This window comes from Juglans microcarpa x Juglans regia, chromosome 8S (assembly GCF_004785595.1).
Source record: "Juglans microcarpa x Juglans regia isolate MS1-56 chromosome 8S, Jm3101_v1.0, whole genome shotgun sequence".
Classification (NCBI taxonomy): Eukaryota; Viridiplantae; Streptophyta; class Magnoliopsida; order Fagales; family Juglandaceae; genus Juglans; species Juglans microcarpa x Juglans regia.
The window spans coordinates 10342768-10414856 of NC_054609.1; the positions used below are offsets into that span (position 1 = coordinate 10342768).

At 36.7% G+C, this 72089-nt stretch overlaps 1 protein-coding gene and 1 long non-coding RNA gene across 4 annotated transcripts; one reads left to right on the forward strand and one right to left on the reverse strand.

Annotated features, from left to right (window-relative positions):
- Positions 1 to 26457: 26457 nt before the first annotated feature.
- LOC121244842 (PHD finger protein ALFIN-LIKE 4) lies at positions 26458 to 31400 on the forward strand. 3 transcript variants are annotated; one of them, XM_041143061.1, is made up of 5 exons: positions 26459 to 26792; positions 26942 to 26974; positions 28009 to 28237; positions 30360 to 30492; positions 30840 to 31400. In XM_041143061.1, the coding sequence occupies exons 1-5, from the start codon at positions 26696 to 26698 to the stop codon at positions 31107 to 31109; spliced, it is 762 nt and encodes a 253-aa protein (XP_040998995.1). In that variant the 5' UTR covers positions 26459 to 26695; the 3' UTR covers positions 31110 to 31400. The 3 variants fall into 3 exon arrangements, with proteins under 3 accessions (XP_040998996.1, XP_040998995.1, XP_040998997.1); XM_041143063.1 differs by having other exon boundaries at positions 26459 to 26723; XM_041143062.1 differs by lacking the exon at positions 26942 to 26974 and having other exon boundaries at positions 26458 to 26792.
- Positions 26868 to 42207, reverse strand: LOC121244843. Its single transcript, XR_005936497.1, has 3 exons — positions 42195 to 42207; positions 40700 to 40705; positions 26868 to 27112 (listed from the first exon to the last, which is right to left on the reverse strand). It is a non-coding gene; the product is annotated as an uncharacterized LOC121244843 (long non-coding RNA).
- Between the last annotated feature and the right edge of the window lie 29882 nt (positions 42208 to 72089).

Sequence of the window (72089 nt, forward strand, 5' to 3'; positions counted from 1 at the left end):
AGATTGTGCAAACCTTTCTTTTGAAGAAAGTGGGTAACTCTAAGATTGATATGAAAAATTATTTTTAACAGTAGACTCTACTTTTTTCAAAGGGAATGTGCTTAACAAATTATATTTAACGTTGCTATTATAAATATTTTGAGAAGATGTCACCTCCACCCTCACTCCTAGCAGGGTTAACCAGTGAACTCTAGAGAATCTCTATAACTCTAATTTAACATGTGGAGAAATACTCATGAAAGTGATCTTAACACTCCTCTCTTTTTTCTCTCTAGCTCACTTGGGAGAAAATTGAGATGGTGATCTGAGTCGAAATAGCTTGTTGGTTTCGAGTAAACTGAGGGAATTTGTGAGTTCTACAAGGTTCTTTAGAGAGTTGAGTGGGAAGGAAGGAGTGAGATGGAAGATTTAGAGGAACTATGGGAATAGATGAAGTTGACGGAAGAGGAGATGGAGGCGATAGAACTGAATGAGGAGGAGACTGAAGCTGTGATTAAAAAGTGGGAATTATGTCTGGTGGGGAAAGTTTGTGTTGACAGAGTGATTAGCAAGTGTTATCACGTCAATCATGTCCAAGATTTGGCGCTTAAGTAAACCAACAGTGTTTCAGGAGGTGGGGATGAATTGTTTTGTGGTTGTGTTTAATGACCATGCTGATAAGCAAAAGATAGAAGAGGGTAGGCCATGGTTATTCGACAATAATCTATTCATTTTAAAGCCTTTTGAGAGAGATTTGCAATCGGGGAAGATGCAGTTTGATTGTGAGTCAATGTGGGTGCAGCTTCATAATCTTCCACTTGCAAGAATGAACAGAGATACAGGGGAAAGGATTGGAAGATCAATTGGTAGGGTACTAGAGGTTGATGTGGATGATGAATTAGTTCCTTAGAATGAAAGTGGAGATTGATCTCAAGAAGCCATTAGCAAGAGGTATAACAATATTTGTTAATGGTTCAAGGCTATGGACCCCCATTAGGTAGGAAAAATCACCCCGAGTTTCTTTTTCCTGTGGTACAATTATGCATGATTCCCTGTCTTGTAAGTCTAATAAAGGAAATGTGGATGGAAAGGCTTTTCATTATAGGGTGTGGCTGAGAGCATAAATACCAAGAAAGCAAAGATGGAATGACAGTAATGGTAGAGAAGAGGCTCCAGATGGCAGAGAAGAGAAGGGAAGATGGAATTCTGTGGTGGTCCTACGGTGGTGAGTGATGGTGATGAGGTGGCAGGGCTGGAAGGGAGGCAGCAGATGGAACTTTAATAGGATGAGGCAGTTACTGAGAAGATAGGAGAGGCTCAACAAAAAGCAAAAGCTGTAGTTCAAATTTCTTCAATTTAAATAAGGGGGATAAAGAGATGGGGCAGTTAGCAAGAATGTAGTTGAGGTGGGGTTAGATATTCTCGGAGGGATAAAGGAGAAAAAAAGGGATGAAGAAACAAGGGGAGCTGGTATAGTTATCTGTAATATCTGCTGACCTGGTCAATAAAACTAAAATTGAAGGAAAATTGAAAAAAGAGTTGTTAGTCGAAGATAAAAGGACAAATAATAAGTTGGTACAAGGGCAGGAAGGGCAAGATTATAATCTGATTAATAGCTTGGAAGCACCTGAGAAAATTAAGACAACAGAAGGGTCTTGGAAAAGAAGAGCTAGAGCTCCTGGACTAGTTTCTATGAGTATGGCTGAGGTAGGAAAGAAGAGAAGTGCGAAAAAAGTAATGGAAGAAGAGAGGTTGAACTTGCTAAATAAGAAAAGTAAGAAGAATTGTGTTGAGGTTAGTTTGGAAAAAGAACTTGTATTGGCCAACCCAGCCAATAGCAATGAAAACCTTAAGTTGGAAATGTCGGGAGCTTGAGAACCTCCGAACAATTCAAGATCTTGTCAGTTAAGATCTTGTTATTTAAGATCTTGGGAACCCCCGATAAGAATAAAGAAGCCCAGTTTAGTTTTTCTAATGGAAACTAAACTTAATAAAGTAAGATTTGAAGTTTAGAGGAAAAAGTTAAGGTATGAAGGCTGCTTTACTGTTTATGCAATAGGGAGAAGTGGAGGTTTATTGATGTTATGGAAAGAAAGAGATTAACTTTGAGCTCATTAATTATTCAAGTCATCATATAAGTGGATGGGTGAATGATCTTGATAATAATGTAAAATGGGTAGTGACAGGTTTCTATGGACAACCAGAAGTTAGTAGAAGAAAAGAAAGCTAGGATTTATTGGAACTCTTAATACCTATTAATGAGATGTGGTGTGTTTTAGGAGATTTTAATGAAATTCTGACACAAAATGAGAAGGTGGGAGGAAGACCTAGAAGTGAGTCAAATGGAAAATTTTTGAGAGGTGCTTGATAAATGCAACCTATTTAACTTAGGTTGGACAAACAATTTCTTCACTTGGTGCAATAACCATAGTGATGAAACTTTTATGAAGGAAAGACTCGATAGAGTGGTAGCGAATGCAATGTGGTCTGGTATTTTTTACAAGGTGAAAGTGGAGGTTATGGCTGCATGCACATCTGATCATAAGCCTATTTTACTTCACTCATGTAAAGGGAGGGGGGATGTGCATGAAAGAAGAAGGAATTTCAAGTATGAAGTTGGATGGTCTCTTGAGGAAAGCTGTGGATCTGTAGTTGAATCTGAATGGGATAAAACTATTGATTACGCCCAAAGAATAACGCGGTAATTGTAGGAAAGCTTTGAGATGTCGATTCCACAAAGAGACAAATTAAAAGAATAGTAGAAGGAACAAAGAAATAAAAGAAAAATATTAAATGATTAATGGAGAACAAATATTAATTTTAAATGTAAATTAAAGTGAAGCAAAGTGACTAACAGAAAAAGTACTCAAATTTGACAAATAGTAAAGCGTCGAGAATCCCTTGCACAAATCTAGTATTTTAATTATTCTTAATTCATTGAATAACTCAATTGAGAACTCAATTCCCAAAATTTCCAATTGGAAGGTATAGATTTATAAACCAAAATTAAACCAGATGTAACCCTTTGAAAAATATTCACCACTTTTAAAATACATAAATTATTATCACTATTGAGAAAATCTAACGACGACAGTATACTCAGGGCATGATATTGCAGCAAAGAATTAAATCAATATAGATAAATAATTGATCCAAACATAATCAAAGAACTAATCCATTCAATAGAAAAAGCATGACTGAATCCATAAACAGAATAAATTCTATGATTATTTGGAGAAGAAAACATCAACAATGAATTGAGAATGATAAAACAAAAGAGTTTAGTAATTGAAAATAAAATATATAAATTAAAAATATCATCTAATGTGTAAGTTCATCCCTAACCCTACTTGAGAATTTAGTTACCCATAAATATAATGAACAACAAAAATCTCAAGAGAAAAAAAAAAGCAAATGGCGGCCATGACACTTAATTTCCTCTCTTCCTCCTTCAGCCCCCAATTTTGTACTAATGATATGCTTATATATGGTAGGAAAGAAACCCTAATATCTTTTATATTCCCGCACACAAAATCACCTAAGTTTTAGGACTCATTTTGGCAGCCACGTACGTGCTTCAGGAGTTCGAATTTAGAATCCTTATTAGAGATAACTTTGTATCCCTTTAAGATAGTGAATTTCGGACTGACTATTTCTCTTGATCTGAATTACTCTAAAATCCCATCATTATCCTTATTTGAAGAGTCCTACACTCCTTAAAAGTTCTTAAGTTATTACAACGTCTTACCCACTTGAAAGTCCTTTGAATTTGACTGGGTTTGGACTTGCCCTTTTATAGACTCTGAAATTAAACATAAAAATATGTTCAGGAGTATCCCAAAGTAAATAAAAACTCAATTCAAGAATACACATTAATTCCTATTATTTATATTCACATTTTAGCATTTTAATCTAATAATAGGGTATTTAGAGTGCACTTTCGTACACTCATCACACCCCCAACTTGCTTATTGCTGGTCCCTAGCGATTTTCATGCCAAAACAACAAAGGAGACCAAAGAAAATCACACACAAAGGCCACCAAGTCACACTTTCCAAATTTACGTATCAAAGCAATCTTAAGAGTTCAATTACCCTATCACAAGCAATCCACCTATAATAATCCACAGAGTGTGTGTATACCAAACTATATCCATCTAATCAGAAACCCTGACACATGTAATATCAAGAACATCTTAAGCGAAAGGCTCAACTCCATAACTCACGGGTATACAAGTGTTTCGTGTGAGGATTCTATCTATGGAGTTGGGTGTACACACACGCTCATGGGGAATTAGGCAATTATGTACAAGCAACGAGCAAACATTGAACTTATGATAGGAACACTAACAAATGAGACTTCTACCATTCTTTCCAAAAACTTACTTAGGATTAGAACGATCAACACAAAAGGTTGTAACATGGCTTAGGTTCGGGGCTATATGAAAAAAAAACAGATGCAAAGGATTCAAAAACTTCCAAGTACATACAATGGGAATTTTATTAAATATTTCAATAGACCACACTTCTCACTTGATGTACTCTCCAACTTTTCAGATTATCGAATAATAATGCTTTTCCTTTTTCTTCCTCTCTCTCTCTCTCTTTTTTTCTTTTTTCTTTTTTATAATTTGGTGAAGAATTATATGTCACCCTGGTATTTTGCTATTTCTACCCAGTCTTAGTATTTTTGCCTTTAAAGCTCACTTACTTGAACCCTTTGTAACTCATGTTCTTCTATTTTCTCTCCTTTTTTTTCTTTTTTTTTTATTCTTGGCAAAAAAATAAGAATTCCACATCTAATACACACTTGGAAGTAATAAGGATAGGAAAAATCAGTGTATAGATTATACTCCAATGTGGAAAGGTATAGATAATGTAGGTATATGAAGAAAAAAAGGTTATATGTGTTTATTGGCTCAAAGTTGGCTACTAGGGGTCTATGATGGAAATGGTTAGCTTGAAAAACTCAAACGTTAATCCTAAGTTGACCTTTATCATATCCCAAGTATATCCACCATCTTACCACAAACAATGCAATGATATTCTCAAAAGAAGTGCCCAATTCAACAGATCAATGAACGCTTATCACAATTTAATGCATTTGTAGGCTCTCAATCCTCTCCAAAACTCACATGAATACTTAAGCAAAAGAGTTCTCTTGCTACATGTGTCAAACCACCATTTTACCACAAAACTTGGATGAGTGCATTAGGAGTTCTGTGAATGCTTCAGCAAAAAATTATTATGGTGGGTTTGGTGAATTCACGAAGATGACTATGAATGAGAATGGGTACATATGTGAAAATGATGCACGTGTGATGCAAAATTAAAAAAATTTGACACATGAAAATATGTCACAGAGTTCCAACAAGTATTTTAAATATTGAATTTGCACCACCACCCCCAACTTAAATGAAACATTGTCCTCAATATTTAAGAATCAAATTTGAATGAGGAGTAATTAAAAATGGTAGAATACACCTAATGAGTGACGTGGGTAGCTTGCTAAGCACCAAAGATGGTACCCAAATGAAACTAATCTACAAACAAAAACAAAGAAAACAACAGCAAAAAAAAAAAAAAAAAAAAAGGGAAAAGAAAGAAAATAAGAGAAAACAAAAATAAAACAAAACAAATAAAAAAAAAAGCATACATGCGTGATGTGGTTAAGTTTGATAGACCGGATCCACAAGTGGAATGTCTTCTACTTCCGAAACTTGCTTATCAAATAATATTTTAAGGCGTTGATCATTTACTTTAAAGATCCAACCATTCTTAGGATCCTCTATTTCTACCGTCCCATTTGTAAAAATATTCTTCACTACAAAAAGGCTGGTCTAGCTAGACCGAAGTTTTCATAGGTGCTTATGAAGTTTAGAATCATATAAGAATATTCGATCATTAGGCTTAAACATTTTTCTGAAAATATTTTTATTATGAAACACTTTCGTTTTAGCCTTATAGATTTTAGAGTTCTCATAAATATCATTTCTCAATTTCTCCAACTCGGTTAACTGAAATTTCCTAAACTTATCAGCATTCAATTTCGAAGAAATACTAATAGGAAAAGTGTTACCTCGGCCGAGAAATGCATGCTTAAGACTTGAAGGCAGTAGCTTCAATTCCGATTTGGGACTATCCCTACTTGAAGGAATCTGTTTTTCACTTTTCTAGGACAGCTCCTCAAATTTTGGTTGCCAAACATGTGGGTCATAATCCTAAGGTTCATCAAGAATAGCACAAACATCAACAACATCAAATGAACCATTCATAGTATCAAACTCCGAATTAACAAGAAAATATTCAAGAAAATCAGAATCATGAGTTGTGCAAACTCTCTTATCTATGAGTGTGTCAATCATGTACATTTGGTGACACTCATCATCCTCCCTTGGTTGATTACTGATGTGGAATATGTTGACTTCCATTGTCATGTTTCCAAAAGATAGTTTCATCAGCCCATTCCTGCAGTTTATAAGTGCATTAGCCGTAGTTAGAAAATGTCTACCTAATATGAGAGGAATCTTAGAGTCAAAGTCAACAACCGACTGAGTATCCAAAACTAAAAAATCAACAGGGTAATAAAACTTGTCAATTTGGATCAAAACATCCTCAACTATCCCTCTTGCTTTCTTAACTGAACGGTCGGCTAATTGAAATACAACAGAAGTAGGCTTAATTTCACCCAAATCAAACTGCAAATAAATAGAATAAGGCATCAAATTTACACTAGCTCCTAAATCTAGCAACGCTTGCCCAAACTCATGATTCTCAATATTACATGCAATGGTTGGACAACCAGGATCCTTGTACTTAGGAGGAATTTGCTGCTCAATTAGAGCACTAATTGCTCTATCAGGAATGTTGTATTTTTAACATGATGCTTCCTCTTAACTGTATACAGATCTTTGAGAACTTTTGCATAAGTAAGAATTTGTTTAATAATATGCAAAAGATAAAGATTGATCTTACCTGCCTAAGGTTCTCCAAGATTTCATTACTAGAATCCAAAGTTCGCATACCAGATTTTAAAGCTTGAGGAAATGGTACCTTAACTGGGCTCTTGATTACCTTAGCTTCCTTGGGCAACTCAGCACTATCATTGCTTTGTTCCTTTTCAACATCCTATGGCTTATCAGTTGTTGGGATGTGTAAGGACTTACCACTTTATGTCACAATGGCATTAACCTCTTTCAAATTTCATTGAGTCATATGTTAACCTTGGGGTGTGGATTGAGTTTGAGAAGGGAACTTGCCACACTCATTCACACTCAAAGATCTCATCAACTTGGATACATGACTTTTTATCTCCTTATTTTCTTCAATAACCTGCATAATCAAATATTTAAACTTTTGATTAGTTTTACTTTGTGCCTTAATAAAAGCATGCAAAGTGTTTTCTAAAGGACTCCTAGAAGATGAAGGTGCATGATATGGTGCAGGATATGATCTAGGGGGTTGTTCAGGCTGCTTGTTTTCAGACTTCCAGCTAAAATTGGGGTGATTGTGCCACCCTAAATTATAGGTATTAGAGAAAGGTGTAAAAAACTTATTGTACATACTTAAGACATTACATTATTCCTCATACATCCCTCTCATCTTAGCAAATGTGGGACACTCTTGGGCGAGGCGATCTATCCCGCCACACACAAAACATGGTCCAAAAGACTTTACATGATTAGTCACGTGTGTTGGCTTTAAGTCCTTAGCCTTTAACACATCTAGCTCCCTAGTGAGCATTTCAACCTTAGCCTTTAGGTTATCCTCTTGCAAGACTGATATTGAATCTCTTCCAATTCCTTAAATCTCTTCCAAGACTGATACAAAGTCTCATTGTCCTTTTGTGCAAATGTGGATATTTGCCTTTTTAAAGTGTTGGTCTTATGTTGGGAAAAATATTTATTAAAGAAGATCTGAGTCATCTGATTCCATGACATAATAGATCGTGATCTCAGTGAGTATAGCTAACTCTTAGCTCCATCCTTCAAAGAGAAATGAAAGAACTTAAGTCTCACAACGTCATCAGTTGCATTTTGACTATGAAAAGTCGCAACTACTTCCTCAAACTTCCTAATGTGGCACATATAGATTTTCATTTTCCAAACCGTGAAAAGTAAGGAGTAACTGTGTCATCCCTGTTTTAAAATTCAATTAGCGAGTATTAGCTGGAAACATGATGCATGATGGTGTGGCTGTGCGTATATGGTGGAGGTAATCATGAAGAGTTCTAATGGGTTGATTTTCGTGTTCACTCATTTCTTCGGGACTAGATGGATTGTCAAATAAAGGATTTAAAAAATTTGATTTTGACTCTACCACAGGCCTACAAGCAAATCTATCCAACGTGTCTCTATATCTGTGCATGCAAGGTAACAAAATACTAAAAAACTAAAAATACTATAAAAAAATGCAGCAAGCTAAAAGAAGGAATGGAGTTATCGTCTTTACAAACTGCTAAAAAGAAAAACTATCTACCAATTCTTCTACCGTCTTCCCGGCAACGGTGTTAAAATTTGATTACGCTCAAAGAATAATGTGATAATTGTAGCACAACTTTGAGGTATCGATTCCATAGAGAGATAAATTAAAAAAATAGCAGAAGGAACAAAGAAACTAAAGAAAAATATTAAATGATTAATATAGAACAAATATTAATTTTAAATGTAAATTAAAGTGAAGCAAAGTGACTAATAGAAAAAACACTCAAATTTGATAAATAGTAAAGCGTCGGGAATCCCTTGCACAAATCCGGTATTTTAATTATTCTTAATTCATTGAATAACTCAATTGGGAACTCAATTCTCAAAATTCCCAATCGGAATGTATAGATTTATAAACCAAAATTAAACTAAATGTAACCCTTTGAAAAATCATTCACCACTTTTAAAATATATAAATTATTATCACTATTGAGAAAATCCAACGACTGCAGTATACTCAGGGAGTGATATTGTAGAAAGAATTAAATCGATATAGATAAATAATTGATCCAAACATAATAAAAGAACTAATCCATTCAATAGAAAAAACATGACTGAATCCATAAACAGAATAAATTTTATGATTATTTGGAGAAGAAAACATCAACAATGAATTGAGAATAATAAAACAAAAGAGTTTTAGTAATTAAAGACTAAATACATAAATTAAAAATATCATCTAATGTGCAAGTTTACCCTAACCCTACTTGAGAATTTAGTTACCCATAAATATAATGGACAACAAAAAACTCAAGAGAAAAATAAAGCAAAAGGTGGCCATGGAAATTAATTTCCTCTCTTCCTCCTTCAGCTCCCAATTTCGTGCTAATGATATGCTTATATAGGGTAGGAAAGAAACCCTAATATCTTTCATATTCTCGCACAAAATCGCCTAAATTTTAGGACTCATCTTGGCAGCCATGTATGCACTTCATGAGTTCAAATTTATCCTTATTAGAGACAACTTTGTATTTCTTTAAGATAGCTTTCCAATGCATTAAGAATCGCATCAATCCAATATTTGAGCGAAAAGTTATGATCAAAATACTAAAGTATGTACAGACTGTCTTCTAGCGAATTTCGGACTGACTATTTCTCTTGATCCAAATTACTCTAAAACCCCATCATTATCCTTATTTGAAGACTCCTACACTCCTTGAAAGTTCTTAGTTTGTTCCAATGTGTTGTCCACTTTAAAGTCCTTTGAATTTGATTGGGTTTGGACTTGCTCTTTTATAGACTCTGAAATTAAACATAAAAATCTGCTCAGGAGTATCTCAAAGTAAATAGAAACTCAATTCAAGAATACACATTAATTCCTATGATTTCTATTCATATTTTAGCATTTTTGTCCAATAATAGGGTATTTAGAGCTCACTTTCGTACACTCATCAGCTGTGCTGGGATTAGATTCTGTGGAAGGATTACAAGCAAAATTAAAGGGAGGTAGTAAGGCTTTAAGCCACTGGAGTAGGTATACCTTTAGAGAGATGGATCATTTTATTAGAGTGAAAATTGAGAGGTTGAGAAAGATGTAGTCAACTTAAAAGCGGGGAAATATAAAGGAGATAAAGGGTTTGAGAGAAGAGGTGGGAACTATGTTGGAGCAGGAGAATCTCAAGTGGAGACAGAGATTAAAAAAAAACAAAAAAAACCCATTGTTATCAAATGGGTGACAGGAACACTAATTATTTCCATTCATGTGCAACTGAAAGAAGGAAGAAAAGCAAGATTTATGAGATAAGGGATATGGAGAACAGGTTACAAACAAACAGGGAAAGTGTTCAGAACAAAGTTTTTAATACCGTTTCGGTGGCCGTTTTGATTAAGGCACCGGAATGAAATATTTCAGTACCGGTACCGAAATAATTATATATGTAAATTAATTATATATGTATAAATTATATTTCAAAATAATATCAATACAAGTCCTAAAAAATTAAAACACATATTTATAAAACTCAATAATACTTCTAAGTTCTCTATCCAGCTATTTTAAAAAATAATTACTCATGATCTTCATCACAAAAATGGAAGTAGGGATTTGATTTTCAGTCCTTGAGAAAAGAGGATTAAAAAAAGCTAAGAAAATATTCTTCAGATGTGAAAATTAGGGTGAAAATTATGAAAAAAAATCATAATTTTTACATTAATTACAAAAAAAAAAAAAATCGGCCAGTATACTAAAAACCAGTCGGTATTGACCGAAATGCACACGTATGGCCAGTATTTGACCCGGTACGAAACGCATACATCTATTGTACTTGTCACTACCTCGGTACAGTAAATATTGATTGTACCGGCTGATACGGTACGAAATTCAAAACATTGGTTCAGAAGGCTTTCAAAGGTTATTTTGAAGATATCTACTCGACTACTATACCATTTATTGAAGACAATGATGTTGTCCTGAGGAATGTGGACTGTAGAGTAATAGATCAAATGAATGCAGACCTAGAAAAACTGTTTTCAGCATATGAAGTTGAGCAAGCTTTGATGCAAATGTTACCGTTAAATTCACCAGGATCTGATGGCTTTGGAGCTGGCTTTTACCAAAAGCATTGGAACACTGTTAAGGAGGAGGTATGCAAGACAGCTTTGGATTTCTTAAATAATGGCATTGGCCCCAAGTCTATTAATTTTACTTATTTAGCATTAATTCCTAAGGTCAAAAATCCTGAATATGTACAGGGTTTTAGGCCAATTAGTTTATGTAATGTCTTTTATAATTTTATAAGTTATTATCATAAATTGTAGCCAATATACTTAAGAAAGTGTTACCAGACATTGTAGCACCTTCTCAAAGTACATTCATACCTAGAAGAGTAATTATAGATAATGTTATGATTGCTTATGAGGTGCTCCACACAATGAAGACAAAACAAAAAGAAAAAAAAAGGGAGTATGGCTTTTAAGCTTGACATGTCAAAGGTCCATGATCGAGTGGAGTGGTTATATTTGGAAGCTTTAATGTGAAAGATGGATTTTAATCAAAACTGGATAGAGCTTACTATGAAATGTGTCAAATCTGTGACCTATTCAGTTTTGGTTAATGGAGCAGAAGATGAAAAGATTGTGCCAACTCGAGGGTTGAGACAAGGGGATCCTCTATCCCCTCATCTCTTTATTCTTTGTGCTGAGGGCCTAAGTTGCTTGATTAATAAAGTAGAAGAAGACAAGTTGCAAGGAAGGGACCAAGGATCAATCATTTACTTTTTGCTGATGATTGTATAATCTTTTGTAGAGCCTCTAAGTTAGATTGGGACAATTTACAAGCAGTGTTACACAAGTATGAAATGGCATCTGGACAGAAGCTCAATAGAGATAAAACTTCTCTATATTTCAGTTCCAACACAAAACCATAAATCAGAAATAGTATTAGAAGGGAAGTGGGGGTTGTCGTATGTCGCAGTTATGAAAAATATCTAGGTTTGCTTTCACTAGTAGGTAGATCAAGGTATAATGCTTTCAGAGGTATTAAAGAAAAAATATGGAAGAAAATTAGTAGCTGAAAAAAACTATTATTTTTTTTAATTTATTTATTTATTTATTTTATCTAAGGCAGGTAAGGAGATTTTAATAAAAGCAATATTGCAAGTTGTCCCAACTTATACCATGAATGTCTTTCAGCTACCAAAAAGATTATGTAATGAAATATCTGCAATGATGGCCAAGTTTTGGTGGGGGGAAGGGGGGAGAGACAAAAGAAAATTATTGGAAAAGTTGGAACTCAGTTGGGAAGTCAAAATGTGAGGGAGGATTGGGGTTTACGAATATTGAAGATTTTAATATGGCTTTGTTAGCAAAGCACAATTGGAAGTTTTTAAAAGAGTCAAATTCACTGGTTTTCAGAGTTTATAGCAGTAAGTATTTTAATGGTGGTAGTATTTTGGATGCAAACTTAGGTGGCACTCCCTCATTGATATGGAGGAGTGTGTGGTCAGCAAAAGAACTCATGAAGGAAAGGTTAATATGGTGTGTGGGAAATGCGAGACATTAAAATTTAGGGTCAGAAATAGCTACCAACACCTTCTTCTCACTGTGTGCAATCACCTGTTTTAGAGTTGGGACATGAGGCAAAAGTTTGTGATCTTATTTTACCTAGTTTGCAGTTATGGAATGAGAGTTTGATAAACAATCATTTTTGTCAAGAGGAAACTGATATCATCTGCAGGATCCCAATTAGTAAGAGAAATTGTGAAGACAAGTTAATCTGAAAATACAGTAAAGATGATAAGTATAATGTCAGAAGTGGTTATTATGTAGAAAAACAGTTAAGCCTAAGGAGGGAAGGGGAATCATCAAAAGGGGGGCATGTAGAGGGGTTGTGGAAATTACATATACCTGTTGCAACTAAACACTTTTTTATGGAGGGTAGGCTCGAATGCTCTTCCAACTAAGGTTGCACTTATGCAGAAAAAGGTAGTTGAAGATGAATTATGTCCAATTTGCAAACATGAAAGGGAGATTGTTTACATGCTCTATGGCAATGTCCTATTGTGTGTGATGTATGGGTAGAAAATGGAAGTGCTCTTCTAATCAATTTTAGTATGACCATTTGGTATAGTTGTTTTTTCTTCGTAAGTTAAGTTTCTTTACAACTGAAATTATGAAAAATGTGTGAGCATTTTAAATTCTTTTAACCTAACTAGCTTTTCTAGGAACCAAATGGACAAAGAGGATGGTAATTAGGTTTAATTCTTGGCATTTATTCTGCCTATGTACTTTCTAGATTAAAGCCATGACGTAGTTTTTGAATAAGTGGCTGTGGAGGTACCAAAATGAGAGGGAGGCCTTATGGAAGTCTGTTATTGATTCACAGTTCGAGGAAGCTTGGGGAGGTTGGTGCTTGAATAAGATACAAGGCACTCATGGAGTGGGGTTGTGGAAATACATTAGGAGCCTTAGGAAGACCTTCCAAGGGCATGAACATTTTGTTGTGGGTGATGGTTCGCATGTCCCTTTTTGGTTTGATGAATGGTGTGGTAACCATTGTCTACGAGATACTTTCCTCGCTATCTTTGCGCTCGCTAGAGAAAAGGAGGCATCGATCGCCGAAATTCTAGTTTTTTCAAATGGCACCCCTCAATGGAATATTGACTTTATTAGAGCAGCTCAAGATTAGGAGTTGGAGTCTATCATGAAGTTCTTTGCGGCTTTATATTCCGTAAGTATTTCAGGAGGCACCGGTGATAAGATGCATTGGAATCATTCTAAGAAATGTATTTTCTCTATCAGTTCTTTTTACCAAAAGCTTACGAACTCCAGAATGCCTATGTTCTAGTGGAAGAGCATTTGGGAGACAAAAGCTCCTTCAAAAGTAACTTTTTTTGTTTGGACAGTATCTTTAGACAAGATCCTCACTACAGATAACTTGAGGAAACGACGAGTTATTGTCCTAGATTGGTGTTGTATGTGTAAAAAGCATGGAGAGTCAGTTGATTATCTTCTTTTACATTGTGAGGTGGACAAGGTTATGTGGGATGATTTTTTCTCAAAAGTTGGCTCGTCTTGGGCTATGCCTTGTAGATTTGTGGATTTCCTTGCAAGCTGGAAAGGACTACACATCGATTCTTAGATAACGATAATTTGGAGATTGGTACCAATATGCATGTGTTGGTGTATTTGGAGGGAGAGAAATGTGTGAAGTTTTGAAGATCAAGAGAGAACAATGGATGAGCTAAAACTTTTCTTTTTTAAGTTATTGTTCTTATGGGCGGGGGGCCATAGTTAATAACGAACTTAGTGCCCAAGATCTTTTTCTTTCTATTGTAATCTCTAGCTAGGCATCCTTCATATATACTTCTTATGTACTTGGGTTTTGCCTATTTCTATGAATATATTATCTTTGTTTACCTATAAAAAAAAAAAAAAAAAGTTTTTGTACATTTACTGGAGGAGCTTCTGAGTTTGCTATTTTCTAGTTATTTTTACTCATTTTGATATTATACCACAAAGACATTGTGATAACAAATTCCCTATTTTTGACTTTGTTCTTGTAAAAGAAACCTAGAAAATAATATGTTTATGAACTGTGCTTATCTATATTCCAACTCTAGTTCATTTCATGGTTTCCATATGTTTGGATTGGATTGTTTCATTATCTTGTTTGCATTTTGAGAAGCAGTACTAAGGAATCTGTTTTGCATTTTGGGAAGGAAGTAGTACTAAGGAATCTAGAGTCTAGACTGGAGATTGGACTAAAATAAATGGCGGATGAGAGTAGTGAGGGGGGAACATTGAAGGGGTACACAAAATATAATCCGGAGGAGTGTAGGAGATACATAACTTGTATGGTTATAGTAGACAAGCTACCATTTCGGTTTGTGGAGGGTGAAGGGTTCAAAATATATTCCAAGTACTTGGAACGTAGGTTTAGCCTTTTTTCTCTCCACATGGTGGTGAAAGATATTATTAAACTATACGATGTACATAGAGAATTGTTGAAAAATCAATTGAGAGGTCAAAGAGTTTGTCTCACCACTAATACCATGGACATCGGTTCAAAATTTGAATTATATGTCTTTGACAACACATTTTATAGATTGTGATTGGCAATTAAACAAAAAAATTCTCAAGTTTTGTTTAAATCTCAATCACAACAGTAACACCATTGGGAAGGCCTTAGAGATTGCAATAAAGGAATGAGGGTTGGAGCGGGTTGTGACTGTAACGGTTAGCAATGTCTCTTCTAACAATGCTGCTTTGGAGTATCTTAAGAATAAGCTTAGAGAGGATAATAAGTCAATTATGGGTGGTGAGTGTTTATATATGAGATGTGTTGTTGTGACACCCCAATGGAAGACCCAACTACATGGCCTATACTCTAAAATGACTAGTCAATAATACAATTGGAGGGCGATTGAAACCTTATAAAGAGCAAAAACTTCTCATTTCTAAACAATATGAGATCACACACACCACTTACCCCTTATCCTTATCATGTGGGATATCACAGTTGCACATGTTTGAAAGATGTGAACGATTCCGTTATAAGAGTTAGAAGTGTGGTGAGGTTTGTGATATCTTCACCAGCTACACTTGATAAATTCAAGGTTGCAGTGAGGGCTACGGGTATTGATTGCAATAAAGAGTTGTGTCTTGATGTTCCTACAAGATGGAACTCAACCTTCTTGATGTTTGAGACGGCCTAACAGTATAGAAAGGCCATTGACTTACTGGGTGACGAGAACGTATAATATTTTAATCATTTTAAGGAGGAGGTGGGATTAGGTAAGCCTAATGATGATGATTGGATTGTAGTTAGGATTTTTGTAGAATTTTTTAGTCCTTTTTACGAGGTCACAACCACCATTTCCAATTCTTTGTACGTTGCATCCCATAAGTTTTGTTAGCAAGTATGTTGGGTGAAAGAACAAATGGATGAAATGTGTGAGAGTGATCAAATTAGGCTACAGGAAATGGAAATGAGCATAAGGACTAAGTATGATAAGTATTGGGGAGATTTGAGTAGGATAAGTATTTTTCTATATGTGGCTATTGTTCTTGACCCCTAATACAAAGTTGATGGTATGGTTTATGGTTTGAGATTGGTGAGCGAGAAGGTATGGGTGGATCATATTTTGTGGTAAAAGTTAGGGAAACCCTTAATAGATTGTTTGATGAGTTTGTCATATTTAGGGGTGGTAATATTCTGGCACCTATACCTATCGCAACGCCTCCTCTCAAAGTCGGGGTGGTGAAAAAGCGTAGGTTGATGTGGGATGAGAGGTTGAGTAGGTTGTCAAGCCAATCGGATTTGGATAGATACTTGGCAACAAAGATGCACTCATTTACGCGGGGGTTTGATATCTTATCTTGGTAGAAGGTTAATGCCGTTAGATATCCCATCTTTGGAGACATAGCTTGTAGTATTTTGGTCATCCATATTACTACCGTAACCTCAAAGTTGGCCTTAAGCACCAGGAGGCTTAAATTGGATCTATTCTGGTGTTCATTGTCTCCTACTACTGTGGAAGCATTGATTTGCACTCAAAATTAGATCAAAAGAAAGCTAATTCATATTCCAGATGTGGTAGACTTTGTGGAGACGGATGAAGAGGGTGGTGATTAGTCTAGATCCAGTAATTGCCCTTAATTCATTGATTTGCTGTTACTTATAATATATTGTGTTATTACTTACATTTATTTGACCGGTTTTAATTTCAAATATAATTGTTATAGGACAACTTCAACAAATGAGGCTACGTCTACATCGGCCGCAATATGACTTCATAGTTCGATCCACCATTGTCATTAGTTTGTATAACTTGTCTCTTAATTATTTGTAGTATGTATATAATGTTTGTAATTCTAATTGTTTTTCTTGTATTTTTTCGGCTTTTATGATCTCACTCTCACATGTCCAATCCTAATCTTAATGATCTCATCTTTTAATTTTGTAACTTTTACATATCTATATAATGTTTTCTATTTGTGATTTTTTTTTTCTTATTTTGTTTTTTAGGTTTTATAGTCTCACATGCCCAAGCCTAATCCCAAATCCCCAATGATCTAATCTTGAATCTTTGATAGAAAGGCCTACAACCAGAAGCTTATGATCTCATCTTGGTTTGTACTTGTAGTTTTAAGTTTGTAACTTTTTTACATATGTATATATCATTTGTAATTCTAATTTATTTTCCTATTAATATTTCAAGTTTTATAATCTCACTTGCCCACCATTTCTGAATTTCAATCTCAAAGTCAATGTCAAATGATCTCATAAGTCATCTTGCTACAATTTGTTTTTTTATTGAAACATTATTATTCATTTAAATTATTTAAAAATTAGTAATAGTTTTAGATTAATTTGTATTATTGTAATAGCTTAGAATTATTAGTTACAAATTAGAAGTTACTAACTTAATAGCTAAAACTTAGAATTTTATGTTTTATGCTTTAACAAGTTTTGTTTTATTTTATGTAATATGTATAATATTGTTTTTAATTTTTTTTTTTCAAATTTAGGCAATTTAAAATGATGCTATGCCCAAAATGGTTCAGAAATAGGTTTTGGGCTCAGTTGGCCATGTGGGGGGTCGATGGATTAGGAGTCCTAGTCCGTTTCTGGAACCCGTATTCGGGGTCCTATCCATGGGGGTGCACGGCCAGATTTTGGGGAGCAAACCTTACCTCACCCCCCGCCCATGTCTTGGTCGGGGTGCAGGAAGGGCCCCTGTCCCAAGGGGGTACAGGTAGCACCCCTATTGGCTAGTTGTGTATCTACATTGTGCAAAATTATTAGTTGTGCAAAATTATTAGTTGTAAGAGTTATTTACATGCACTTGTTGATGCTAATACATTGTGCAAAATTATTTTATTTATTTGGTCAATGAATTTAGATTGCTATTCTTCTATCGGTTTCAAAATGCGTACATGCAACCTTCTGTATTTTTCTTATAACAATATCATTTTTATTTACTTATATGTTGCTTGCTTAAGATGCAGAACTTTAAGTTGATCAAACTCATTATATTATCGACAAGTATTTTTATACGTCTTTTCTCAACCCCAATCCAAAGTCTCGTGCAAATGGTTGAAATTCCGCTGACAAGATACAAAAACTGTTCCAGTTGTAATTAAAAGTATTTTTTGTGTACAATTTTAACGAAACTCATGGTTTTTAAACTTCATATATACATATAACAAATAAAAAATGGAGGTATTTTAGAATACCTAGTGGTTTTAAACCCTCTCACCAGCTCTCGAACCCATGCCATGAACGTTGAAGTAAGTATTCAAGTTCGCGAAGTCCGGATAGAGCCAACGATAATAGTTTGCCAAGTTTTCAATATATCACTATACACTGTCGGTGCTTGACTTTTTATGTAACACTATATCCCTTTCAATTTTGTACTTTCTGAAAAAACCAAAAATCTTATGAAAGAGTTCATACAACTTCATTTGAAAAAATCTTATCAAAAAATCAATTTTGTACTTTTTGAAAAAAATAATTCATACAGCTTCATTTGATTTTATGCGCATCGAAACCCTAAAAAATAAACTACAAATTCTCGAACAGTAAACTTCAAATGGTCCCTAACTCTTTATGCATACTGAAATCTTAAAAAATTTCAATCAAAGTTAAAAAAAATTCATATGCACATTCATCCTCCATAGCACACAATTAACAATCTCATTATCATTTAACTCCATGCTCCATCATCCATATTGCATAAATTAAAAATAAAAAAAAAAAGAAGAAAAAAAAAAGAAAAAAACTAGATGAGATAAAGAGAAATCGGCCTTACTTTCATTGTGACAGACAGCGACTTTGGCAAGATTGACAGATGGCGACGACTCACGACGGTATCACAGATGGTGAAGGGGGATTGCTGGCAGCGGCTGTGGAGACTCGGGAGGGTTAACTATTAAGGGCTTCGGGATCATGAGGGGGGAGAGGATTGAAGGCTTATAAATACAAGGCTCAAAATGGCGTCGTTTTGTACAAATTTACTTTTTTTAACCATTAAATTAACCATTAAATTAGTCAAAATAATAATATAATATTATTTTTTTAATAATAATATTTTTAATTTACTTTTTCCACATTTTACAATTACTTAATTAATAATTTAATTTGATACTTAAATTATTGTTTTTCAACTTAAATATATTGTGGCTCAAAATTGAGAAATAATAATTTTAATAAATAAAATAATAGTTATAGAGTGTGAACAGTTAGTCTTCAAATTTAAAGATGAATTTACATGTATTGTAGCTTAAAGTTGAAAATTTTAGTGCATGCTAAATCTAATATAGTGATTTTAAATACAAATTTATCAAATTTTAAAAATAATACTCATTTAATGAGTCTAATACCAATGCTCGAATTCAAAGAAAACCGTTACACTGATTGTAAAGTTTTGCCTCTTGGTATCTTGTTTTTTTTAAAAACATTAAAAAAAATAAAAATTAAAGGCTGACGAGGCAGTAGCATCTATCACTGCCACTTAAGCACGTAAGACGTGCGTTTCCTTGCATAGGTTTAGCATTTTCCTTCAAGTGAAAGTCAATATCTTACTCATAATTTTTTGTTTGTTCTCTCGTTCTGGTTGGACTTTCTTTTTCAATGCCTGAATTGATGGGTGTTTATGATATTTTGACTTTTAAGGTTGGGAACTTGGTCATAAATGGGCAGTTCGATGTCTTTGCTGGTATTGAAGTGTTTTCATTTTTTCCTGGTAATTAGAGCTTGATCCTTACCAATGACTGGTGCTCAAGAATCTTAAACAGTTATCACGATTCTTGTATCACTCTTTATTTTTTAGTTCCTCAAAATTTTTAAAAAAATTGATGTTAGACCAAAAGATGGTTCGATAAACATAACCGTTACATAAAAATCATTGTTAGATAAAAACTATCGTTTTTTAAAAATTACATATAAAATAAATGACTGTATATTTCAAAATATTTTAAAAAAATAAATATGACCGTTGGATTTTAAAAGTATGACCATTTGACGTGTTAATAAAAAATTAACAAAATATTATTAAAAAGAATATTATTTTAAGATTTAGCCAAATTTATGCATAATCCAATGTGTATATATTGGAAGTATATTATATAAATTAGCCAAGATGGTATCTCTTGTCACATTTTAACTACAAATTTTCAAGAGCCCAATACCAATGCTTCGGTAATAAGTAAAACCAGTGCATTGTTGGCTAACTAAGATGATAATGCAAGGAATCTTTAGGGTTGACTTAAGTGGTAAAAGTTTTGGTCTTCATGGTATATAGAGTTGTAAGACTACTAGTACGGATCAGAAAAACCAACCAGATCGATAGTCTTATTAGTCGGTTTCGGGATATGCTTTTTATGACCAAATCGGACCGAAACTGATCGAATGTGTGTGTGTGTGGATATATATATATTTAAGTATTTTATATATACAATATATTATTTTATATAGTTGTTGTATAAATTAATTATGTAATTTTCATTCAAAGGATCACCATTAACCATATACACAATAAAATTATTTAATATTCATTAACCATATATAAAATGTTAAAGAGATCGTTTAATTTTATTTTTACTAATTTAATTATTTTTTCGTATTAATTTTTTTGTCAAAAAAAGCAAAAAATAGAAAAAAAAAAAATTTATGGACAAAATCGGATTGATAGCTAACGGTCAGATCCAGTAAAAATGATGGACTGAAATTTTCAGATCGTGACCCCCCAGACTGGACTAGACTGATTACACCCCTAGTGGTATGCTTCCTCCAGGTCCAAAGTTAGAATCTCACAGGGTGCAAACAATCTCTAGGGATTATCAAATTGAAGAATTTTTTCTTTGAATTATTTGATATGCACTTGCGAAAACTCTTTACTGAGGGCTTATATACTTCTGGATTAGCTGAGACGGCATTATCAAATACTCAATGCCAATAAAGAAAAAGATATAAAGCAGGGGATAAACACTCTCTTTCTAATTAGACATGCTAAATTTATGACATCAGGTAAGGAATATTACACAAAAAGAAACAAAATGATAATCCCTTGTTAGAGAGCCATAATGTGTAATAAGAACACTTAGGTCATGTTTGGATACAAGAAGTATTTCATCTCATTATTACAAATTTATCAAATTTCTATACAAAATATAATAAACAATTTAACATTTTCAAATATCAAAATAATAATAATATTTAAAAATAATATTCTAACAATATTTTATTTATTTTTCCAACTTTCATCTCAACTCACTATCTAAACAACATTTTACCCAAATGAAAACATCTTATAAATAAATAACAAGGGCGATAAATCTAAGCACGTAACAATTCACACTATTAATTCTAGTTGATTTCATCATCGAAGTTTCTCTCCAAGTAACTCATTGAAATTTCCTTTTTCTTTTTTCTTAATTCATAGAATAATGATAGATAGATATAGTTTAAAGTGTTCAAGTTCCACGCACTACTTTTAAAAAGTAGTAAGCTCTATTATTAAAAAATTGATATTTTCATGTAAGTTTCAGGTTTGTCAACTTTTTTTATAAGAAGTATTCGATATTTGTATATTCTAAAATTATATTTGGCTATCATAAGGCTTCTCGAGAAGATGATGTTCTATGACTAAAGAAAGAATAATTCTATTAATCATCCATACATCACACTTTTTTTTTCTCTTACCAAGTGGTGTATGGATTAGGGCTGCAACCCGATCAACTCCAATGGGGTTTGGACCCGGTCCGACCCAACCTACTACTATTTGCGCGCCAACCCGGGCCGACCCAACCCCTACTGTACGGGTCGGGTCGGGTCGGGTTTTCATTATTATTATTATTATTTCCTGTGTATAAACGTATAAACTATATGAACGGTAGTATCCCAAAATAGGTCAGTAAGATCTCAAAAATATAAAGATGAACTTATAAAACTATCTATTCCAAAAATATCTAAATTAGTCCTTCCTTAGAACTAATAAAAAAAATGTACAAAAGCCATCTATTACAAAAACTATCTAAATTACAAAAATATGAATATCAACTGATAAAGGACTGAGGAGCATCCAACGATCAAATTACAGCGGCTTCCCATCTTTTCTTCTATATCTGCCATTATAAAAAAGTCTAACACCAAATCAATAATAGCACATCAAATAATTCAAGGCAACACAAAGTGGTTTAGTTTCGCTAACCCGCCCAACCGTATTAAATATTTTCCTTAACTTCTCCTTCTCCATTTTAAATAGTTTAATACAGTCTCTCGCTGCAGTAGTTCGAGATGGCATTTGGAACCTTGGTTCAAGTGATCTACATAATTTCCTAAATCCCTGGGCTTCTACTATCCTAAATAGAAGCTCATCACAAATTATCATTTCAGCAATTGTCATTCGTACATTTTCTGAATCAAACTTATGAGCATTTGCTGAGTTATTGACATCACTATCTCTAATTCCCTCAAGAGCCCCCTCACGACTCATAGTCTGTTGATCCATAAGTCTGATTCTATGAGGATGTTGCTTACAAGTACCAAGATGCTGTAGCATACTTGATGTATCATGTCTTTTGGGATGACAAGAGTAAATCTTATGACAATAATTACACTTCGCTTGTCATTTAAAGGGTATCTATCTATTTTAGTGAAATGGTCTCACACTGCTGAGGGGTCCTTATTTACCCTCATTTTACGAGGAGGGACTGGGAGACTCGTGTCACTAGACAAGTTAATATTTGAAGCCATTTGTGATCGGTGTTCCAAAGGAGTAGCAGTTTCATTATCTCTTAAATTTGTATGAGTGTCACTTTCGAAGCAATCCATGTATAAGCTGACATATAATATAACATATAAAAATCAAGATATTAGGATATGAACTGAAAATTATTCTATTTTTATGATTTAAAGAAACTCAAAAGACAAGATGAAAATTACTATCACTCACGTATATTTTTCATTACATTAATATGATTAAATAACAATTATAGTTTGGGCTGAAAAAGACAAGATGCAATTATAGTTTGGGCTGAAATAAAATAAAAGAAAACTCATCCATCATGATAAGATAACTAGCTAATAACAAAGTACAGAGTTCTACCGGCATAATGGGTTAAAAAAGATGGATGGCAGTGAGTAAATCCATGAGAAACGGGAGGAATATTGAGCAGCAGATAAGAAAAGTGAATTGGTGCAAATCAACATGCACAAGAGTATCGAGCGTGCAGTAGGAGAATCTACTGTTTAGGCCTTGCTAAAGAAACCTCCAATAATGTTGTAAAATGGGTCATTTAACATGGAATCACTGTCATTCTCGCATTGAGTTACCCATGCCTACGGGTGAAGAGCATGATGCAAAAAAATAATAATTAAAAAAAGGGTAATTTCCAACAGCACCTCAAATACTAACAATGGAGCTTATATAAGCTGCATGGAAATAACTACACTCAAAATTTCAATTCAAACTAGAAGTAGAAAAAAAATAACCAGCAAGAATAGATAATGGTTCATAGAAAAACCTGTTTCGTGTTCCAAGCGAACAGATGAAAGATCAGAGTTGATCGTAAAGATAACAAATACACACACCCACCATGGTTCTCACAGGACACACACTTGCGTAAAATTCCAATGTAATAACAGAAGTAATAGATACAGCATTACAAGAAGCAATATGTACTCATCCGGAATGGTTATTGACTATGTGCAGCTTCGAAACAGTGAAATTAAATTTTTTTAATGAGTAAAGAACAGTAAAATTACTTCAAATAAATCGTAAAATCATTTCACTATTCAACTAGTCTATCCAGAAATAGCGATAAAAATTAAGTTATGCATGACACACAATAAAATTCTGTAGAACCCTACAAAATATCCCTTCAAACGATTATCAAAGGTTTTCCATACCTCAATACTCAAAGCATTCATTATTTTTTTTGTGATTTTCATTATACCCAAATCAAGATAATAAGCCAAAGCACAATTCTACAGTTCAGTTTAACATCCCAATACCGTTTATTACTAGTTCGATAAAACTCCTCAAACAACACTATTTCGGGATAACAATTTTCTGATTGGGATCAAACATGTAGATTCCCAACCCAAGGGAGTGTTTGATTGGCAGAGCCAGAGTGTAACTCCATTTCCCTTTCTTATCCATCAAACACACGCACGCACACACAGAGCACCAAACAAAGCTCGAAGTTAGAACAAGAGAAAGAGAGAGAGAACACACCCATCTGCGATGACCTCTGTGATCGGCGACGGCGATTGCGAACGGCGACTGAGAATGACGACAGTGACTAGGGTTTCCGCAATGGAGACTGAAGAGAAGAGAGTGTTTTCGTCTCAGGTGTTTTCATGAACTTCGGTTTCGACGGATTGACGGGTTGTTTTTACTAAAACCCGATCTCATACTAATGACCCGATGAACCCGTCTTTCAATGGTTGGGGAAGTCGGTTCTTTCGGACGGGTCGAGCTTACGGCCCATTATGCACAACCTTAGTATAGATGATAAGTAAAAAAGTTTAATTAATTTAAAAAGAATGAAACAAAAATAATTTAAAAAATAAAATATAAAAAATAAAAATATGGTGTGTGCTGTGTAAAAATGATGAGTAATAAAACTCCTAAAGAAAAATCTGATCTAATAGTACGGCCAATTCATGTGTAGATGTTACTTAATAAAAACAATGCTATAAAACTTTTAGAAGAGTATTTTCTCAATTATATACATTATACTTATTGTACTCTGCCAAAAAAAAAAGTTATACCCGTACTTTTTTGGGGAAAAGTCTTATTGCAAGTAAGTTCACATATTAAATTGCACACCAATGCTGACATATAAGGCATCTATTTAATAAAACGGTGTGAATTGAAGACGGAAATGATTTTCATGAGATAGAGGTAATTTTCTTCTCTCAAAATTTTTACTTTTTTATTTTTTTGATAATAGTGAGTTGAGATAGTGGAGTGAGTTTTGTGAGGCTTACCCAAGATGAGTTTAGATATGTTTGGATGTTAAGATAAATTTAGATTTATTTATGAAAAGCTGAAAAAGGTTATTGGTTCTGCATGTAAAGAGGTATTGAATTAAAAATAGTTGTGGATCTTATGTGTAAAGAGGTTTTTAGTTGAAATGAATTTAAAAATTTGAGAGTTGGATATTTGGATATTAGATTCAGTTTAAAATTAGACTGAACTGAATTAATATCAATTTAGTTTAAATTCCAGACTAGCCTAAATTTCGAAAAAAAGAGTCTTGTTCAGTACAAACAGTTTGGTGTGCCAAATGTGTGGTATATGTATGATGAGTAAAAGAATTCAATTAGTTTAAGAAGAATGAAAAAAAAAATAATTTAAAAATAATAAAAATAGTGTGATATATGGTGTATGAAATGATGAGTAGCAAAATTCCTAAAGATAAATCTAATCTAAAAGTACTGCTAATTCATGTGCAGATGTTACTTAATAAAAACAATGCTATAAAACTTTGAGAAGAGTATTTTCTCAATTATATACATTATACTTATTGTACTCGGCCAAAAAAAAAAAAAAAAGAGAGAGAGAGAAAGTTATACTGGTTTTTTGTTTTTCGAAATTGTTTCGATGTTGAATTGAGTTGAGTTGAATTGTGATGATAAAATATTATTAGAATATTATTTTTTAATATTATTATTATTTTAGGATTAGAAAAAGTTGAATTGTTTATTATATTTTGTATTAGAATTTGAAAAAGTTGTAATGATGAGTTGAGATGAATTGAGGTGAGTTTGGTGACCAAACGTAAGCCTCCGTTTGAAGTTTGAACTGAATTGAGATAATTCAGTTCAGTCTAATTTTAAACTGAATCTAATATCTAAATACCCAACTCTTTAATCATTAAACTCATCTAAGTTAAATTTTTTTATACGTGAGACCCATAATCTTTTTCAACTCAACACCTTTTTACATGCAAAATTCATAATATTTTTCAACTTTTTATACATACACCTAAACTTATTTTAACATCTAAACATATCTAATATTATCTTAAATGGATCACATAAAACTCACTCTATCATCTCAACTCATTATTATTCATAAAAAACTAGGCCTCGTTTGCATTTAAAACTCACCTCAACTCATCTCATCTCATCTCATTATTACAATTTTTCCAAATTCTCACACAAAATATAATAAACAATTCAACTTTTTCAAATCTTAAAATAACTTTTCCAAATTCTCACATAAAATATAATAAATAATTCAATTTTTATTCTACTATTCACAAATTATCTTAACTCATCTCTGAATCCAAACCACTTATTAATTCATAAGACATCATCCGGACTTAATTTAATAAGAGTGCGGCTGATGCATAGCCGCACTCTCTACACACTACGTATATGATATTTTTTTTTTTTTAACTTAACACATGGATGTGCTGCAGCTTCAGGCTGATGTGAATAATTTCTAATTTAATAAACACGAGCCAAAAATCTCATCCGGTTTTCTCGGACTCGTATCCATCTTATTAAATCCGGTTTACTTGGATTCTTTCAGTCCGATTCAAATCCGCAGACTCTCCCTCTCTCCCTCTGAGCTCAAATATTTTCCCATCTTTCCCTCCTTTTATTCTCTCTTCTCTCTGTCTCTCTCTCTCTCTCTCTCTCTCTGAGACACCACACTCTCTGTCTCTGGCTCTTTGGTTTTCGATCTTCCCTTCACTTCCTCTGGAAAACAAAACTGTGTCTCCGAGTCTTCTCTCACTCTCTTCCCAACCGGTAGAAAGTGTCATAGAAGCGGCATGGATGGTGGTGCAGCGTACAACCCGCGTACGGTCGAGGAGGTCTTTAGGGATTTCAAGGGCCGCAGAGCTGGCATGATTAAAGCCCTCACCACCGGTACTTTATTTTCTTTGATCTTCTCTTTTATTTCTTTAATTCTCTCTCTCTCTCTCTCTCTCTCTCTCTCTCTCGTTTCTAATTTATCAAATTTTTTCTTAAAAGTTTGAATATGTTTTTTTTGTTGGTATTTTGTTACGTGGTTGCAGAAGTTGAAGAGTTTTATCAGCAGTGTGATCCTGGTTAGGATGCTTATCTTTTAATTTATTTTTTTACGCGGAATTCTATGATTTTAGTTTATGCTCTGCTTGGTTGCTAAGAAATTGTAGGAAAATAAAATGAAGTAGGGCCCTGTGACTGTGAACTTTGATCATATGCGACTTTAATTCTTGTCATATATTCTGCCTATGTACTTTTAGATTAAAGCCATGACGTAGTTTCTGTATATTCACTGGTGGAGCTTCTGAGTTTGCTGTTTTCTAGTTATTTTTACTCAAATTTTGATTTTATACCACAAATTCATTGTGATGGCGAATTCCCTGATCTTGACTTTGCTCTTGTAAAAGAAAGCTAGAAATTAATATGTTTATGAATTGTGCTTATCTATATTTAAACTCTAGTTTATTTCATGATTTCCATTTGTTTGGATTGGATTGTTTCATTGTAGTATTTTCATTTTGGGAAGCAGTACTAAGGAATCTGTTTTGCATGTGGATTTGCCTAGTTGTGTATCTATCCCTCTACTTTATCAGTTGTAAGAGTTATGTACTTGTGCTTGTTGATGCTAATACATTGTGTAAAATTATTTTATTTGTTTGATCATTGAATTTAGACTGCTATTCTTCTACCGGTTTCAAAATGCATTCATGCAAGCCTCTATATTTTTCTTATAACAGTATCATTTTTATTTACTTATATGTTTATTGCTTAAGATGCAGAACTTTGAGTTGATCAAAACTCTTTATATTATCAACGAGTAATTTTATACAAATATCATTTGAGTTATCCAACGCAGGTTTGAATAGGAGAATTTAATGAAGTTGAATAGAATAAAAAGGGATAAAACTTCTGACTCATATTGGAAAACATATGAATGGGATAGGGATAATAATGATAATTGGATATCCTCTATTCAGGGGAATATTGTTTGCCTTTCACAGCAAGAAATATAAGCTTCCAGTTCCAATATTTCACTGTGCCATATACTATAGCGTGCAACAAATTCAGTCTTTCTCCTGTGAAATTAAGTTGATAGATATAAGTTTTCTTTATACAGAGAAAGAAAATCTTTGCCTTTATGGATTTCCCAGTGAGCAGTGGGAAGTCAATTTACCTGCTGAGGAGGTGCCTCCGGAGCTTCCAGAGCCTGCATTGGGTATTAACTTTGCCAGAGATGGGATGCAAGAGAAGGACTGGTTATCCTTGGTTGCTGTCCACAGTGATGCTTGGTTACTGGCCGTAGCCTTTTATTTTGGTGCTAGGTTTGGATTTGATAAAGCTGATAGGTATGCATTTCTTTTCATCCTCTTTTGGATGCACGGATTGACTGCTATAAAGCATTTGAAATACATCGATAAATTCAGATATTCAATTCAGAAGTTAAAGCTGATGTTTTTGTGACCCTGGCCTGTAGTCAGTCTCCCAAGGAGCTTGAAACCTTGTTCTAACCTTCTATTCACTCCCCAAATCAGCTACCAAAAATAAAAATGTTTGTTGGATGGCAACAGCTATAAACTTGTCCATAATAAGTCTTTTGGATTTTTTAAAAATATTTTTAGCTTTTTGAACTAGGTGTTTCTAATGCATACTCTGGTGTTCTTTGGTAGCTCTTATTAATAAAATTTTCTTACAATAAAAAATGTCTGTCTCTAATTTGATTCAATGTTTTGCCTTATACTATTTAGTCCTAGTTTTATTGCTTGTTTTAGCTGTTGCTTTATGTTTCACTGAGATCTTACTTGTTAAATTGTATGATGTATTCTCTCCACAAACAGATAATGGGAAAATAAAGACTATGTTGATGTAGGACATGTAAAGAGTGGAAAATCATTCTAGCCTTAACATCTTTGCTTTACAAATCTGAAATGGTATAATTGGACAAGAAGAAAAAAGACCATGTTTTATTCCTCAAACACTTCAATGGCTGGCTTTTAGGTTATTTCCATGAAAGATTAGTCACCGCTGGCTGGAACAGATTGAATGTGGTTCGTTGTTCTTCCACTTTTTTATTAAACATGGTTGATAATTTTTTTTTTAATCCCAAAGTTCTTGCCCTTAAAAACTGCAATAACTGTTAAGAAGATCTATGGTGTTAAACTTCGATCTTATATTTTTCTGGGAAAGGTAGTTGGCACTTGGAAATTGCAAATGTGTGTATGGCTGGTTTGGTTTCTTTTTCAGGTCATTGGGACCTATCCTTGTTATCTATATGCTTGAGTATGAAGACGCTTTTTTTTTTTTCCCTTTTCTTTAGGCCCCGTTTGGATTGCAAGATAGTCTCATCCAATGTTTTGAATACCGTACCGGACGTCGTATCGGTCAAGGTACTGGAACGAAATATTTCGGTACCGGTACCGTTTCGGGATAGCGTTTCGGGATAACGTTTCGGGATAGTCGATATATAAATATATATAAAAATTATATTCTAAAATAATAGTCTATATATAAATAAATTATATATAAATACATATATATATAAATTATAAATAGTCTAGTCTGAATTGGGGATTAAAAAATAAACTTGTAGTTTGAAAAAACGAAAAAAAAAAAAAAAAAAACAGGCCGAAATATAGGCTGGTACATGCCGAAATTGAGGCCGGTACGGCCGGTACTATAGGTATTTGGGCCAGTACGAGGCCGGTATGAAAAATTTCAGCCGTACCGGTTGGTACGGTACGAAATCCGAAACACCGGTCTCATCTCATCTCATTCCATGTCATGTCAACATCCAAACACCACAAACACACTTTTCAATTTCAAATCTTCAACTTTTTTATCTAATCATTATAATTTTTCCAAAATTCTAAACAAAATACAAAAAACAATTTAACTTTTTCAAAACCGTAAACAAAATTATATTAAAAAATTATATTCTAATAATATTTTAAGTTTATAATATTTTTATTCATAATTTTTTCTCCTTTCCCAAAACCCAATAAAACATCTTAATTCAAACCATTTTACTACTATTCACAAATTTCTTATCTCATCTCAACATCCAAACGAGGCCAAAATCCTTCACGTCCTTTACTCTCTAAATCATGTGCACGATATTATAACCTCCATATATCTTATGAGAGAAAAACCTTATGTTTGCTGAAAAAGTGGATGGAATGTTTTTATCCCCTTTTCTTTTCATTTGACGTTAGCTATAAAGAAAATCGATGTCTAGATTCCATTTAATGAATCTCTAGTCATGTTTGCAGCAGTTCTATTATGTTGACAGGAATAGTATATTTCATCAAGGTTGAAGGCCAGGAAAGAGGGACTGGTCTTATAAATAACTATAGGCTCCAGGATGAGGGGCTTAGTCTTGCTAACATTGGTTTGCTCTGAATTTTTCAAACTGTTGCGTGTACTTTATTTTCAGTATTTCTTAATCATGGCTTCTTGTTATTTGTGCTGCAGGAAACGTCTTTTTAATATGATAAACGAACTTCCGACAATATTTGAGGTTGTGACAGGGACAGCCAAGAAACAAACGAAGGAGAAGTCATCTGTTTCAAATCACAGCAGCAACAAATCCAAATCGAACTCTAAGGTTTAAAACAACTTCTACTTGCCTTATTTTCAATTTGATAGTTTGCTTTCATTGGAAAATTTTGTTGACACCTACTCATGGTGTTATCTCACCCTTGGAAAATTATGAGCACCTCCTTAAAATTTTGGAATATCAACACTTTATGTTGTTAACCTTGCAAGAGATAATTCTGTCTGGTTACCATCCAGTAGTTAACATGCTTGCTTAGATATGGAAAGGGAAATTAAATTATTTCTATCTGAGATTCTGTGCTTCAGAGCAATTAGCTTGCAATCTATCTTGGGATGTAATTACCATGCGATCTTCCTGTTCAGTTATATATTCTGTTGTTGGGTTGGCACATGCAGCAGGGTTCTGAATCTCAGGCCAAGTATCCAAAGGAAATGCAGTCAAAGGATGAGTACGAGGAAGGTTTGGAAGAGGAAGATGGCGAGGAGCATGGGGAGACATTGTGCGGGGCTTGTGGAGAGAATTATGCGGCTGATGAGTTTTGGATTTGCTGCGACATCTGTGAGAAGTGGTTCCATGGAAAGTGTGTTAAGATCACCCCGGCAAGGGCTGAGCATATCAAGCAGTATAAATGCCCATCCTGCAGCAACAAGAGAGCCCGTCCTTGATGGTAGCTGTATGCTTCTATAGTTGACTGCTAATGCTGTAGTAGGTCGGTTTAATTCTTAGTCTTGTATTCCTAGTCTTAGGAAACCTACCTTGAATGTAATGTGTAGGTCGCAAATGTGCCGTTAAAATGATTAAAAATTAGGCTATTTATCATACTGGTAGGGAACCATTCTCCCCATGCCACTATGGAAAGACATCATGTGCTTCCTTGAATTCTTGTATTCATAGGATATTTGTGTACGTTTCTGCATTAAGCTTAGATTATACCATGTGCCATCTCTTTACTTCGAGTCTTGGCTTTGATTTACATGATATGTTGAGGTAGGCCTGCAAGATGAGCTAAGTTTGGCTCAAGAGTTCATGTTTGAGATTTACTTGATCAGGTAAGAGTTGAATTTTAATGTCCCAAGCTTTATCTTGAGTTCCTGGTTCAAACTTCAGCATATTTTGAAGTTCAAACACGCATACGCTTGTCTTTTTGCATATGTAACCCTCTTGAAGTTTAGAAGAGCATTTTGCCCAGTGCTATTCAGACGAAGCACGGATGATATGACTAATAAATTACACGTTCTCTCTTGGTTATCAAAATTATTTTAGCCTGCATGGATGCTTCTAGTTCCCTTGCTAGCCTTGTTCCCGTGTCTAATTAAAATCTAGATTTTAAAACTTGTTCTCTCTTTTAGATGTAGTGTAAACGGTACTTTTGAATCTGTCAAATAAATTTCATTAGATATATCAACGTTTCAAGTTCATGAATTGGTTTGGGTCTTTTATTGTTCACAATGTGCCATCAGTCATTTTATTTGAGGATGATGGAGCTGACCGAGGAGGCAGACAAGTCCTTCAACGCTCTTACCCGCACCTACATGTGCACCATCGAGGCGAGGGACGAAACCAAATGCAACATTGAGGAATGATATATACAAGTTTTAAATGATTTGCATTTTATAAAAATGTGTACTTTATCGTGAAAAAGTGTGAAAAAAAAATTCACTTTTTCTTAGTAGGGTCTAATTTTTTTTACAACAGGCTTGCACAATGCTTATACATTTGGAACTTCTCCTTAGCATTATTAAAAAAAAAAATTCTATAATTTTATTAATGAACTCTGATTACACCCCAATTATTTCGCGGTGGTATAGTATAGTTCAGGATGTCGATCTACAGGGAGTCGGAAGAAACACTATAAGATGCAAGCTTAAGGGAAAAGATTAAGTTATAGTATTACAAGAATATGAAAATTCTACCTAAAGCATGCAAATAAAATGAGATTAGGGCATGGATAAAAAAAGTTTCGGGATTCCATTAACCGGATCCAATACTATGAATTTTTCAATTCAAACGATATACACAATTAAGAATTATAGCACCAAATTCTTAATTTGAAGATATGACATTATATTCATCTACTTTCTCAAATTTAATTCTAAAATCTATTCTCCCTTTACAAATCCCGGTTTTCATATATAAAAATGAATATCAGATCTAAAGATGACACTATGTTCACAAACAATAGTGTAATAAAAGATTACATCAATGGCATGAAAAACCTGTTTAAGTCATAATCATATATTCATAATTCTATAACTCAACAAACCATAACAAGATTTAATATAATTGTCTCAAACTTATAATATCCAAAACAAATAGAGAATTCAATCCTAGAATCTTAAACGATAAAACTTAATTTATAAATTGAAATAAAGTCAAAGTATTTTCACCAATCAATTTCTACCATAGGCTTTACTCAATATTTAGTTCTCCATAGAAGAACTAAAACATAAAAATGATATTTTTATCTTCTCCAGAACTGTGCTTCCTCCCTTCAAAACTCTCCTAATGATATGCTTCTCTAGGGTATAAAAGAAACCCTAACGTTTTCCTAATTCCCACATAAAAAAAGACCTAACTTTTAGGACTTTATTGGCAGCCGTGTACGTGCTTTAGGAGTCAGAATTTGGATATCCTTACGAATTTTTAACCCTTTAAGATAACTTTTCAACGCATCAAGAATTACATCAATTGGATATGTGAGTGAAAAGTTATGATCAAAATACTAACATATGTTCAGACTATCTCCTAGCCCGTTTTGGACTTGGACTTCTTGCAATTTTGTTTTGTGATTTGTTTCTTCTTCTCTTGATCTAAATTACTCTCAAACCCACATTATTTTAAGTTATCATTTATTTGATATTTTGAAAAGTTATCTCAACGTTGAAGTCTTCTCATGTTGAAGCATCTTTGCTTTGTTGAAAGTCTACACATCTATCCATATTGAAAGTTAGCCCACGTTGAAAATGAAGAGTCCTCATTACTTGAAAGTTTTGTTCAATTCAAAAGTCATGACTCGTTGAAAACTCTTGAATTTATTCCAATTCAAAAATTGCTTTGAATTTGTCTGGGCTATAACTATCTTTTATGGATTTTGAAATTAAACATAAAAATGTATTTAGGAGTATCCTAAAGTAAATATAAACTAAATTCAAAAATATAAATTAATTCCTAAGATTTTTATTCACATTTTAACATTTTAGTCAAATAATTAGATATTTAAAATGCACTTTACGGGGAAATATTGTATTAACATCTTTAAATTCCTGGGTGGTTAAAAGTATTCAAAAAATAAAAAATAAAAAACCAAGAGGTCATAACAGAGATCCAAAAGTCAAAGCCTAAAATACACTTCTCAAAGAAAATAAAAAAAGTTATCTATAACATAAATTTGGCAAATCTATTTTACCACTCCTTAAAGGAATGTACTTTACATTTCCACTCAATCACCTATCAAAAAGGAACCTGACGCTGTTTTATATCCAGAAAATCATCTATGACTGATATAAATTTCGCAGCAATTTCTCTTTCGATAAATATCATCAAAGTATCAACAAGAAATTCATCTTAAATTTTATTGCAAAGCCTAATTTTGAGAATATTCATAACGGAAAATGCTTGTTCTATAGTTGCAATAGAAAAGGGAAGATTAAGCACACATACAACTCCGAAAAAAGTTAGATACTTGATCTTCTAGTGCTTCCAAGCTCCAAACTTTCGGTTGCATCATTAATGACTTGATGGTGCCTCGGGTTCCTCCTGCCTCTTCGTTATCCGACGGTTTGGGAGAAGGGGAAGTCTGCCCACGCACTGGTCTGGGGATTGAACCGTGCTTCCCACGCACCCATCACTTGTTCTTTATGCTTTCATGGGTTTGCATCAATTGGGTTCCACGATGCCACTCCACATGTTTACCGAGACTTGACCATTGGGTTTCTGGCTTGGGGTCGTTTCGTTATCTGCAGAATGCCAACCGTTACGTCCTTCTCTATTTAAGGTCCCTCCTTTTCTCACTTCCTTCCACTTTTGCCTCTCATCCTTCTGCGTTTTTCTCCGGGCCTGTCTCCTCTTGCTTTGATTCTCCTCTTCCCATTCTCTATTTCACCCTTTCCCTTTCCCTCTTCTCTAATGGCCCTTAAAGAAACTTTCGATGCTCGGCGCCTGTACTTCGATGGGTAGAGCTAGGAGTCCATAGTCTCTGCTGCTAACCTTCGGGGGCTAAGGAGAACTTATGACATACTAGAGTTGACAGTCCTTGAGATTCCTTGATGTCGCGTTGCTACGGTGGATTCGGATGGGATGGCATCTTAGGTGGCCATCCCATTCTTATATTATTAAGTAATACATATATATATATATACATATGTGTATGTATATATTTATCAATATATGAATGAGTTTTAATCGAGTCGAGCTAACGAGTTGACTCGAGCATAAACGAGCGGGCCTTAACGAGCCTTAGCCGAGTCGAGTCGAGTCTGTCGGGTATGTGTCATTTACAAATTGAACGGGTATCTGCTTTCATGAATTAGTTTTTTTTTCTTTCATGAGTCGAGTTTGATTCGATTTTAATTGAGCGGGCTATCGAACAAGCTGGTTCATTTAAAGCCCTACTTGTAGAGGTGAGAGGAGGAATTGGAGTTGGTATGGAGAGGGCTCCTAGAGCTCTGGGAAGAAAGGGACCTGCTGCTTAAGCAACGTGCTTTGGATACCGGGCGATGCTCACACTTGCTGTCCAAACACTTTAAGCTGACCCTATCGGTCCGTTGCCAAAAAGCCCTTATGCAGTTGCTTGAGGCCCAAGTCCACTCTATGGAAATGTGGTTGGTCGATGCGACCAACACCATCCTGGCTCAAGATGTTAGCATCTCGGCCATGGAATCTAGCCGAGCGGCTAGTCCCACCTACTAGGGAATAGTCATGTCTCAGCTTAAGGGTGCTAGAGCTGTTTGGGATGAGACCTGGGGATATGGCTACAAGGAGGGTCTCGAGCGGCTAAGGGATTATATGCGAGAGCACCCCATGACTGATCCCAACCTCTAAACCTGGCTTCCCTAGAACTCGACCCCTGAGCATTCGCATTTGTTAAGACCCTTGAGAAAGACGATATGCCACAAGCCTTTCTTGATGCCCCTGCTTTGCCTTGATAGTTGCACTTCTCTTAGACTTTTCTTCTTTTCTTCCTTTTTTTATCTTTTTTTATCTTCTTTGAGCCTAACAAGGCTGCTAACGTAACACATTTATATATATATGGAATTTGTGCATCTTGCCTGTGTGTCTTCTCTTATCTTTATGTATTTCCCTTTCTCGTCTTTTTTTTTTAAGAAGTCCGGGCCCTACCACAACCTCGAGGCAAGTTTGGAGACTCGGCTTCTTGGTCACGAAGGTCTGAAAGTCAAAGAACTTGTGTTAGACTGGCCATGTGGGCAAGCTCGGGATGCTCCAGTCAGGCCAATGCATTGTGGTGAGTCTAGAAACTCGGCTTGACGGTCACGAAGGTTGGCAAGTCTGGGGACTTGTGTCTTGCTAGCCTTATAGGGGAGCTTGGGATACTCTAGCCTGGCCAATGCATTGTGGCGAGTCTATGGACTCGGCTTGATGGTCACGAAAGTCGGCAAGTTTAGGGATTTGTGTCTGACTGGCCGTGTGGGCGAGGTCGGGATGGTCTAACCAGATCAATGCATCGTGGCGAGTTTAGGGACTTGGCTTGATGGTCACGAAAGTCAACAAGTCTAGGGACTTGTATTCGACTGGTTGTGCGGGCGAGCTCGAGATGCTCCACAGTAACCAACTCTAGGGGCTCATTATGCTCTGCCTACCATAAGGTTTGTTCATCTCAGAACTCTTCATCCCAGTTTGTCAAGGTTGAGGGGAGGTTCTATGGTCACCTCTTCTTCTTCAATTGCCCTATTGTCCTAGCCCTGTGTCGGAACTCTCGCGCATAACACTCCCAGGCCAATACCTGCTCACCTTGGACTTCACCTGCCCCTGATTTTGTGGGAAACTTCATCTTGAGGTGGTAGGTGGATGTCACCTCCTTCAGACTTTTCAAGGTTGGTCGGCCCAATATTGCGTTGTACGAGAAGGGGGGCTTTACCACCAGGAAGTCGGCCATTGTGGCTGAGGTTCTGGAGGCCTTCTCGGCTAGGATGGACAAGGTGATGGCTCCCACTGGCTAGATGTTGTCTCCCGTAAAACCTTTAAGTGGCATCAGCATCGGTCGTAGACGGTCAGGGTTGATTCCCATTCTGACGAACGTTTACCAGAACAAGATGTCTGCTGAACTATCATTGTTGATCAAGACCCTTCGTGTCGTGAAGTTGGCGATTTGCACAGTGACCATAGGGCATCGTCATGAGGGTGGAGGATGCCTTCCTAGTCTTTTTCACTAAATGTTATGATGCCCCCTCTTGCGTACCTCCTCATCCCAGTGGCTGTCCTCTCAGCCGTGGATGCTTCCTTGTAACAGGCCCTGCGGGCATGGGTCTTTTGTGTCAATGAAGTGGGGGCCTTTTCTGGCGTGTCCCCCCCGCAATGGTGCGGATTTCTCACACTGGGTTGTCTTCCCTAATCGTGCTTCGACACTGTGGGCACCTCTGGGCTTCCCGCCTGACCCTTCGCCGCCCCCCCTGGGCTTTCACTTCGTCGAGGTCTCCGGTGCTTGTTCGTCCGTCGTGTCTACTGTCCATTGATATGAACCCTTGTGAATGGAATTTCTTGAACCCACAATCAATTTGAAAACTCACCCAAGAAATGATATGAACTCCACCAACAATTGTGATGAAACCTGATAATAATGATGGCTTGGAACCAAGACTACGAAGGATTGAAACACCACACCAAGAAATCTTAAGAATCTCTCAAGAATCAAGGTGATAAGTTTGGTGTTTGAACGCCACAATATTAACTTGATAAGTTCAAAGAGTTCTTTTAAGAACCAAGAGGAACACAAGACCACGCAAAGATAATAATTTTCTGAAGACCAAAATATGCTATTAAAATTTGTAATGTCCATCTATATACTTGGAACAACCCTCCAAGAATAGGAAAAGTCATAACTATAGCTTTAAAAGCAACACAGATATTAACATAAACAAGTCCCCACGTTTTTTAGGCCTTTTGGACTTCTAGAGGCAGCAAAAAATAACTTAATGACTAAATTCAATGTATTTAACATACCTAGCCAAGACCAAGTTTATTCTCCTATTTAATATCCTTGAAACTCAATAAATTCATGCCCTTTAATGGTCAGACCATGCAAGCTTGTAGGCATTATCATTGATGCATTCCACTACTTGAAATGGTTTGTTACCTCGAGGTAGGAGTTTTGAACGCCATTTCTCTGGAAAACTGTCCTTCCTTAAGTGCAACCAAACCCAATCTCCTGGTTCAAACACTACCTTCTTGCGTCCCTTGTTGGCTTGATGGACATATTGTTTAGTCCTCCTTTCAATGTTCAGCTGTGCCTTTTCATGAATCATCTTTACAAATTTTTTCCTTCTTTTTGCCATCTAAGTTCACACACATTCACTCATAGGTAAAGAAGTTAAATCCAAAGGTGACAATGGGTTAAATCCATAAACAATTTCAAATGGTGAAAACTTAGTTGCAGAATGTATACTTCTATTGGAAGCAAATTCAACATGTGGCAAACAATCTTCGCATGTTTTCAAGTTCTTTTTAATGATAGCACGCAACAGAGAAGACAAAGTTCTATTCACTACTTCAGTTTGACCATCTGTTTGTGAATGACAAGTGATACAAAACAACAACTTAGTTCCCAACTTTCTCCACAAAGTCTTCCAAAAGTAACTCAAAAGCTTTGCATCCCTATCAGAAACAATGGTCCTAGGCATACCATGTAACCTAACAATTTCTTTGAAGAACAAATCAGCTATATGTGATGCATCATCAGTTTTATGACATGCAATGAAGTGTGCTATCTTGGAAAATCTATCTACCACCACAAAAACTGAATCTCTCCCCTCTTAGTCCGAGGTAAACCTAAAACAAAATCTATAGAAATATCAGTCCAAGGTTCACTAGTTATTGGCAAAGGGGTGTACAAACCATGGGGTTTCAACTTAGACTTAGCCTGTTTACATGTGATACACTTCTCACAGATTCTTTCCACATCACGTTTCATATGAAGCCAAACCGTCTAAAAAAGCTAGCTAAGCCGTGGAAACTCCTCACTTGGCTGATTGTTGTAGGCGTTGGCCACTCTTGGATTGCCTTCACCTTTTCTTTGTCCACCTCAATTCCTCTCTTACTAACAACAAAACCAAGAAACACAAGCTTATCCGTGCAAAAGGTGCACTTCTTGAGGTTAGCAAACAACCTTTCTTTCCTTGGAATTTCCAAAACAGATTTTCAATGCATTACATGTTCTTCTATGTTTTTGCTATAGATTAGGATATAATCAAAATACACAACTACAAATCTGCCAATAAATGCTCGCAAAACATGGTTCATCAATCACATAAATGTGCTCGGAGCATTAGTTAAACCGAAAGGCATCACTAACCACTCATATAAACCATATTTAGTCTTAAAAGTAGTTTTTCATTCATCACCTTCTTTCATCCTAATCTGATGATATCCACTCTTAAGATCAATTTTTGTACAGACACAAGAACAATGCAATTCATCCAGCATATCATCTAATCTAGGAATGGGATGACGATACTTTACCGTTATGTTATTGATGGCTTGGCAGTCAACACATATCCTCCATGTTCCATCCTTCTTAGGAACTAATAGCACCAGAACCGCACAAGGACTCATGCTTTCATGCACATACCCCTTCTCCAATAATTCACCTACTTGCCTCTGAAGTTCCTTGGTCTCCTCAGGATTACTCCTATAAGCAGGTCGATTTGGAATTGATGCACTAGGTATGAAATCAATTTGATGTTCAATCCCTCGGATTGGAGGTAAACCATAAGGTAACTCTTCGGGAAGGACATCTTCAAACTCCTGCAAAAGAGAAACAATATCGTTCGGTAAAATACCGACGAGATCATTAGTACATAAAAGAGCCTCCTTGTACATGAGTACAATAAGGGGTTGGTGTGAAAATAATGCTCTCTTGATCTCACTTTTTTTTGCAATGTAATTGAATTTTTCCTCTCTTGCTCTCATTATGGCCGAAATCCTCTCTCTTTCTTTTTCACTCTGATCAATGTTTTTCTCTTCTTTTTGTTTTAAACTCTTTTTTTTTCAATTTTGGCCTTCCTTTCTTTTTCCTTTTTCCTTTTTTTCATTTGATCTTTGTAACTTTAATTGGTCCTCCCTGACCTATTTTGGAGTTAATGGCACAAGAGTAATAGGTTGCCTTTAAGAGTGAAAGAATACTTATTTGTGAATCCATCATGAGTAACCCTAAGATCATACTGACATGGTCTTCCCAATAGTAAATGTCATGCGTGCATAGGAACCACATCACAAAGCACCTCATCCTCATATTTGCCAATGGATAATGCCACCAACACTTGTCTTGTCACCTTGATTTCGCCACATTCATTCAGCCACTGAAGCCAGTAAGGGTGAGGATGTTTCAAGGTAGTTAAAGCCAATTTCTCCACCAAATAGGTGCTGGCTATGTTTGTGCAACTCCCTCCATCGATAATGACACTGCAAACTTTTTTATTTACAAAGCATAGAGTATGAAACAAGTTCTCCCTTTTGTTACTTTCTTCTTCCTTAACCTACACATTGAGAACTCGCCTTGCTACCAATAAATCTCCAACCACAGCATTTTGCTCATCATCAACATCCTCCAAAGATGGCATGTCATCATCATCTACTACTTCCTCATTTTCCAACTCAAGCTCTCCTAGGGCATTTATCACCATCACCCTTTTGTTTACACACTGGCTGGCTATGTGTCCCCACCCCTTACATTTAAAACACTTAATATCACGTGTTTTAGAACTTGAAGCCTCGGTGTTACCTAAAGTAGTGGCGGTCTTTGAGTTGGCATTCTTAGAGGGTTCATATTTTGGCTTATTTTGTAGCTGCTCGTCCCTTTTTGGAGCTGTCTTCCACAGGCTGGTGGTAGCCATAGGTTGTCCCCTCCTAGCCAGTCCCTTTCGTTTGAATTGTTCCTCCACCTTTATGGCTTGATGCACCATATCCGTCAACTCAACATAGTGCTGCATCTCGACTATATCCGCAATCTCACGATTCAAACCATACAAAAACCTAGCCATGGTGGCTTCCGGTTCTCTTCTACATTAGCTCAGATCATAGCTACCTCCATCTCTGTAATACTCATCCACACTCTTAGAACCTTGAATTAACCTCTGCATTTTTTGATACAATCCCCTATAATAGTGACTGGGTACAAAACGCTTCCTCATAAGCATTTTCATCTCTTCCTAAGTGTCCACAGGTGGCTCTCTATTCCTCCTCCTATTAATCAGTAATTGATCCCACCAAACAATGGCATAATCGGTAAATTCAATTGCAGCCAACTTAACCTTCTTTATCTCTGAGTAGTTGTGACAATCGAACACCATCTCCATTTTAGTTTCCCACTCCAAATAAGCTTCAAGATCATTTTTACCTTGAAAAGATGGGATTTTAATCTTTATGTTTCTTAAATCATTATTCCTCCTAGGCCTACCCATCCTAGCTTCTCTATTCCCATACCCACGCTCAAACCTGCCTCGGTTCAAATATGGCTCATCAATCTCCTCTGACTCCGCCTCTTCCTCATCATTTCACCACGGAACATGCCCACCTTGCTGCCTATTGGGGATGTCATGTTGCTGGCCCCTAGGAGTTCTCGCTTCTACCCTGTCCAACCTCTCGTAAATAGATTCTAATTCAGCCCTCAACATACGCCTCATCTCCCCTAACATCGCTTGCATTCAGAGGTTCGGAACTAAAGGTTGTCAAAATTCTTCGGTTGTGTCTTCTCCTTGATTATTGGACATGTTTAAAATCTGCAAGAATCCTCACAAGCACTCCCTCACATGTTTCACTCAAGAATTGATACACTTGCACTCGTGTTTTCACTTTAAACGGCTTTTTACCCTCTTATGGTCTTACACACTCTTGCCTTTTTCCACTCTTTTGTGTCTTCTTTAGTTCTTAATCGAACTTCAAGAAACTAATTCAAAATAATCCAGCAGCAATTCAAAAATGAGAAAACAACCAAAACTCATCAAAAGGGTCAAGAACTTGAATAAGGTGAGAAACAAGATTGAAAGGAAAAAGTTTTCTTACTGGACTTGTATACCTTTTTTTTTTTTTTTTTTTTTTTTTTTTTTTTTTTTTTTTTTATACAGCAAGGAACAAGAAATAGAAACAAAAATAAAAGATAGTCAAACTTATCTTAGAACCAAAGCTTTGGTACCAAAATGATATGAACTCCACCAACAATTGGGATGAAACCCGATAACAATGATGGCTTGGAACCCCAAGATCATATAGACAAGATTTGTTGAGCCTTGACCCGTCACCCAACTAGATGAGAACCAAGAGTACGAAGGATTGAAAAGCCACACCAAGAAATCCTAAGAATCTCTCAAGAATCAAGGTGATAAGTTTGGTGTTTGAATGCCACAAGATTAACTTGATAAGTTCAAAGAGTTCTTTTAAGAACCAAGAGGAACATAAGACCTCCCAAAGATAATAATTTTTTGAAGACCAAAATCTGCTATTAAAATTTGTAATGTCCATATATATACTTGGAACAACCCTCCAAGAATAGGAAAAGTCATAACTACAGCTTTAAAAGCAACACAGATATTAACATAAACAAGTCCCCACGTTTTTTAGGCCTCTTGGACTTCTAGAGGTAGCCAAAAATAACTAAATGACTAAATTCAATGTATTTAACATACCTAGCCAAGACCAAGTTCATTCTCCTATTTAATGTCCTTGAAACTCAACAAATTCACGCTCTTTAATGGTCATACCATGCTGGTCACGTTTCTACATGCTAATTAGTCTTTTCAATTGCTTTGATGACATGGACTAAGCCTTGAGTATTTTTTGAGCCCATCTTGGTCTTTTTAGAATCAACCCAATTCTCTTGGATTAGCCCATTTAGTGCTTTCTTGAAACGTTTGGCTCTAAGTCTTGTAATTGGACCACTAGGAAGTGACAAAGGGTCTTGTGCAAATTCAGCTCCATTCTCACTTGTATGATCAGCAAGTCCAGCTTCTTGGTTTGCATCAAGAAAGCCAAAGTCAAGTCAGTGGATGGAAAACTTAGACCCGTTGAGAACTCGTTTCAAGAATTTAGATTATATTAAAATCTAGACCCATTGAGGAACTTGTCTCAAGAACCCAAATTACAAAGAGGAACGTCACAAAGATTGTAATTTACTTTTGATAAGTTCAAAAGTTCAATCAAGAACAAGAGGAGTAAACTCGACTGACAATAAATAAATTTATCAAATTTCATAAACTGATTAAACTGAGCCTATAAAAAGTATTTAAAACAAAACTTAATTAAAACCCTATCCAAAATAAATCCTCATCTTTCAAAAGTGTCCCTGAGTGAATAGTGCCACGTCTACAATACGGCTATAGTAACTTCTTAAAACCCTAGTTCAACAAAATAATAATTTTTCCAACATGCCCTTTAATAGGTGCTGTAATAGCCCGCTCCTTCCTTTTGACGTACGTTCTTTCTTTCTAAGGTAAGGCTTCTTCCTTCTGACGTAAGCAAATTTCGTAAACGGAAATTATACAACAGCCTGCCCTTCCCTCTAACGACTACGAACCTTGTTATGCGTGCCAAACCCCGATGGCGTGTTTTCAAAGGTACTATGTGATTTCTAAAGTACGCCCAATATTTTAAATGAGCTGAAAATATTTATATGAGGCATTTCCAGTGTTATTGAACTAAGTTTGATTTTAAATAAGACAATTATAATATTTTTGAAAAGCTCCAAAAATATTATAATTGTCGGAAATCATTTTAATGTTATTATTAAAATGATTTCAGTTATTTAAAATATTATGAGATTTAAATTATGTTTAAAACTCTAATTAAATTAAATGATTTTATTCTTTAAATATATTAAACAAGACTTCATCATTTTATTAATGATGAAGGAATATTATTTTGTCAACTAAAGTTAGTTTAAATAATATTCTACCTTAATTCCTCTTAGTGTTTTTAATTAAGTTAATGTTAACGTATTTTCAAATCAGTGTTTTAATCTCTCACCGTTAGATCTTTTTGAAGATCTCAAGACGAAAGGACTGGATTAAATACCCAGACCCTATCTTTTTCTCCCTCACTTTTCCCCCGGCTCTCTCTCTCTCTCTCCTCCCTCTCCTTCAGCATACGTCGTACGTAGCTCTCCCCCATGCCCGATTCCTCCACTGCCCAGCCTGGTGCCGCCGTGCGCTGGTGAGCCTCACCGCCCCTTCCACAGGCACCACCTCACTCCAGCGAGTCCCCCCTACACCAGTCTCCCTCTCTCACGCTCTCTCATCCTTTCTCTCGACAGTGCACAACCCGAATGGGCTTGATGTTGCTGCGCCGCTGTGCGCCATCCTCTCGCGCCACCACCTCCACAGTAGCCTCCCCTCCCACCGGCCATCCTCCTCCAGTGAGCTCAGCCTCCATCTCCCTGCCGTTTGCCCCCACAATGTCCACCTCTCTCTTGCACGGGTTCTCCACACCCACGGTGGAGCTCCACCTCCTTCGGCCACCGCACCACCACCGGGACCTCCTTTGGCCACCGACCACCTCTCCTAGCCATCCCTATGTCCAGCCGAGCAACCATGCATGCTCACCTTCCCTCACTCTCTCACGGACGCCCACTCCCCCTTAGGCCACCTCCACCACCGTACGCCGCCACCCATGGCGTGTGACCACCCTCTCCAGCATCCTTAGGCCACCACCGACCCATCCCAACCACCCATGGCCCCGATCTACCACCTATGCTCCCTCACTCTTCCCCACTCTCTCACGGCATCTCTCCCTCTCACACACGGCTAGTTCCCCCCCCCCCCACCGTGGACTGCCGTGCCACCACCACCGAGCCTCCACGACATCACCAGCAACCTCCCTTGACCTCCCATGGTGGACAGTCACTGCACGTGACTGACAGCCACTGCACACGGCCAGATCCACCGAGCTACGCTCCTTGCCACCATCACAAGGCCACCACGAGCCCTTCCAAGACCACACTTAGCTATCCAAACGCCCAAACAGCCACCATACTTGGGTTAGCTACCACGTACGACCCTTTCGACATCATTGTACAGGTTATCCCGTCGATGGTATAACCCTCTATCCCTCGTTATTTATGTTAGATGTTGATTAGTTGATTAGGTTGTGGACTGTGTTGTTAGTATTGTAGAGTTCGCTGTATTGTGATGTGCTGTGTAGTGAAGTGTTGGACATTCTGTGTAGTGAAGTGTTGGGCATTCTGTGTAGTGAAGTGTGGAGTGTAGTTGGGAATTGTGTTGTGCAGTGTTGTAGATTGTGCTGTGCAGTGTTGTGGACTGTGCCGTGTAGTGTTATGGACTGTGCTGTAATGGTGGCGTGAGATCATGTGGATTAGGAAGAGAGTGTGTACTCTCATGGCGTAGTGTGGGATAAGGTGAGTATATGTAAAATACACCATCCTGGTGTAATGTGGAATGAGAAGAGTACACGCGGAGTGTACTCTGTATGGCGTAATGTGTGTGAAGGGAGGATGGAGCGATGCACCATATGGCAGATATGCCATAGTGGTGATGTGGGGTAACGTGTGAGAAGGAGTACATGTGGAGTGTACTCCAAGAGGTGCAGCGACACGCCGTTGGCGTGTCACAGAGATAAAGATGATTGTATGGTCGATGGGCATAGAGCATGATGAGTAGTGTCGAAAACTGTGGAACAGGGTCCCGAAGTAGTTATGGTGTAGCCTGTAGTCTAAGGTGACAGGTGTCACCTTAATTGACTTATGGCTGGGAGTATGGGTGAAGTAGTAGAACAAGTGTAAGAGTGCACAGCGGAAGCATGACTAGGGAATGTCACGAGGTGACATGGTTAGCAGCAGTCGTGCTTATGATAGGTGAGGAGTTAGTGTAGAAATGGCGCAACGAGATCGTGACGAGATGTCACGAAGTGATAAGAGTACGTGAGGAACCGTACTCGTGATGAGTTAGGAGTTGGCGTAAGAATGGCATAGTGGGATGTCAGGTGATGTGACCAGGTCACGGTGTAGCTTGGGAGTAGTCTCAAGCTATATGACGTGATATAAGACGTGGTTGTGAACAGAGTCTTGTCGTGTTAAGTGTTGGATGAACTGTCAAAAGGGATGGGTAGCATGAAGAGTCATGCTAGCCGGGTTAAGATAAGGTTGGTATCGGAGTATGGTGCTTGTTACACAAGCAGGTGATCAATGTGTTATATGTTGGTCTTAAGTGATAAGGGGTAAGGTACGTGTGTAATCTGGTTAGACACATGTGCTGGATGGATTCACCATATGTAATGGGTAATCTGTCTTAAACGTAATTACACGGTGCTTAAGCCTCAGAGTTGGCTTAGAGCCGTGTGACTTGTATAGATGGGAATGGGGATTTAGTATGGGCTAAGGTACATGAAGGTAGTGACGGGTGTATTGTTAGGATTGGGATGCGTGATTCTATCGGTCGGAATCATGCGTCGGAATGTGGTTAACAGGAAAAGGAAGATGACTGTCTTAGTATCTTAATCCTAAGGTGAATCACGGATTCACTTTAGTGATGAGCACTCGAGGCAAGAACGTCTAGTTGGGAAGAGATAGTGACCGTAAGTGGTCCCCGAAGGTGTTAGCATAGTAAAGGGCACGTAAGAGCATGAGATAGAAGGAGAGCGTTCTAATTGTAGTTTAAGTTGCATATGTTTTAGATAGAGAATGACGTGAAGGTTATATGTATGTATGTAGGTTGTCATCTAACACGCATATGAATGGACTTCATGATATGAAAGTAGAATGAAGTCCAGGTAAGTATTGAGTTCATACTCTTCTAGAGCTTTTTCATAAAATACAAAAAACGAAAATGAAACGCTTTTTCCTTACTAAACGACACGAAATATGTTTTTACTAAAAGCATGCCAAGTATAAGTGTTCAAAGGTATACGTACGTACGGCCCCTCCTCGACAACCCCTTTTTACGCACCAAAAGTATTAATTATACGCATGTGAATGGATGACTATACGCTGTATCTATTGTATGTATTTTCTAAGAAAATCCATGAACTGATGTTTTATGATTCCATGAACTGATGTTTTACGGATGCCATGAAAAGATGATGTTTAAGCTCATGCTTTTAAAAGACGTTTTCCATGAACGAACTATTAAATGAAAATGACTGAACTGAAAGAAATGACTGAAATGAAATGAAAGGACTGAACGTTTAATGTCTGAAAATACGTAACAGCCACATGAATGAATGGAAAGGGTACCAATGAATGGACAGATTGCAATACCGGGTAAGTATTACTGGTAGTGCACCTAGTGCTGCCGCCTGACTGAAAAGGGATTCCCAATCCGTAGCCAAAGGCAGAGTCCGGGTCCAAAGGAAGACCACTAACCCCAACACACGGGGCGTAACAGTGTGTACCGGCCAATGAAAGTGATAAGAAAGTATGAATGTATGAATGCATGAATGCACGAACTCTTTAAGAAATGAAGGCACTTGCGGGATAAACGTTTTATGAAAAGAAAGCACCTTCTTAAAGAAAAATCCCGTCCAGTGATGTTTTCAAATGAATGCACGTATGCATGTACGTATAGTATGTATGAATGATGAATGCATGAATGAAAACCTATGTCGTTATATTTTAACTGTATGAAGTAATGCTTATGAGTCATTGACTCATTTTAGTTTTTATGTATGCCCCTCCCCCCACAGGAACTGAATGAGAAGTACGCGTCAGGCAGACACGGCCCATGGGGAAGAGCACAGAAGTCTAGGCATGAGCATTTAAATGTATGAGATGCATTTTATTGTTAAAATTGATGATTTCCATTGTAAACCTCTTTTGTTCTCGAATCACATTTTATTTTATAATGTAGAGTCTTGCACCCTGGGTATGGACACAAAAAGTTTTAAATCGAATGGTAATTCCCGTTGTCTTTTCTAAAATCATTTTATAAAAAATCCCACCACAAGGACGGGCGTTACAGGTGCCCCCTTAAGTCCTTCTCATAATAAATCTAATTATTCTAAACTAATAAAATAAATTATTTAAATGAATTAAACAAGTTGAAAGCATTCAAGTGCCCAAAGTCTTTAAGTTATGTTGTTGCCCTCTTCCATAGCAAGTATCAAATGAATCAACACTGGCTCTTCATCCTTCAAGCCCATCTTGAATGTTGGGTTCTTGCTAGACTCGTCCCCAGTGGATTGCATCGCCTTATTGATCTTCTTGACTCTTGACCTTGTAATTGGCCAATCTGGAACTTGCAAAGGATCTTTAAGACTAGGTCTATCTTGGTGCCCATCATTCCTTCTCTCCTCAAAAGGATTCAACCTCGAATCTCCACCTGCATCAAAGGGAAAAAGGTTAGTAACATTGAAAATAGCAGAAACATGATACTTACCTTGAAGATCCACTTGATATGCATTATCATTAACTTATTCAAGAATTTGGAAAAGTCCATCCAAGCTACTCCTGTTATCAACATGTAAATGTAATAATCTAAAGGAGTAAATGGATTAAGTCTATAAACAATTTGAAAAGGTAAAGATTTAGTAGTATCGTGATCACTCCAATTATATGTAAACTCAATGAATGGCAAAAAATACTCCCACAAATGTTCGTGAAACACATATAAAGTCTTCCTTACACAAAAATGACCACTCCAATTATATGCAAACTCAATGAAAGGTAAATGATACTTCCGCAAACGTTCATGCAACAAGTCAATGAATGGCAAATGATACTCCCATAAACGTTCATGCAACACGTCTAAAATCTTCTTTACTCTAAAATGACCACTCCAATTATATGCAAACTCAATGAAAGGCAAATGATGCTCCCGCAAACGTTCATGCAACAAGTCAATGAATGGCAAATGATACTCCCACAAACGTTCATTTAACACGTCTAAAATCCTTTTAACACTATAATGACCCAACAAACCACATCTATGCACTAGCATCTCAGGCATAAGACTAGTAGGCTCATAAAGTTTATTCTCTCTAAACAAATACCAATCTAGTCTATAGCACTTACCTAACGATGCCTTCTCACATGCTCTATACACACTAGCAAAGTCATCGTCATCAGCTTGCAATTCCCTATCATTTTCAAATCTCAATAACTCTGCATCTAAAATGAAGACAAGGACATACCTTCTTACTAAAGCATCAACCACAAAATTTTCCTTACCTTATGTATATTTGATTGCATGAGAAAAAGTCTCAATACAGTTCTCCCACTTAGCATGCATTCTAGTCAACAACTTACTTTGTCTTTTCAAGTGTGTCAAGGACTCATATTCTTCAAATAAAGGTCGGGTAGGGATTGTTGCACCTGGCACAAAATCAATGTAATGCTCTATCTCTCTAATAGGTGGCAATCCACTAAACACACCACTAGGAATTATGACCTCATATCCTGCAACAAATAAACAACAACATTAGGCAAAGAGTCGTTAAATTCGTTAGTATAAAAGCTTGCCTTAGCATAAAAACTCACTTTTGTCTTTTTGTTTCTCTCTGCAATCTCTCTTTCTTTTTCCTCTCGTGGCTCTACTCTTTTTTCTTGACTCTCAGCCACCTTTCTATTTTCTTTTTCATTCTCTATTTCTCTTGATATTTCGGCCTCATTTTCTTTTTTCTCTAACTCTTTTTTTCCTTTTCACTCTCTTTTTTTCTTTCACCATCCTCTTTTTTGAACTCTCAACCTCACAATTATTTTTAAACTCATTCTCTCTTTTCTTGAGGTTTCAGCCTCACTCTCATCTTTTCTCTTTCTCATTTCTCTCTCTATCTCTCTCTCTCATTTTCAGTCTCACTATTTCTTTTTTCCTCAATCTCATCCTCACTTTTACCCTCCTCTTTTTTTTTTTTATCAATCTCACTTTCAGCTCTAGTTGGTCCTCATCAACCTGTGTTAGAGTTAAAAGAGTAAGTTTAATTATTTTTCCGTCCTTTACAAAACTGTACACATTCCTTAACCCATCATGGATCACCTTTCTATCATACTGCCATGGCTTCTCCCAAAAAATGTGGCCAGCATGCATATGCACTACATCACAAAGCACCATATCCTGTATTTCTCAATTGAAAAAGAAACTAACATTTGCTTATTTACCCTAACTACCCCACAATCACTCAACCATTGCAACTTGTATGGTCTAGGGTGTTTCAAGGTAGGTAAACTCAATTTCTCAACTAAAGTAGTGCTAGCCAAATTAATACAACTCATCACATCAATGATCATACCACATACCTTGTTGTTGATGTGACATCTAGTATAAAAAATATTCTTGCTCTGCTGCTCTATATCATCCATCTTAATTTGTGTATTGAGAGCACGCCTGGCAACAAGAGACTCACCATACTCTTCATTCTTACACTTATGTTCAATACTAGGTTCACATCCTCTTCTATCTCTCATACCTTGCAGTTTTCTACACATTGCATCTTGTTGATCCATCCTATCTCTCACTTCACCCAACACCAAGTTTAACCCCTCAAACTGTTGTTGCATAGCTTGCAACACAAAGGATGAGTTATCTGCCATCCCCTTTGGTGATAAGTCACTCCTACGAGACATCGTAATGTGCTACATAAAAAGAATGTTAGTGGAAAACCTCACACACTCCCTTACATGTTTACACTCGAATAATGACACTCCACTCGTGTTTCACTCTTAATTGGCTTTTTCCCGATAATAGTCTCACACTCTCTTGCCTTTCACCTCAATAGTTTTTCCGCTCAAGTTCTTTGAGACCTAGTTGAACTAAATCAAGACAATACAACCTTGTATTATTCCAACCAACAATAGGTTCAAGAAACAAGAATAAGAAACAATGAAGGAATAAAATGACATGAGATTCAAGAAATTTATACGAGGGAAAGAGTAATTATAAAACAAGATATCAATTAGAAAGATTTATTCAGCCTCTTTGATGATAAAGCTCAATCAACAAATATCTGTCTTTCTCATTAAAGTGTGGTGCCTTAGAATTCTCTTGGGATCGGAGTGCGTTCTAGGGTTTTGTGTATGGTTCTTCCTGCCGCCCTGTCGGCTTCTTCGGCGGGTTTGGCTAGTGATGGTGATGGATCGAATCTGGAGAGAAAGGGAGGGACAACTGGGGGATCAGGGATGGTTGTGGGGATTGCTGGAGCTGTTGTGCAGTGATTGTGGTGCCGAGGCCATAGCCTTTACCAGAGATTGACCTTCCATTTAGAGAGCCATGGTTCAATGATAATGAAATGTTCTTGCTCTTCTCTAAGATTGAAATTGCTAAATCGGCAGAACCTTTTCGATTTTCGGTTGTGCTAAAATTCCTTCGTCGAAGGCCTTCACTGGATCATGTAAGGGGAGTCATTAAAAATTGTTGGAATTTGAAAGCCATGCCCGTAGTGGGTCAGTTGAGAAACCCTCGTAATCTGCTGGTTAGATTGTTGACAGAGGAGGATTTTGTGAATGTGATGGCGAGGGGTAATGCGGATATTCAAGGTGTTCCGTTTCGTGTTTTTCATTGGACTCTAGATTTTACTGAAGAAGAGGACTCTCCGTTAGTTCCGGTGTGGATTTTGTTACCTGGGCTCCCTCCAAATTATTTTCACTCCTCTATTTTGAAGAGTATTGGCGGTGGTTTGGGGCGGTTCTTGAAGCGTGATAATGCAACGGCTTGTGTTACGAGACCAGAAGCGGCTAGGATTTGTGTGGAAACGGATGTGTCTTAGCCTCTACGGCATCATTTTTGGCTAGGTCCACCGGGTCTCGAATCGAGTCATTATCAAGAATTATTTATGAAGCGGTTCCGTCGTTTTGTGGATGGTGTCAGAAACAAGGTCACCTAGAATCCAAATGTGGGTCTAAAGAAAAGTCAATCAAGAAGGGTAAGACGAAGGTAAACCAGAAGGATGGTGGAAAGGGGGATTTGAAGCAAGAATGGAAGATGGTTGGTGTGAAAAAAGACAGTGTGATTGAGCATGATCTTGCTAAGGTGAAAGCGAGAAAAGCCAGACGGGAGGAAATCCTGGCTGAAATTAGGAATTGCTCAAGAAGTATGGTGAAGAATTCAACGGAGATCATTTTTGCGAATGTGAATGGTGATTTGTTTTTTCAAATTCAGGAAATTTGTGCAGCTGAGTTAGAAACCAGTATATCTCTACAGGAGGTACCAGTGGAAATGGATATCGGGATGGTCTCAAATGTTGAGAAGGATTTTGTTTTTCAGAAGGATGCCTTTTTACAATTTAATAAACCAAAGGAATGCTAGTTTGAATAAGCTGAGAAGGAAGCGGTACTGGTTGCGGTGGAGGAACTTAATGAAGGAGTTTTATCTCCTAGATGTTCTCCTCGTAGTGCCTTGAAAGTTATTGATGAAGTTTTGGAGCTTGAATTATGTATAGGTGATGATGGAAGAGGAGAGGATGGGGGAGGAATGGGTGAATCGGATAGGATGACTGGTTTTTCAGTATCGGAGACGGAAGGTGAAGAGGAGTTCGAAGAGTTGGCCATGAAATGCTATGAGTTGGATATTGGTGTTTCTATTCCGATTAAAAACCTGAAGGGTGGAAAAAAAAAAAGAAAGCTAGCGTAGTTCTTGAAAGAACTACTCGGTCTAAGAAAATTATTAATTGATGCAGATCCTTATTTGGAATATTAGGGGTATTTGTTCATCGAAGGCTAGATTGCGACGTATCTTGAGTAAACATAAGCCACTGGTGGTGGCTTTGCTAGAACCATTTCTTTCTGTTAATAAATGCAAGCGTTGGGCTAGGTGGCTAAAGCTTCCAAATTTTTGTCATAATAATGAGGCTGGAGGTAAAATATGGTTGTTTTGGGAGGATGGGATTGAGTTTGAGTTGATTTCTGTTATGGACCAGGCTCTGTATGGTTGGTTTTCTTGTGGAGGTACTCGGGTTTTTGCTACTGTGGTGTATGCCAGTTGTTTCCAGTAGCAGCGTCAGCTTCTCTAGAGGTATATTGGTGAGCTAGTAGTGGTGGGGTTCCCTTGGTTCCTGGGAGGCGATTTTAATATTTTCTGGACAACAAATGAGAAAATTGGTGGGAATATTCGATCCTCTAGTGCCATTACAGAGTTCAATAACTGTATTCAAGTTTGTGGTTTGTTGGATATTCATTCGTCTGAACAGAGATTTTCATGGTGTAATGGAAGGTTAGGGGGTGGTAGAATTTGGGCGCGGCTTGATAGAGTGTTAGTGAACATGGACTTTTTATCCTCCTTTTCAGATGGACGAATGGAGTATTTATCTAGAACATCGTCAGATCATTGCCTGATGATTATTGAATTATTTCGGGAGATTCAATGTGGACCTCAATCTTTCTGGTTCCAGCGTATGTGGTGTACCCATTCTAATTTTTTGGAAGTAGTTCGTGAGTGCTGGGCGCAGGAGGTAACGGGATGTGCGATGGTAAGGATGCGTGAGAAGTTGAAAAAATTAAAAGGGGTGCTGAGAAAGTGGAATGTGGAAGTTTTCGGTAGGGTGGAGTTGGAGTTAAAAGCGATTGAAGAGGATTTGGTAGCATTAGAACAAAATGTGATTGATAATTTTTCCCAAGAGGCAGAGTCGGAATTTTTGTTTTGTAAGTAGAGACATCTACAAATTTTGCATCGCCAAGAAATTATGGGATGTCAAAAATCGAGGATTAAATGGCTTAAGGAAGTTGATTCAAATACGGTGTTCTTTCATACGTCGTTAAGATGTAAGAGGAAGAAGCAAATCATTGACCATATGCGTATGGAGGATGGGTACTTTCTTACTTCTGTAGCTGATGTGCAAAGTGGTGCGGTGGATTTCTTTCAGGAATTGTTGTCAGCGTTGATGACTTCGGAGAATGTGGAAGTTCTGGAGTTACTAACGACCTCTATTTCAGATGAGGAAAATTTATCTCTTTGCAGGGTTCCTATGATGGAGGAAGTTAAGGAGGCTTTATGGTCGATTCCTCAAGATAGTAGCCCAGGGCCTGATGGGTTCGCAACAAGTTTTTTTCAGCATGCTTGGGAAATTATAAAGGAAGACCTGTTGAGCATGGCTATTGAGTTTTTTGAAGGAGCACCTTTATCTACTTTCTTTGGTGCTACAAATATTGTGTTGATTCCGAAAGTTGATGCCCAGGACAGTTTTGCTAAATTTAGGCCCATAAGTTTGTGCTCAGTGGTGTATAAGGTATTGTCTAAAATTATGGTTAATAGATTAGTGCCATTGATGGGTAAATTAATTTCTATAGAGTAATCAACATTTCTTAAAGGGTGTAGTATTTTTGATAATATTGCCATCGCTCAGGAGTTGGTTCATGATAAAAATAGGAGAGCCCAGGGAGGAAATATCATGATAAAGATTGACATGGCAAAAGCATATGATCGGGTTAGTTGGAAGTTTTTGTTGGAAGTCATGAGACGTTTGGGTTTTTCAGCAAAATGGAGGGACCTTATTTTTAATTGTATTGCGTCTCCTATGTGTTCTATTATGCTGAATGGGAGGATTAAAGGTTTCTTTAAGCCTTCTCGGGGGCTTCAACAGGGGGATTCCCTTTCGCCGTATCTCTTTATTTTATCTGAAGAATTGCTTTCTAGAATGATTCGAGCAGAGTTTAATATGGGGATTAAGCCGTTCAGTCATGGGGGGGGGCAATGATTAGTCATTTGTTCTATACGGATGACCTTCTTGTTTTTGCGAATGGTGGGAAGAGGACAGTGAGGCAGATCATGAAAACATTGCATGCGTATGAAGCTATCTCTGGTTAGCTTGTTAGTCCTACCCAATCTTCTATATACTTCTCAAAATTTTTTTCTCTAACTCAGAAACTGGAGGTACTTCGGATGAAAGGGTTTGTGGAGGAGAAATGGCCTTGTAATTATCTTGGAGTTCCCCTACATGTGGGGCGTCTTACTGTTCGTTTATTTGAGCCGTTAATCCTAAAGGTGCAGAAAAAACTTGAGGGCTGGAAGAGTAAGCTCTTGTCCTTTGGAGGAAAACTTACGCTAATAAAACATGTTCTAAGTAGCATGCCCATTCATATTTTATCTGTGCTAAATCCTCCTAAGGGTGTTTATAAGACTTTAGTGTCAATTTTCTCTAATTTTCTTTGGGTGTTGGGGAGGAGGTGAATAAAAGAAAATGTTGCTTGGAGTAGATTTTGTTTGCCGGTAGAGGAGGGTGGTCTGGGTATCTGAGATCTCTTAGAGGTACAATCTTCTTTATTTATGAAATTCGCATGGAAACTTTTGGTGGGGAATTCATTATGGGCAGATTTGTTTTTGGCAAAAGTACGTTGGGGATGAGCATCCTGCGTTAGTCTGCAATCAATGGGGTACTAGATTTTGGAAGGGTGTTATGGAGTTGCTTCCTGTGCTGAATAAGAATTCAAAGTATTTGGTTCGTGATGGGGGGATCAACTTTTGGTATGACAATTGGTTAGGGGACGGACCATTGGCTGAATGTACAGAGGTAAGGGGAGATACGTCGTTGCAAGTTCGTTCAGTCTTCGTAAATGGTAGATGGGATGAGCGGCAGCTACCTCAAATTGTTCCAATAGAGATTGTTAGTAAAATAATTTCTTCCCAAGTAAAGGTGAGAACGGGCAGGGATATGTTAATTTGGATGCCGAGATCAGATGGGGTTTTTAGCACTAAATCAGCATGGGAGTTCATTTGTCGACGAGGAAGTATTTGTCCTTGGAAGAGGTGGTTGTGGAATAAATATGTGCCTAAAAAGATGTCATTTGTTTGTTGGAGGGCCCGAAAGGAAGCTTTATCGGTGGATGAGTTGATTCAAAAACTGGGAATATCGTTTGCATCTAGATGTAATTGTTGTTCATGTCCTCAGATTGCGAGTATTGATCATGTGTTGTGTGAGGGTGAAGTGGCTAGGAGAGTTTTGGAGTATTTTGCTGCTATATTGGGTATTAGACTTCCGCAACGGTATTCTTGGCAAGGTGTAGTAAATATTTGGTGGCTTCGTGCATCTCAATCGTATCAAGCAGGGCTGTGTAGAGGTATTCTTCCCATTCTAATCACTTGGGCTCTTTGGAGGTCGAGGTGTGCGGCACTTATGGAGGATGTGGCTTCAAACTGGAAAAATGTGGTTTGGGTAAAATCTTTCCTTTTGAATATCTCTATGCAGGTTACAAAATTTACAAAGTTGTCAAGTAGAGATGAAAGAAGGTTGAAGGAACTTAACTGTCCAGTTATTCCTATTAAGTTTAAGCCGCCCAGAGCCATAGCTTGGTCAAAACCAAGAGACAGATGGTTAAAGTTGAATGTAGATGGTGGATCTAATGGTAACCCAGGGCTGTCCGGTGGGGGTGGCATTCTTCGGGATGCTCATGGTCATGCTTTGGCGGGATTTGCACATTCGCACGACATTGCTACTAATTTGGTTGCAGAGGGACTTGCATTGTTGGATGGGCTAAGGATGGCGCAGCAGCATGGTTTTCGAAATTTACTAGTTGAGTCAGATTCAAAAGTAGTTGTGGGATGGCTCAATTTGGGTACTTGTAAGCTTTGGTAGATGTGGGATTTCTGGGAAGAACTAATATATCTTTTCTAGGATTTGAATTGCCGTATTCACCATATATATAGAGAAGCTAATATGGTTGCTGATTTCTTAGCGAAGGAAGGTGCGAAAAGTAGGATAATGGATTTTGTAGGGGATGACATTGGGATTGGAAGATTACGGGGACTGTTGAGAACGGATTATTTGGGAATACCTTATTTACGTAGATAAAATCTAGTGGTTTGCTTGATTGTATATGGTTATTCCTCCGCCTTAGTGAGGGATTTTTAATAAAGGTTCTATTTCATTAAAATATATATATATATATATCTTTCTTTCTCTTTGTTGTAACTATGTACCAACCTTTAATATGCTTCATTTTTTCTTCTTCTTCTTCTTTTCATTTCATTTCTTTTCATTTCTTTCTTTTCTCTAATTCAATCACAAATAACAATATTCAATTGTGAAAATCAAGCAATTGAATTCAAGCACACAAGAATTGACGATGAAGTAGAAGAGAAACAATGAAACGACACTCCAAGCAATTGACAAACTTAGAGATGCAAGAAACCCTAGAATTTTGAAACCCTAGGTGATGTAAATTTCAGCCAAACCAAAAACCTTAAAAATTTCAGCAGCCTACGTTTTGTTTTGGCAACCCTAGAACAATTTTTGGCAACTCTAGAACAATGAAGTCCTAGAATTAAATTTGAAGATGCAAGAATTAAAAGATAGAAGCAGACTTGATTGGAAACCTTACTCTGAATACCAAATGATATGAACTCGTGAGAATGGAATCCCTTGAATGACAATCAATTTGAAAACTCACCCAAGAAAGTCAAAATCAAGTCAATGGATGGAGAACCTAGACCTGTTGAGAACTCATTTCAAGAGCCTAGGTTATATTAAAATCTAGACACGTTGAAGAACCTGTCTCAAGAACCCAGATTATAAGGAGGAACGCCACAAAAGTTGTGATTTACCTTTGATAAGTTTAAAAATTCAATCAAGAACAAGACGAGTAAACTCAACTCACAATGAATAAATTCATCAAATTTCATAAAACTTCTTAAAATGAGGCTACAATGAGTATTTAAACCAAAACCTAATTAAAACCCTAGCCAAAATAAAGCCCTTTCTTCCAAAAATACCCTTGGATGAATAGTATTGCGGCTACAGTACCTCTTTAAACCCTAGTTCTTAAAAAGTAACTTTCTAAATAAGCCATTGGCCAAAATACAAGGCCTTTCCAAAAATCCTAGTTCATAAGAAATAAGACATATGTTGGCTAAGCATCCTCAAGCCTAATTATTCTAGACTAATTCCTAGACCTAATAAAATAAACCCCTTTAATTAAATAAACAAGTCTAAAGCCTTCAATCACATAAACATAATAATAGACTCTAATTTATGTTGTACTCTTCCATAGCTTGTATCATGTGGATGATCACTGGATCTCCTTCTCTGAAGCCCATCTTGAATATTCGGCTCTCACTAGACTCGTCCCAAGTGATTGCACCAATCCTTGCGTTGCCTCCTTGATCTTCTTGGCTCTTGACCTTGAAATCGGCCCATCTGGAACTTGCAAAGGATCTTTAAGACTAGGTCCATCTTGTGCCCATCATTCCATCTACCTTCCCGGCGTTATTGGTCCAGCAAGCTTCCAAGTTCTTCCATTTTCTACTTTAATATATAGCAGTCTTCGATGCGGTGCTTGTTCGTCTTGTGGTAGGTGGTATACTTATGGTTCTCTCGTCCATGCTGAAGCCCTCATGCAAGCTCAGGACGCGTTCCCCTTCCACAATCATACTTGTATGTGCTCGGGTGAGCCGGTGTCTCATTCCTTCATTTGGTTTCTTAGGCACCCTTCTTATTCTTCTCATGGCTCACCCCGCCGCTTAGCCCTACGGCTCTCTTATTTGCCTACTCTAGTTCGATTTTCCTGGGAGGGGGGCTGTCTTCGGTGTTGATGAAGTCGTCGGCGTGATCCATGAACTTTCTTAGAGTTTTGGGGGTCTTTCGTGCTATTTCGGTCATGAATGGATTTTGTGGCCAAATTCCACCCAGTAGGGCCTCCAAGGTGATCTTCTCATCTGGATCATTTGTGGTCATGTGCTCCTGTGAATCGGGAGAGTTATGCCTTGAGGCTCTCGTTGTCATGTTGCTTTGCTGTTAGGAGGTAAGCAGCTGGGCATCTCCTTTTTTAGCTTGCCATAAACTGCGTTAGGAAGAGGCGGGCCAACTCGCTGAAACTATCGACAGACCCTAGTTGTAAGGACCTGAACCATGCCCTTGCTACTCCCTTCAGCGTCAGTGGGAAGGTTCGGTACAAGATCTTGCCCGGGAACCCGTGAAGGATCATGTGTGCTTTGAATGTTTCCAGGTGTTCTAGCGGGTCCTTGGACCCATCATATCCTTCCACCTAGAGAACTTTGAGTTTAGGCGGGAGAGGGACGACCATGACCTCCACACTGTATGGTAGGTTCGTGCTGGTGAGCAGTTGATCAGAGGAAGATGTCACATGATTGAGCTGAATTATTGCATATTTTATACATGTAGAACCCATATAGTTGAATTATTTCATTACATTATTATTGGTTTTAGATGGAAAAATGGTTAAGATGCATAAATTCAAGTTGTGATTTAAATTGATTTATAACATAGTTAATGCTTAATTTTATAACTTGTGATTTAATTAGACAATATTTCTTCACATGCACAACACATTTTTGATCTTTTATTGTTTCTTTTTATTTTATTTATTTATTTTTATTTTTATTTTTATTTTTTCTAATTTTTACTTTTTTCTATTTGTTCTATTTATTTTTCTTTCCAAGCCAAGAAATACAAAGCAGGAGAAAAGTAAAAAAGACACCAGGTTTTCTTTTTTAGGATTCTCTAAGCACACGGGACCCAACATTTTTTTCTCTTGGTGTTTGGACTTTGGACGGAGGCAACACAGAGGGCTTTTGGGTTTATTGCTCACGTACGCCACAAGAACATTTTTTTTTTTTTTGGCTGGAGGGTCTTTGACGCCGACACAAAAAAAAAGGTTTCGATTTTTGGGTTTTCTAGAGACACGCAAAACGCACGCCACAACTTTAGGAACTCCTCTAGGGGTCCAACTACCGCTGCCCAGCCATCCTCCACTGCCTACCACCTCCATACCCATCCATTTGGCTTGCTCTTTCCACTCTCTACTTTTTAATTAATTTTAGTTTGAAGTTTATGGGGTATTTTTGAGATTTTTGGCTTAGAAGTTTGAGTATTTTATTTGCTATTTATTTACTTGATATTAGTTATTTTCCTTGCTTCTTTAATTTTCCATTAAATAGACATTACAATTGTTATTAATTGATTTTGAGAATTTATGATTTAAATACAAAGATGAACCCTAGAATTTTGATTTTGGGACTTTTCAATTTTCAGCTCATATTGCCTTAATTATTTTCTAATCTAACTTAGTTCTTTGTTTAGTTTTGTTAATCTTTTATTTTCATTGCATATTAAGTTATTTAAGACTTAATTAATTTCGGTTTTATTACTTAATTTTCTGATTAATTGAGATTGTTTAATTAGCTTATTGGTTTCTTGAATGTTAATCTCAATTTGTTAGTCTCTTAAATTTCATTTTGACACTCAAAAAATCTAGAAATATGAATCTAGTCCATGACTAGTGCTCTTTTTATTCCCATTGCACTCTTCCATTCATTGCACACACCACAACTTTTATTTTCTCCTTGTGAATATTTTCACCATTTTAAATGAGTTTGATTTTAAGCAACTTTTCCTGAGGAGACAATCTAGGAATTTCTTCCTAATTATTATGCGACATCCTCCTACACTTGGGACAGCCTTCGTGCTACTCATTTTTTAGTGAGTCATGTTTTTGGCGTTGTTGTCAGGGAATAGTTGCTTGACGTAAATTTAAACTCGTTATTTTTATTTTTGTAGTTAATGTTTCTTTCACTATTTTATCTCTAATTACACATTTCACTTGTCATCTACTACTCAAGTGAAATGTGTAATTAGAGTTACATTGAGCATTGAGAGTAGTATACACAACTTAGAGATAGATAGCTCTTCTGTTTTTTCTGTAGACGAGGATATTGAAATTGAACAAACCATGGCTACACCTGCACCACGCACTCTTAAGGATTATTTGCAGCCAACTCGCACCACTGCACTATCATGCATTATTTTACCTGATGATGCACCTAATTTTCTTATTAAGCATGGCATGATGTCAGTGATATCTCAATTTCCCGTGATGGATTCTAAAAGTCCTTATCTGCACTTGACAGATTTTGAATTGGCCTACACTACTCTTATCAATAGAGCTACTATTAATGAATTTATTAGACTTTGTTTATTTCATTTCTCTTTAAAAGATAAAGCGAAGATTTGGTTTAATTATTTGAGGCCTAATTCTATCTCTGGTTGGTCTAATGCACAGCGTGAATATCTGTCCACATCACGGTTTTGAATCCTAGAAGTTGGTGAATTATTTTTACACTGGTCTCGCTCTAGAATGTAAGCAGTTTGTTCAGACTGTGCAATGGAAAATTCTTTAGCAAGGAACTTGATGAAGCATTGCTATTTTTTGACTATCTTGCTGAGAGCACACAACAATGGAACACTTAGACTAATCGAGTTTCATTGATAGCATAGCCACCGAGGGATATTGCTGGTGGGGGCAAATATGAGCTTAAAAAGGACACTAGCGTTCAAGCCTGAATAGCTGCATTGACAAGAAGATTAGAGGTCATGGAGATGGAAAAAGTGAAGGTCGTGAAAGCAGGAGAGGTATGCTCTTTATGTGCTGATTCAAACCACAAGACCTAAGATTGCCCAATTATGCCAGTATTTTAGGAAAATGGGTTTGAGCAGATGTAATCAACGAACTGGATTAACAAAGCACAAATCAGCCATTCTCCAATACATATAATTCGGGGTGGAGGAATCACCCAAATTTCTCATGGAGGAATGATCAGCCTAGCCAGTCTCCGCCACCTTCCCAGTAACCATTTCATCAGGCTGCTCCTTAGCACCAGTAGAAGCCATATCAGAGTTCTCAGAGCTATCCTTTTGTAGCACCTTTAGGATTTCAACCTCATGTTGCTGCATAGAGCTTTTAGCCTCAATCACAGTATGGCATAGATGGCCAATACACTTCAGTAATTCATGCAGATTCAGGCCACCACAAATAATCAGAACACTCAGACCATAAATGACTTGCGGGGCACCATCAATAAGATGAGCACGACATTGAGCACTCTAGAGAGAGGGGAATTTCCAGCACAGCCTTAGCCTAATCCTTAAGTGTACCGACAACAATCATAGCAAGTACACAATGTCTTAGAGGAGGTTATTGAGACAGTGAAGATCGTTCTTACTTTGAGAAGTGGAAAAGAAGTTCCCCAACCTGAGATGACCATGGACAGACAAGTAGTTGATCCTACGCTTGAAGATGTAACAGAGATTGATAAATCTGAAAAAGAACCAGAGGTAGTGAGACCAGAGTCGAAGAAGCCTACGAGCGCGGAGGCCAAAACTAGTAGGGGGTACCAACCTATGGTTCCCTATCCTCAGAGATTGGCAGCTGACCGAAAGAACAAATACCACACAAATTCAGGAGATCTTCAAGCAAGTAAAGATTAATATTCCACTCTTGGATGCCATACAACAAATTCCTTCATATGCAAAATTTCTGAAGGACTTGTGTACATTGAAGAGGAAGCTAAATGTAAAGAAGAAAACTTTCCTAACGGAACAAGTCAGTGCATTGATATTGAGCGAGACTCCTCAGAAGTTCAGAGATCCCGACTATCCCAACATTTCCAGTACGATCGGTGAGTCACACATTGGGAGAGCTTTACTTCATTTGGGAAGTAGTGTGAACTTGCTACCGTTCTAAGTGTATGAGCAGTTGGGAATGGGTGAGCTGAAAAAGACCTCCATCATGCTACAGTTGGCTGGCAGATCAGTTAAGGTGCTGAGGGGTATTGTTGGGGATGTGCTGGTCCAGGTGGACAAATTTTACTACCCAGTAGATTTTGTAGTTCTTGATATGTAGTAGCCAGCCTCTACTATTTACCGAACCTCTGTCATCCTTGAAAGACCATTTCTAGCTACGTCAAATGCTTTGCTTAATTGCAGAAGTGGAGTTCTGAAACTTATTTTTGGGAACATGGCACTTGAGTTGAAAGTTTTCAACGCTTGCAAGATGCCAGCACATTTTGATGACACAAGTGATATGAATGCTGTAAAGGGTTTGACACCAACAAAATTTATTTGCTCAACTTTTCCTTTTTCTGATGATGATTCCTTTTTTCAGACACCTAAATTTTTACTTGATGAAAAAACCGACCATGTTGACGAAAATGTCCTTGAAGTTTTGGACTATTTTGTAGATTTTTCTTTACCACTTGAAGTACAATTTGTAGGCACAAGATGGCAACCCCAATTTGAAACTCTACCATCACCAGACATACTTAAATCTTCAGAGGAAGAAGTTCCCCAGTTGGAACTGAAACTACTTCCTCAAATTTAAAGTATGTTTTTCTTGGTCCTGAAGAATGCACTTTTCCTGTGGTGATTTTCTCAAAGTTAAATCAGAAGGATGAAACTCAGTTGATTGAAGTCTTAAGAAAGCATCAAGGCACAATTGGTTGGACAATAGCCGACATCAAAGGTATTGATGCTGCTGTTTGTACCCACATAATCCATCTTAAAGACGATGCTAGACTGGTTCATGATACTCAACGTAGACTCAATCCTTTCATAAAGGAAATTGACAAATAGGAAGTACTCAAGCTATTCGCAGTGGGTATCATTTACCCCATCTCAGATAGTAAGTGGGTAAGTCCAACTCAAGTGGTACCAAAAAAATATGGTTTAATTGTTTTCAAAAATGAGAAAAATGAATTGATTCCAACTAGAATGGTCACTGGCTGGAGGATGTGTATTGATTATAGGAAACTTAATTCAGCAAATAGGAAATATCGTTTTCCTTTACCATTTTTGGATCAAATTTTAAAACGTGTGACTGGTAATGCATTTTACTGTTTCTTGGATGGATTCTCTAGTTATTACCAAATTGCTGTAGCACTTGAGGACCAGGAGAAGACCACATTCACCTGTCCTTTTGGCACATTTACTTTTACTAGAATGCCTTTTGGTTTGTATAATACTCGAACTACTTTTCAGAGATGCATTATGAGTATTTTTTCTGACATGATGGAGGATATTTGTGAAGTATTCATTGATGATTTCTCTGTTTTTGGAAAATCTTTTGAGAGTTGTTTACATAATCTTGCTTTTGTTCTTTAAAGATGTGAAGAAAAAAAATCTTTTGCTTAATTGGGAGAAATGCCAATTTATGGTTACTCATGGCATTGTTTTAGGTCATATTGTTTCTTCTGAAGGAATAAAGGTCGATAAGGTAAAAATTGAATTAATATCTAAACTTCCTATACCTAGGACAATTAAAGATATTCGTTCATTTCTTGGCCATGTTGGATTTTATAGGCGATTTATTCAGGGGTTTAGTTCTATTGCAAAATCTTTGTGCACTCTTTTACAAAATGATGTTGAATTTATTTGGTCCGATGAGTGCCAAAAAGTTTTTGATACCCTTAAAGAATCGCTTACCACTGCCTCCATTATGCAACCCCCACAGTGGGAGCTTCCCTTTGAAATCATGACCGATGCAAGTGACTATGCCTTAGGGGCTGTTTTGGGTCAAATTGTGAATAAACTATGCCTTCTTTGATTTACTATGCTAGTAGGACTTTAAATGAAACCCAGAAAAATTACACCACTACTCAAAAAGAATTGTTTGTATTGGTTTTTGCACTTGATAAACTTCAGGCTTACATTCTTGGTTCCCCTATTACTATTTTCACTAACCACTCTACTCTTAAGTATTTGTTGGCTAAGAAAGATGCAAAACCACGCTTAATCTGCTGGATTTTACTAGTTCAAGAGTTCAACATCACCATTAAGGACAAGAAATGAGTAAAAAATGTGGTGGCTGACCATCTCTCCATATTGCCACCATCCTCCCCTTCAAAAGTCATCCTTTCTCTTTATGATAGTTTTCCGGATGAGCATCTATTTGTGGTTTACAAAACTCTCTAGTTTGCTGACATAGTCATCTATTTGGTGACTGAGCAAATGCCCTTTGTGAACGGTCCATCGCGGATTTCTCTCTGAGGTACAACACTTTTACTTTGATGATCCATACCTTTTCAAATATTGTTCGGACCAATTGATTCGAAGATGCATTCCTGATGATGAGTTTTTTTCTTTGTTGAGATTTTGTCATATGGGTGCATATGGTGGTCATTTTTCAGCAAAGAAAACAGTCGCTAAAAGTTTGCAAAACGGTTTTTACTTGTCTTTCATGTTTGAAGATGCTTATAATTTTTGTAAGGCTTGTGAGCCTTGTCAAATATTAGGATCCATTAGCAAAAGAGACATGATGCCTCTTTCCTCTATTCTCACTTTAAAAATTTTTGACTGTTGGGCAATAGACTTCATGGTTTCTGGTTTCCTTTGGAAACACATATATTGTTTTGGCTATGGATTATGTTTCAAAATGGGTGGAGGCCGTCGCTTGCAAAACAAATGACCATCGTGTTGTTCTAAAATTTTTGCAATATCTGTTTGCTTGCTTTGGCATGTCCAAAGTTATCATTAGTGATGGGGGTTCTCATTTTTGCAACAAACCATTTTCTACACTCATGAAAAAAATATGGTATCACACACCAAGTTTCTACCTCTTATCACCCTCAAACAAATAGGCAAGCAGAATTGGCAAACAGAGAGATCAAAATCATTTTGGAGAAAACTATCAATCCTAATAGGAAAGGCTGCTCAGTTAAGCTTCTTGATGCTTTGTGGGCTTATAGGACAGCTTTTAAAATGGAATGTCCCCTTATCGATTAGTTGATGGTAAAGGTTGTCATTTACCTGTTGATATTCAGCATCGAGCCCTTTGGGCTATAAACATGTTAACATGTCACTTGATGAAGTTTCAGGGTTGAGAAAATTACAAATCAATGAATTGGATGAAGCTCGTTAAGATGCCTAGGACAATGCTCAGCTGGCGAAGGAACGCATGAAAATTCTACATGATCAGAAAATTCATCCCAAGCTTTTCACACTTGGCCAGGAAGTTCCTTTTTACAACTCTTGTTTACATATTTTTCCTGGTAAATTGAAATCCTGATGGAGTGGGCCGTACATTGTAAAGAAGGTTCATCCTCACAGGGCGGTTGACACTGTCAATTCGAAGAATGACAATAACTTCACTATCAATGGACAACATCTAAAGCCGTTTATGACTATCTTATATCCAAACGAAGAGATCTTGCTTGTGTAAGACCCCAGGAAAGTATTTTGATTTTGATTTTGATTTATTTTCTTCCCTTTACGGCTTTCTTTAATTGCATTTTGTCTTTTATCTACATTTATTGTTTTGCTTTGATTTTATATCACATGCTAGGTTTTCTATTTTGCTTACTTATTCATGTGCACTTTGGTTTCTGCCGTTCGATTCATTGAGGACCATGTCTCTCACTAGTTGGGGGATAACGTGTGTGCACTGGATAGCACAATTTTGCATTAATGTGATGTGCATTGATACACAAATGATTGGCTCACACTCTATTTCTAGCATTTTGTAAAATTTGAGTACCTTGGTAAAGTGGTTGAGCGGAATTCTTTTTGTGAAGATTTATTTTCAAACTTGAGCATAAAGCATGATTTTCGATGCATCACATTTTGTTGATGTGTGGTTTGAAACACCGGGATGCTATACTTATTGAGATGAGATTTGGTAAGATTTATATATAATGAATGACAAATTTTGAAAGACGTTTTGCACATGCTTATACTTGTAGTGTTCCTCATTTACTGTTCCTTGATTTAACACAGGAAAAGTAAACTGCAGGACTATCGAGCCATGCTAAAAAAAAAAAAACAAGAAAGAAAGAAAGAAAAAAGAAAAAGAAAAGAAGAAAAAAAAAGAGATTTGAAAAGAATTGAAAAACAAAGGGAGAAAGGTGGGTTAATGAGTTTTTCTACTTAAAGGGTTAGAAACAGTTATCCAAAACTTTGGGGTTAAATTGAGTTGGCATTAAAACTGCTAATCCCTTGGGCTTTGAGGTAGTTAGAATCTGCAATGATTAATCTTAAGGTTGAAAAATCCTATGAGAAATCATGGTTAGTAATGAGGAACACAACCGTTTAGCTACACACACACATATGAGTTTTGAGGCATTTTCCCCAATTCTATATGAAGGATTGTTGAGACAGTCTTGGTGGGTATAGCTCTTGGGGTTGAAAAGTCATGGGTCATCTTTTGTGAGAATTTAGAATTGTGTTTGATTGCTTCTGTTTGGATTTAGATCTTTATGCAATATTCATCTCAATTAATTTTCACTATTTTGCTCATGGATTAGCAAAACGGTAGTTTGGGGGTGTGACTAAGCTGAATTATTACATATTTTATACCTCTAGAACCCATATATTTGAATTATTTTAATACATTATTATTTTTTTTAGATGGAAAAATGGTTAAGATGCATAAATCCGAGTTGTGATTTAAATTGATTTATAGCATAGTTAATGCTTAATTTTATAACTTGTGATTTAATTGGGCAATATTTCTTCACATGCACAACACATCTTTGATATTCTATTCTATTCTTTTATCTTATTTTATTTTATTTATTTTTATTTTTTCTTATTTTTTTTTCCTTTCCAAGCCAAGCAATGCAAAGCAGGAGAAAAGTAAAAAAGGCACAATGTTTTTTTTTAGGGTTCTCTAAGCACACGGAACCCAACATTTTTTTTCTCTTGGTGTTTCTTTGGACAGAAGCAACACACAGGGCTTTTGGGTTTATTGCTCACGTACGCCGCAAGAACTTTTTTTCTAGCTGGAGTGTCTTTGACGCTGACAAAAAAAAAAAAAAAAGGGTTTCAATTTTTGGGTTTTGTAGACACACATAAAAATGCACGCCGCAGCTTGAAGAACTCCTCTAGGGGTTCAATTGCCGTTGCCCAGCCTTCCTCCACTGCCTACCACCTCCATCTCCATCCATTTGGCTTGTTCTTTCCACTCCCTACTTTTTAATTAATTTTAGTTTGAAGTTTATGGTGTATTTTTTAGATTTTTGGCATACAATTTTGAGTATTTTATTTTCTGTTTATTTATTTGTTATTAGTTATTTTCCTTGCTTTTTTAATCTTCCATTAAATAGACATTACAATTGTTATAGATTAATTTTGAGAATTTATGATTTAAATACAAGAATGAACCCTAGAATTTTGATTTTGGGGCTTTTCAATTTTCAGCTCATATTGCATTAATTATTTTCTAATCTAGTTTAGTTCTTAGTTTAGTTTTGTTACTCTTTTAATTCCATTGCATATTAGGTTAATTAGGACTTAATTAATTTCAATTTTATTAATTAATTTTTTGATTAATTGAGATTGTTTAATTAGTTTATTTGGTTCCTTGATTGTAAATTTCAATTTATTAGTCTCTTATATTTCATTTCGACACTCAAAAAATCTAAAAATATGAATCTAGTCCATGACTAGTGCCCTTTTTATTCTCGTTGCACTCTTCTATTCATTGCACATGCCACAACTTTTATTTTTTATTGGTGAATATTTTCACCATTTCGAACGAGCTTGATTTTAAGCAACTTTTCCTAAGGAGACAATCTAGAAATTTATTTCTAATTATTACGCGACATCGTCTTGCACTTGGGGTAGCCTTCATGCTACTCGTTTTTTAGTGAGTCAACACGCCCATCTGCTTGGCCATTTTGGCGTACTTGTCCTCAAGCTCCCGGAGATCGAGGTGCATCCGGCACCTCTCCTTCTCGGCTGGGTTGACCTTTGGGGCACGTTGTGACTTGGCTTGTTGGTTGTGGTCGGGTTCTGCTCCTTCTGCCAACTTTTTGTTAGTTCTCCGCAGCACTGCATTTTCCTATCAGAGACCTCCCAGTTCTTCGATCAGTTTCTTGATCGTGTCTCCCATCTTAGTGAGTCTTGCCTCCATGGTTCCAGGTTGGTCTTCTTCTCTTCATGTGGTGTGGGAACACGTTGTTGCCACCATACGAAGGACACGCTTCTATAAGAAATATCACACAGACGACGCCACTATTAATGTTGTATTTCGCAGGTCGAGAAACTCTGCAATGTGTCAATTCGTTCCTGCAAAAATGGAGGAATGAGGGCTCGGGGTGGTGAGAAACACCTCTGATACCTAAGTCAATTTGGGTTTTTAGTCTATGATTGAAGATAACTCGAATGAGAGTGCTTAGAGAGTTTTTTGCCCTTGTCTCGGGAGGAGGGGGGGGGGGAGAGGTATATATACCTATTGGGGTGGCTCCTTGGCAAGCCGATCATGGTGATGTTGCTTGGTACTCAGGTCGTGCCCTCTTCCAACGTTCTGAGATGAGATAGACCATCCATGCCTGATTGTGGCAACTGCTAACAGTGTAATGGCGTGTCTGTGTCTGGCCTTCATTAAATGCGGCGTGGTCTCAGCCTAGCGTGCCCACCTTCTAGGTCTGTCCAGCTGTCGGTATCCAGGGTCCTGGGTTATCTCTGACCTTGTGTATATGGATTGTCGGCCAGTAGAGGTGTTAGGTCTTCTAACCCATGGGTCCATGCCCTGCGCGTGCTACTTTGTTGCTTCTTTCTAGGCTTTCTGGGGCCGGTCTTGCCCTCCGGCTCACGATTACTTGAGGCCACACTTTGAAATGCAAGCACCTAAAAAATACAAATTGAAGCTTTCCATTGCAATCAAGTATTTGCAATTTGTTTTGAATTGAAAGAAGATCGAGATTCTCAAGCACAACAGTGATCTTTGTTCACTACAAAGTTAGCTTGGAATTTCTTAAGACGTCTCAATCCAAATTTTTATTTCTATGAGTAGGTTTGGAACTTAGTTTTGCCTTTAATGATCAATATATTTATTTACAATATTGAGATTTATTTGGATTCAAACAAAAAAAAATGTGGAATTCTTTATGTACGTATCTTGTTTGTTCCGCAGATGAGATAAGACGAGTTGAGATTAAAGTTAAAAATTGAATAAAATATTGTTAGAATATATTTTTTTAATATTATTTTTGTTTTGAGATTTGAAAATGTTGAATTGTTTATTTTATTTTATGTGAGAATTTGAGAAAGTTGTAATGATTAGATGAGATGAGATAAGTTGAGAGGAGTTGTGAAAACAAATGAGGTTAAATGTAGAAACTATGCCCAAGGTACTTGTGAGGAGTCGAATCATGTTTTCCATACCTGTCTTATTGCTTCAGAAATTTAGTATTCTACCAATTTCTTTTCTCCACTGGAAGCATATGTTATATTTTTGGTGGTTTTCTTTTACTTCTTCTGAGCAAGTTTCACCATTAACTAATCTCATACTCCCTCTTATATAGTGGGAATTGTGACTCACACGAAATGCAGTAAGATTCAAGGCAAAAAATGGTGATGCTGGCTCTGTCATTAAGAAGGTATGCAGATGGATGAAAGCGTTAAATTTTTTTGTTAATCCACATTAGATAGATGGGGGAAAATATTATTTTAAGATTCAGTAAATAGTACCTAGGCTGATTTTCATATTAGAAACTTTAGATAGTTTAGACTCTGATGCAATTAGAATTAGTATTGGATTGTAGTTCTTCTGGCATCCATGGTCAATGCCAAGGTTTATTTCTTAGTCTTAGAGCCATTGGGATATTTAGAATATTTTAATATATCTATGAATAATAGTAAAATTGTTTGAGTTAAGATATTTTATTGAGTTTTGAAAAATGAGAGAGAAAAAGTTTAAAAAAATAATTATAAAGTTAAAAATTTATTTGAATATAATTTTTTAATTTAATTTTTGTTTTAAATTTTGAAAAAGTAGTATTTTTTTTGTATTTTATTTGAGAGTTTAAAAAACTTGTAATGATTAAATGAAAAAGTTGAAAATCTGAAATTGAAAGTGTTTTGTGTTTGAGTGATGTTTGTGAATGAAATATCTAAAAATATCAGTGAATACTTGAGAACAATTTTGTTGCCAAACGTAGCCTTAGTCTTACCCCATAATTATGGGGCTTTGTAGGGGCAGGTTGACATTTTCCATAGTTGCTTGCATCTAAATTCTGCTGTAGGTTGGCATTATTCCCCTGACAATTATTCCCAATATTGTTGCATAATATTATTTGATGACAACAATGCCCTTGGTATTCTTTATCACAACTATAAGTAGCTAGCATTTATTTTAATTCCACGTTTTATTATTAAGATCAGTTGATGCAAATATGTTTGTATTTAGAAAACTGACATAGATGGGCTTAGGCTTTGTAAGAAGCATCTTTGGGGTTATGCCTAGGTAGGTTAGTTGTGGTTTTAAAAGTCACGTGTCGTACCCATACCTGGCCTGGGTAGGGCCGATTAGGGTGATGCGATTTTCAACCCAGATTTTACCTAGGCCAAAATTCGTAACCAAAATCCGATTATCCAAGTTCCAGATAAAGCCGAAAAATACCTAGCTCGGTTGAACCGAGAGATATAGTATAATAAGTTAATAACACGTAATACTATAGTATAATAACATGTAAGTAGACATTAGTGATTCATCGAATTAGTAATTGTTAATAATCAGTACTAACCATTAAATTTAGCACTAAGACAATTCATAAAAACCACAAAAAATGAGGCTCAAACAAATATTAAAATTAAATATATGGTTAAAAAAGGATTTGGTTTAGGGTTTAGGAAAAATAGGCTAAAACAGGGTTTAAGAGAAAAAAATAGGAAAGCCAAAACAGCAGCAACATAGCCCAAAACAGGGTTCAGGATCAAAACAACATCATTTGATCAATATAATTGCCCAACCCCTATTCAATAGGAGGATTAGTGACATGGCAAGGGGATTTTTTTTCTCTCAACTTTTGAGGGGCGAGTAGGGTTTTTGCATGGTGTTAGTCGCCGGCCCACTGCCTCTGATGGCAGGGCAAGGCGCTGGATGGACCACGGAAGAGGGGAGGGAGTCAAGCCTAGGTGGAAGGGATGCACGTTTACCTTCGGCGAGATAGGGTGTGCACGAATTCATGGATGTGGTTGTTGTGAAGCTGCAACATTTGCCAGAGGTGGTTCTCCCTCTGCGTGAACCTCGGTTTCAGGATGGCGAGATGTTTTTTCTGTTTTCAAAAGTGGAGATCCAACAATCTGCTGAGCCATTTCGGTTCTCGATGGTTCTGAAGTTCCTTCGCCGTCGGCCTTTGCTAGATCATATTTGTGCTTATATAAAAAAATCGATGGGGGCTCCAATCGATTTCGGTTATTGGGCAATTGCGTAACCCACGTAATGTGCTTGTCCAGATGGCAAAGGAGGAGGATTTTATCAATACGATGGCTCGAGGAAATTCTGAAATTCATGGCAATCCCTTTTGAGTCTCTCATTAGGCTTCAGATTATATGGAAGACGAGGACTCTCCATGGGTTCCTATTTGGTTGACTTTGTCGGGTTTACCTTCCAATTATTTCCCGGAATCAATGTTACGTAGTATTGGGAATGGATTTGGTCGTTTCTTGAAGCGAGATAATGCTATGGCGTGTGTGACTCACCCTGAGGCTGCACGCATATGTGTGGAAATTGACGTTTCCCAACCTTTGCAGAATTCTTTTTGGCTGGGTCCACTAGGGCTTGCGACGAGTCATTTTCAAGAGGTTATATTCGATTCCATACCATCCTTCTGGGTTTTTTGTAGGAAGCAAGGTCACTTGGAGGCAAGGTGTTCTAGACGTGAGCATACAGAACCAAGGAAGAAAGAACAGACGGGGTTGGCTCATAGTGAAGGGAAGAAAATTAATGTGAAAAGTACGTGGAAGGAGGTGGGGGAGTCCTCGAAGTCTCACCGAGATATTATTCTGGAGTCTATACGGGAGCAACGGGTGGAATTTAATGG

Bases quoted from the DNA above. Each gene is read 5' to 3' on its own strand.
- LOC121244842 (XM_041143061.1), top strand. From the start codon at position 26,696: ATGGATGGTGGTGCAGCGTACAACCCGCGTACGGTCGAGGAGGTCTTT. The intron at 26,793-26,941 runs GTACTTTATTTT...ACGTGGTTGCAG, and splicing joins GATTAAAGCCCTCACCACCG to AAGTTGAAGAGTTTTATCAG. The intron at 26,975-28,008 runs GTTAGGATGCTT...TTCTTTATACAG, and splicing joins TTATCAGCAGTGTGATCCTG to AGAAAGAAAATCTTTGCCTT.